The sequence below is a fragment of the Camellia sinensis genome, chromosome 2 (assembly GCF_055761805.1).
Source record: "Camellia sinensis isolate YWXY chromosome 2, ASM5576180v1, whole genome shotgun sequence".
Taxonomy (NCBI): Eukaryota; Viridiplantae; Streptophyta; class Magnoliopsida; order Ericales; family Theaceae; genus Camellia; species Camellia sinensis.
In genome coordinates, this window is record NC_138962.1 from 210767765 (window position 1) to 210839853 (window position 72089).

Genomic DNA, 72089 nt, shown 5'->3' on the forward strand with positions numbered 1-72089 from the left:
GCGGGTGGTGGTGGCAAGTGGGTGGCGGATGGCGGATGGCGGATGGCGGGTGGTGGTGGGTAGTGGTGGGTGGGTGATGGTGGCTGGTGGTAGGTGGTAGATGGTAGCGAGTGAGTGGTGGTGGGTATTGGGTGGTGGTGGTAGGTGGGTGGCGGGTGATGGTGATAGTGGTGATGGTGGTGATGGGTGGGTGGGTGACGGTGGCGGGTGGTAGGTGGTAGCGAGTGGGTGGTGGTGGTGGAGGGTGGGTGGGTGACAGTGGCGGGTGGTAAGTGGTAGCGAGTAGATGGTGGTGGTGGTGGGCGGTGGGCGGTGGTGGCAGGTTGGTGGTGGGTGGATAGTGGGCGGTGGTGGTGGTAGTGGGTGGTGGTAGTGGGTGGGTGTCAGGTGGCTGGTGATGGCAGGTGGGTAGTGAGTGGTGGTGATAAGTAGGTGGCGGGTGGTGTGGCGAGCGGTGGATGGTAGTGGCGGGTGGTGGGTGGCGGCGGGTGGATGGCAGGTAGGTGGTGGGTAGTGGTGGTGGCAAGTGGGTGGCAGGTGGGTGGTGGTGGGTGATAGGTGGCGGTGACAGGTGGGTGGTAAATGGTGGTGGCAGGTAGTGGTAGGGGGTGGGGGTGGGTGGTGGTGGTAGAAGACGGTGGTGGAAAATAGTGGTGGGTGGTGGCTAGTGTTGGGTGGTAAAAAAAAACTGAAAACTCAAAATGGAAACACATTTTTTGTGTTTTCATTTTTTGGCCAAATTTATAAACTGAGACAACTGATTTATAAATCAAAAATTTTACCAAATAAGTTTTTATTTGAGTTTTTAAAATTTTTGTAAATATAAACAAAAAACTGAAAACGTAAGGTGTCGTTTGGTAACACTTACATTTTTTATTTTCTGTTTATATTTATAAAAATTTTAAAAACTCAAATAAAAACTTGTTTGGTAAAATTTTTAATTTATAAATCAGTGATCTCAGTTTATAAATTTGGCTAAAAAATGAAAACACAAAAAATGTGTTTCCATTTTGAGTTTCAATTTTTTTTTTACCACCCAACACTAGCCACCACCTGCCACAATTTTCTACCATCGTCTTCCACCACCACCACCCGCCACCCGCCCCCCACCACCACCTGCCACCACCACTCACCACCCACCTGCCACTATCACCCACCACCACCTACCACCCACTCGCTACTACCATCCACCCCTCATCACCACCACCACCACCACCACTCACCACCCACCTACCATCCACCCGCCACCACCCACTACCTGCCACTACCATCCATCGCCCGCCACCACCACCCGCCACCTACTTGCTACCACCACTCACTACCTACCTGCCACCACCTGCCACCCGCCACCCACCTGCCACCACCCACTACTACTACCACCACCACCCACTCGCTACCACCTACCACCCGCCACCGTCACCCATCCACCCACCCACCACCACTACCACCACCCACCACCTACCACCACCACCCACCACCCGCCACTACCACCACCACCACCCACTTGCTACCACCCATCACTCGCCACCGTCACCTACCCACCCACTATCACCACCCACCACCCATTCGCCACCACCACCCACCACCCGCCACCACCACCCACCCACTACCACCACTCGCCACCATCACCCGCCATCCGCCATCCACCTGCCACCACCACCACTCACTCGCTACCACCCACCACCCGCCACCGTCACCCACCCATCCATCCACCCAGCCGCCACCACCCACTACCACCAACTACCCACCACCCACCGTCATTACTTTCCATCATTGTCTTCTGCCGTCACTTACCACCATTTGCTATTTCTCACTCTTTTTTATATTTTTAATTTTTTTTAAACATTTTGTCAATTACCAAACGCGTTTGTAGTTTATGTTTTTCTAAAAATAAACAAAAAATAAACAAAAATCAGTATATAAAATTTTTGTAAATATAAACTGAAAACGTAAACATTACCAAACACACCAGTGTTACCAAACAGCACCTATAAATTTCTTATAGAAATTTTGTAAAGTTAATATAGATTGTGACCGAGACCAGTGTTTGAACACTATGTCTTGAAGACAGAATTTCACTCTTGCCACTTATGCTAGCGATTAATGGACGTTCTGCCTCCAGGATACAATGTCATCACACACAGAAATTGCACAATTTTTTGTGTATACAACGAACCAATTTGTGTCATGCATTCTCTCTTATATACTTGCCTAGACATAATGTATGAATCCTAAAACTTCTTAACAAATGAATGCATGGGAATGGTATTTATAAAAGTATTTGTGACTATTCATAAAAGTTATGACTCTAGGGTTACATCTTTTCATATGAAGAGATATCATGAAAGATTGCATCATTTCATTCAAATGGAGTCCATTTCCATTCACTTCTAAATTTTTTCCAACACCACTTACTAGTGTACAATATGAGTTACACTTCCTCACCGGTGGCCATCTCTAAGCACCACATCCAAACATCACAATTCTATCTCAACAATTCAATTAAGATCAAATTGCTTTCTTAATTATGTCCGTTGTTATCCAAATCCTATAAAACGTGTGATTTACACCTCTGTTTAATAACGAGTTTTTATTCTTTTCAAGACATCATAATGTGTGAGTTATTAACAATCATTAAAACAAACCATTTTCATTTCTAATGGTTACTCACAATTTACCAACAACTTTATTTCACAAATCATACTCTCAATTTCTCAACAAATAATGCTATATGTATAAATTAGTGTACTAACTAGTATATCAATTAATGATGTAACATAATTACACTAATTGGTACATGTAGCACCATTGTTTCCCAACACACTCACTTTCACCAATTTTACTTCCATAACATAATACTCATTATAGTTTTATCAATTTCAACACAAGCTCATCAATTTTTCAAATTCCCAAATCATATACACTTGGGGTTTTCAACAAATTGGGCTTTTCCAAATAAAATCACCCATATGCAAATTTATATGTAGAAAATAAGTTTGACCGCTAGAATATCAATAATCAACACCCAATTTAACTAAACCTTCAATCCACAACTTATGATTTTCCAAATAACATCAACATAACAACAATAACATGATTTGCATATTCAAAATACCACAAATTTATTAACAAACTCGTATTGAGTTAGAGAAATACAACCCTGCCTCTTGAAGGGAAGAGGAGAAGGTAAAAGTATCATTTGAAGCCCGAAATAAGATTTGGTTGAGATTAAACCGAAACCCTCACCAAGCTCTCCAACAACTGAGAAAGAGTTGGAGATCAAACCCAAGCGTAGACACTCTGAAATTAACATATAAGCCTAAGAAATTAGGGCTAAATCTCCTTGAGGAGAGAAAAAGAGAAAAGGAATATGAAAATGAGATAATTCGTGTGCTGCTCTATTTTTATATAAAACAGATTGCGGACACAAACACACCATCACAGTCGCCAACACCACATCGCGGGTGCGACCACACAGGCCACGGCTCCCTCCACGCCCCATAGCGGGCCACACAATTTTCCCCAAACCAACAAATAAAAAATATATGAATTAACAAAATAACTTAAGGTGATCAACTTTTGACCAACTTCAAATATTTAAAACTAAACTTATTAAGTCTGATCCATAAGATTGGCCCATAACTTCTCCAAGATCATAGTGTCGTTGAAAAGTTGTTGTTGTGTTGATGCCACACATGAGCCCAATTCATTTGGAGATAATTCATTTGCCACGCCAAAAAAGTGAAAAAAATACAAAAATATAAATATAAATACAAGAAAGCCCAAATGGAAGCTAAAGTCCAATGGGCCCACGGAGTCACATTGCAAGCAAAACAAACGAATCGCCAGCCAAGCCCACTTAAGACATGTGATCCGATTTGCATCTTTATTAATTTTTTACAGTTAGTTTTTTATTTATTTATTTATCTAATATTTTCATTAAAAACCTTGTTTCTTAAAATATATATTTATATGCATAATGTTTTAAAAAATATCAACAAACAAAAGAAAAAAATATAATAAAACAACTTCCCACCAATCCTTCATTTGAACTAGAGGGTCTAGTTTTGCTAATGTGGACCAACTTTTATTGCTTGAAAACGTAGATTATTTATATTAAGAAAAATATATACTTCATTTCTTTGTTAAAAGTTTAATTTGATTAAGTCTTTGCTTGTCCAAGTTTTTAGGAGTTTGTTAGTTTATCAAGTCCATAGGAGTCTGTTACAACTGTGGTTAGTCAGTTCCTAAATTTGTTTTTTCACAGTCAGTTAGTTCCTTATTTGTTGTTGTGTTAGTTCATGTACTCTACTATTTAAGTAGCTGATTACAGTGAATAAAGTACTTCAATTTTTCCATAAGTTTTTCTCCCAATTTCGTATCAGTGGTATCAGAGCCAAATACTCTGAATTGGAAAGTAAACAGTGTACTCAGAGCTGAAGCTCTTGTCTACTCTCTGGTGTTTTTTTTTTATTTTTTTTTATTTCTGAGCAATAGCAGTCAATCTCTCTTAATGGCATTAGAGACTTTTGTGCAACCTGCTATACCTAGATTTGATGGTCACTATGACCATGGGAGCATGCTGATGGAAAATTTCTTGAGATCCAAAGAATATTGGCATCTCGTTGAAACTGGTTTTCCAGAAACAGAGTCTAGCACCTTGACGGATACTCAAAAAACAAAGTAGAGGAACAAAGATTGAAGGACCTGAAGGTAAAGAATTACTTGTTCCAAGCAATTGATCGAACAATCTTGGAGACGATTCTCACCAAAGATACTTCAAAACAAATATGGGACGCAATGAAGCAGAAATATCAAGGTACTGCAAAGGTGAAACGAGCACACCTTCAAGCACTTTGTGTGGAATTTGAGACTCGTCGCATGCAACCGAGAGAGTCAATTGAGGAATACTTCTCCAGAACCATGTCCATCACAAACAAGATGAGAACCAGCGGAGACAAGATGGAAGACATTACCATAATCGAGAAGATTTTTCGATTGATGACCTTGAAGTTTGAACACGTGGTCTGCTCGATTGAGGAATCAAAGGGTCTTGATGCCCTTTTCCATTGAAGAATTGATGAGTTCGCTGAGAGTCCATGAGCAACGGATTAATCAACATGTAGCAGTGGAGCAAGCATTGCAGCTACAATACTCATCCAACAACCAATCTTTCCAAAAGAAGGGATACGGTCAAGGAAGGGGAAGAAGCAGCAGCAGTAACAATGATCACTCCACACATGGTAATCAAGTTCATGACCCCAAAGGTAGAGGTAAAGGACGAGATAATCATCAAAGTGGAAACCAGGAATCAAAACCATTTGACAAATCCAAAGTCAAATGCTATAGATGTCAAAGGTATGGTCATTATCGTTCTGAATGTAGGACTAAATTGTATCAAGAAAGGGGAGCAAAATCAAATTTTGCGGAGAAGGAAGAAGATGCTTCTCTTCTTATGGCTTGCAACATAACTGAAGATGCCCATAAAAGATGTGGTACTTGGACACGGGATCTAGTAATCATATGTGTGGAAACAAGTCTATATTCTTTGAATTAGATGAGTCCTCTAATTCCACTGTCAAATTTGGAGATGATTCTACTATCTCTGTTATGGGGAAGGGCACCATTCAAATTCAGACTTCCAAAAGTGCTAAACAGACTATTTCAAATGTGTTTTATGTACCAGGTTTGAAAACTAATCTATTGAGTGTAGGTCAACTTCAAGAAAAGGGATATGAGATCATCATTAAAGAAGGAACCTGCAGAATTCAAGATCCAAAGATGGGTCTGATCACTCAAATGAATATGACAACAAATCGGATGTTTCCTCTATACATCCAGAATGATATCCTTCATTGCTTTTCTGCTATGGTGAAAGATTTAGCTTGGTTATGGCATTTTCGCTATGGGCATCTGAACTTCTCTGGTTTAAAGTTGCTCCATCAAAAGAATATGGTGACTGGTCTTCCACAGATTGATCATCCTCAGCAAGTTTGTGAAGAGTGTATCATTGGCAAATAGCATCGTGAACGTTTCCCAAAAAGACAAGCGTGGAGAGCCAAGATGGTGCTGGAATTGGTTCATTCTGATATTTGTGGGCCAATTAATCCACCATCCAATGGTAACAAAAGGTACTTTATTACCGTTATTGACGACTTTAGTAGAAAAACATGGGTCTATTTCTTGCAGGAAAAATCTGAAGCTTTCTTGGCATTCAAAAATTACAAAGCTCTTGTTGAGAAAGATGTTGGGAAATCTATCAAAACTCTTTGAACTGATCGTGGTGGGGAATACAACTCACGGGAATTTGCAAATTTCTGTGAGATGCATGGAATCAAAAGACAACTTACAACATCATACACACCACAACAAAACGGTGTTGCGGAGTAGAAAAATCGTACAATCTTAAATATGGTGCGGAGTATGCTGAATAGAAGTCCTCTTTCGAAGAGTTTCTAGCCTGAGGCAGTCTTGTGGAGTATACATCTCCTAAACCGAAGTCCAACCATGGCAGTTCGTAATCAGACTCCTGAAGAAGCTTGGAGTGGCAGAAAATCGAGTGTTGACCACTTACGGATTTTTGGGTGCATTGCATATGCACACGTTCCAGATGAGAAGAGAAAGAAACTTGATGATAAAGGAGAAAAGTGTATTTTTCTAGGGGTTAGTGAGCACTCAAAGGCTTATAAATTGTATAATCCCATCACCAAGAAAATCGTCATCAGTCGGGATGTGATCTTTGATGAAGAGAAAACATTGACACTTGTTGTCAATAGTTCAAGCCAGAACATTCCTATAAGCTTTGATGATGATGAAGAAGAAGAAAGACATCCGCAGCCTACGGTTGGTAAACAACAACCATTGCATTCTAGCTCCTCAAGTCAACCAACAGCAACACTTGAAGAAGATCACTCTGAAACTTTAACCACAATCCGGCCTGAACGTATCAAAAAGAGACCAGCATGGATGCAAGATTATGAGGTAAGTGGTGTTGATCAATCTGATGACCCACTTGTACATTTTGCTCTATTTTCAGATTGTGATCCTGTTACTTTCTAAGATGCTGTTAAAGATAAAAAATGGCAGAAAGCCATGGATGAAGAAATTGCAGCTATTGAGAAAAACAACACTTGGGAATTGACAGATCTTCCTAAAAGACAAAAGTCAATTGGTGTGAAGTGGGTCTACAAAACAAAGTTGAATTAAGGAGGAGAAGTTGACAAGTACAAAGCTCGCCTAGTGGTAAAAGGTTATAAGTAAGAATTTGGCATCGACTACAAAGAGGTTTTTGCTCCAGTTGCTAGGCATGATACTATTCGATTAGTACTTGCATTGGCAGCAAAAAACTCATGGCCAATCTTTCAAATGGATGTAAAATCTGTGTTCCTACACGATGATTTGCAAGAGCAAGTATATATTGATCAGCCTCCGGGATATGTGCAACAAGGGAATGTGAAAAAGGTATACAAGCTAAAAAAAGCCCTGTATGGGCTAAAACAAGCTCCTCGAGCTTGGTATAGTCGCATTACTACATATTTTTCCAAATCAGGCTTTCAACAATGTCCATATGAGCATACTTTGTTTATCAAATCTAAATCTACTGGTGAGATTTTAATTATGTGTTTATATGTGGACGATATAATCTACACTGGAAACAATAGTGCTATGTTTGATAATTTCAAGCAATCAATGATGATTGAGTTTGAAATGTCTGATCTTAGACTCATGCACTACTTTCTTGGCATTGAAGTAGCATAATCTTCTGCTGGAATCTTTATTTCACAGAAGAAATATGTTCGAGAAATGCTGGACAAGTTTCAAATGGCGAATTGTAATTCAGTTACTACACCAGTTGAACATGGTCTTAAGCTAATCAAAGACCATGAAGGGAGGAAAGTAGACAGCACCCTTTACAAGCAAATCGTCGGAAGTCTTATGTATTTGACTACAACCAAGCCACACATTATGCACGCAGTAAGTCTTATCAGCAGATACATGGAAAATCCTACGCAGTTGCATCTCCTTGTTGCCAAAAGAATTTTCAGATACTTGGTTGGAACCATTAATTTTGGTATTCTTTATAGAAATGAAGGAAATTTTGGGTTACTTGGCTTCACTGATAGTGACTATGCAGGTGATCCAGATGATAGAAGAAGCACCTCAGGTTATGTCTCTATAATGGGCTCAGGTGCTGCTTCTTGGTCATCAAAGAAACAACAAATTGTTACTTTGTCCACTACCGAAGCAGAGTTTGTTGTTGCTGCGTCGTGTGCTTGTCAAGCAATTTGGTTGAGGAGACTACTTGAAGAATTACATTATTATCAACAAGGTCCCACTCCAGTGTATTGTGATAGTAGTTCAGCAATCAAACTGTCAAAAAATCTTGTTCTACATGGGAGAAGCAAACATATTGATGTACGGTATCATTTCTTACGGGATCTCACAAAGGATGAAACCATTGATCTGATCTACTACAGAAGTGAAGATCAAGTTGCTGATATTCTAACCAAACCCCTCAAATTGGCCATTTTCGTGAAGCTACGGAGATTGCTTGGTGTTTGTTCAATGGAGAATACAATTTGAGGGAGGCAACTAAATAAGCTGGTGAAGTTCTCTAAATAAACTAAATGTCAAAAGAGCACTCAGTTTAAGGGAGGGTGTTAAAAGTTTAATTTGATTAAGTCTTTGCTTGTCCAAGTTTTTAGGAGTCTGTTAGTTTACCAAGTCCATAAGAGTCTGTTACAACTGTGGTTAGTCAGTTCCTAAATTTGTTTTTCCACAGTCAGTTAGTTCCTTATTTGTTGTTGTATTAGTTCATGTACTTTACTATTTAAGTAGCTGATTACAGTGAATAAAGTACTTCAATTTTTCCATCAGTTTTTCTCCCAATTTCGTATCATTCTTAATATTTGGAAAAACTACTATTTATCTCATATTTTTGAAATAATTATACTGACTTTCTTTGAAATTTTAATTCACATAATACTAAAGTCATTTTTCATCAATAATTAAGTAATTATATGAATGAAAAAAAAAGAAGAAGATACTATCATCTATTTCTAATTAAAATTTATATTTATATTTATCTTTATTTATTTTACTATCTACCTATCATTAATATTAGTTTGAATCACTTTAATCATACTAAAAGAAAGGTTACTGTCCTTATGTCAAATATGTGAACTATATTTTTTTTTCAAATCTTAAGAGACATGAGTGTAAGTTATCCTAACTTGTTTTATATCAAATTGATTAAATATTGATAGTTACATGTTTTCATCACATTTCTCATTAAAAAACACGTGGCTTGTGTATAAAAGAGTAGTGCTATAGATCCACACTTTGGATCTTGACCTACAATGATGTGAAATGAAAGATAAGCCCTACGCAACAAAGTAATAATAAATTAAAAGTTGACATGTGTCTTTCACATCATTGTGGATAACATTGCGAGAGATTTTGTGTAGGTCTTAAACATTTGTTTGAGAGTTATATTTGAGACCCCTAAATGCACTCACAATGATGGGACAATGAAGTAGAGCACCACATAATTGAGAACAATATTTGGGAGCTCTAATTGAGCACCCTCACTTCTAATATGAAATAAACCATGTGAAGGGGTGGACCGACACTCCTCTCCCTATGTCTTTTTCTTCCACCTTATTAGAGGTCAAAATGAGAGTGATCTATTAAAGGATGTAGCACCAATTTATAATTGAATATATGATAAATTAGGGGTGGGCGCAGGTCGGTTGCGGCCACGGAACCTCCAATCCACCAATCTGGCGGATCCGCCTGCTAGATTAGTGGATTGGAGAAAATCAATTCGTATCCGTTCGCCAATCCGGCGGATGTAGATTGAGCGGATTGGTGGTTTGGCGGATGAAGGCGAATCGGTTTGGCGGTTTAAAATTTTATAAATTTTCAACATAATTCAACTTGTGTATTTCCTCAAAAAAAGAATAGGAAAGTATTACAGTTAATGACTTAAAAAAATATTATAATTACTGCATGCCCCATCCACATAAAATATTACAATATGTGGTTCTTAAAATATAAAAACAATTCAAACCACCAAAATCATGAATAAAGCAGTAGTAGAGATTGTATATCTTTGTATTGTTACATCTATATCTGTTTTTTAAAATAAAAACCAACCAGCATATATCATATTTTCTATTTATTATTTTTAGAGATAGATTTAAAAACCAAAAAATATAGATAAATAATACGTTTATTTTTTTCAATTCAAAAAAGATATTCAAGTTGAAAACTTTTTTTCAACAGAATATTTAAACTCTTTTTTAATTCAAAACACAAACAGAATATTTAAACAAACTGAAAACACAAAGTCTTATAAATTATTAGGGTGTTCGTGGTTTGGCGGTTTGGTTGCTAGCCGTCCGCTAGATTGGCGGATTGGAGAAAATCAATCCGCAATCGTCCGCTCGTCATCACACATCCGTCAAAAATGCTGCAGAACGGTTCGGTTCAATCGATTTTGACAAATCGGTATATCCGCTGCTCACCCCTAGTCAAAATCTGACATTTATCATTATATATCATTATGAGAATTTTATATAATGTCTCAAATACTTTTCTTTATTTTTATTTTTATTTTAAGACAAATATATTCTAAATAGTCTAATCGATATTTAGGTCAAGTTTGGGAAGATAAGAAAAAGTTAAAAAGTCAAAAAGTTATTCAAAAAATTAAAAAGTTAACACTATTCACCAAAAGTCAACAATTACTGTTGCACAACTCCCAATTCTAATTTTTCCCTACAAACCAATTTTTATAATTTTTTAATCAATTTTTATAATTTTTTAATACACATTTTTTCATAAAAAGTCAAAAAATTAACCGAAACATCCATATTTTTTTCTCAATTTTTTAGTCTAAAAAGATAAAAAATACACTTATTTAGGACACCCAAATAGCCCATTAATTAATTAATTATTTTCATAAATAAGGCCTAAAAATATGAGCACCCAAAAATTGCTCAAGGGGAGCGGAGGTAGATGGATTCTCACTCAGAACTCTCCTGTTCTTCATCTTCTACGGCGGCGCCGGAGAAGAAATGGGGAGAGAAGATCTCAGAGGCAGTGCTCTCTCTCTACAACTCTCTCTCCAAGAAAGGCAAGCCTCAGGGCCGCGAAGTCTCCGTTCTCGCCTCGTTTCTCCTCTCCTCTCCTTCTCAAGGTCCCCTTTTCTTTTGCCCTCTGTTTGGCTTCCAAGAAAACTCTTATTTTCTTTTCCTTTTTCCAAACCGACTTCACTACTCGGAGTCTCCACTGAATTGAAAACTATGTAAATTTGTTCTATATTGAAATTGAATTCTTATTGCTGTTTTTTTTTTTTTTTTTAATTTTTATTTTTAATTACAATTCAGAATTGCAAGTGGTTGCGCTTGGAACGGGGACAAAATGTATTGGAAGATCGCTTTTGAGTCCTCGAGGCGACATTGTGAACGATTCACATGCTGAAATTATAGCTCGAAGAGCCTTATTGAGGTGTCTTTCTGTTTTTGATCCTATAAACTGCATTGTGATTATGTATTATAGAGGATTGTGATTGAGAAGTGTGCTTGTTATGCTTGAATTTACATTAGAACTTTTTATGGTTTGTAAAGAGTATGATACGGACTGTATAAATCTCGTTCCGTTGGCTTTTCAATCCAAGCAGCTTTTTTTTAGGGTAAATTACACTTTGCCCATTTTATCTTTGGTCACTTTTTCACTTTGGCCTTTAAAGTTTATTTTTTTTCCACTTTGACCCTTCATATTTCTAAGTTTTTCTCAGTTTGCTCATAATGCTAATTTCTGTTAAAAATTAGACAAAAAATGACACATTAACAGTCATTTGACATAAAAATATTTTATTATATATAAGTCACCTCGCTAAGTAAGATAAATTTAAATTTTAATATAATAATATATTTTTCATATTATTTGACAATTATTATAGTATTTTCGGTCTAATTTTGAACAAAAATTAACTTTAGGGGTAATTTGGAAAAAACTTGAATCCCATAAAGGGTACACTACTAATTGGTCTTAATAGTTAGACTTAAATCCCATCAAGTTCTATTGAAAATAAGTCTTGGTAAAATTGTCGCTAAAAATAATTTTTTTGTGATAATTTTTTTGACCTACATCGCTAAAAATTGACAATTATTGACTTTTTTTGTCATGATTTTTATAATTTGTCACGATTTTTATAATTTGTCACTAAAACTTACAATTAATGATTTTTTTTATGACAAATTTTTTTCATAGGACCTATTAGATAATAAGTCCACTTATTAGGACCTACACGTAAGTACCCCAAATATAAAAGGTCAAAGTATGAAAAACTTTAAAGACCAAAGTGGAAAAGTGATCAAACATAAAGGGTGCGGATTACCCCTTGACATTTGAAAATCACTACATAACCCCCTGTGGTTACTGGATTGAACTGCACAGTTACAATTTCTATCAAAACTAACCAAAAGTGTAATTCACGCGCATTTGTTGAGAGTTGTCATGAGTATGAGATTTTTTCAGATCAAAACACCCTAATAAGTCTCTAAAATTACAACCCTACCATTCCTTTACCTCTTATGATCCCAATTAGGGCTGTGCAAAATACCATCCAATCCGCACCGCACCGCACCGATCTGTATCAATCCATACTACTTCATCCGCTAACTGCGGTTTAAACTTTAAAATTTATAATCCGCTTTCGAAACTGCTTCGCTCTGCTATAGTTAATATATATATATATTTCAACCTATAATGAAATTTCAAAGTAAAAATGAGTGTGAAAGATATTTAATATGTGAAATTGTTTACAAATTAGTGGTTATAGATATGAAAATTATTATGTAAAATTAATTTGTGTTACATATATATGAAAAATATTATGCAAATTAGTGTTATATATTATGCAAAAACTTGATAATTGGTTAGAATATCATTAAATCCGCCAATCTTCCCCAAACTGCTCAAACTGCAATTTAACAATCTGTCAATCTGCTAATTCGTCATTCGATTTATATTTTTACTCTTAAATCGCCCAAACCGCACCACGCACACCCTTAATCCCAGGCGGTTTGGATCGGCGATTTGGACCCTAACCCATACACCATAGCGACGATGGTGAGGCCAAGCGACGGCGGCGGCGAGGCCAAGCAACGGCGACAGCCCCAAACCGACTGAACACTCAAAATCTCCCTGGAAAAAGGATCAATTTTAGAAATCAAACTCTGAAAAGTTTGAAGCCCTAGGTTTCTTTGCAAATCCAACGGAAAATTTCTTCAGAAAGATAAGGGGTGTGTTTGGTTTGTGTTTTGAGATAAATTTTCAAAAAAAAGTTTGGGAAGAGAGTTGAGAAATTTTTTTGGTTTGTTTGGTTGTATATTTTGAAAATAGTTTTGGAGTTTGGGATGATTTGATATTTTGTTGTAGTTGAGTAGACGTGTGTGAGAGAAAAAGTGATTGATTGATGTGTAGGAGAGAGAATGATTTTGGAAATTTTTTTCAAAAAATTTGAACCAGACAAAATTTTGAAATTTTTGCTCAAAAATTGTATTTTGAGATACAAACCAAACAAGCCCAAGATTTTGAAGATTAAATCACTCAAATTTTGAAACCCAAAGGTAAATATCTCTACAACCCCTCTATTTCCCATCTGTAGCGTTGCCACTGCCTCGGAAGTACATGTAAACTTGCTGCATATATTGGGTAAAAAGAAAATTAAAGTTCATAAGGGAACAAAATGTGTGCTAGGTAGGAATGGCAACGGGCCGAGGCGGGGCCGGGGATGCCACTCCCCGTCCTCGATCCCTGAAGGTAAAAACATCCCCGTCCCCGCCTCTGATCTCCGGCGGGGAAGCCATTACCTCCCCTACCCCCGTCCCCTAACGAGGATCGGGTTTCCCCGACTCCGAAAAATCCCCGACTTATCTGTTCACAATACACACACCCACACCAACTATTCAGATCAACAACAATCATCAACAACATTGTTCATCAACAACAACAGACAACAAATCGGTGGCAACAACTTAGATATATATATATATATATATATATAACAACTTAGGAAAAAATTAAAACATCAACAACAGATATATATATATATATATATATATAGAGAGAGAGAGAGAGAGAGAGAGGGGCTTCACGGTCACGGTCACGGTTACGGTTACGGTCCTGGTCCTGTTTAGATCGGTGGCAACGGAGGCTTCACAGACGGGCCATGGTTTAGGATCTGTTCAGATCGGTGGTGGTGGATTTGGATGATTGCTGAGTGAGTGAGTGAGTGAGTGAGGGAGAGAGATGAGAGAAACGGTGAGACTCAGAGAGAGAGAGATCTGAGTTAGTGAGTGAGGGATCGAGAGAGATGAGAGAAGTCAGTGAGGGAGAGAGAGATGAGAGACCGGGGAGACAGAGAGAGATCTGAGTCAGTGAGTGAGGGATAGAGAGAGATAAGAGAAGTCAGTGAGGGAGAGAGACTTCAGATAGATATTAAGTTGAGTTGAGGTAGATATTGTGTCTGTTTGGCAGAACTTAAAAGCAGCTTATTTCAGCTTTCAGCTTAATTTAAGCTATTTTGATGTGTTTGGTTTAGCTTATAGCTTATAGCTTATAGCTTATAGCTTATAGCTTTTTGGAAGTCAGAAATCAGCTTATTCTTTGAGTGGGGCAGGAGATGCTTAATTTATAAGTCAGAAATCAGCTTATGTTCATAGTTATAAGCTATAAGCTGTTTAGGCATAAGCTATAAGCACTTTCCCATAGCTCTACCAAACAGGGCCATTATATTAGATATAATATAATATAGTAGATATTGTTCAGTGCACTTCTAAACATATATATCCAGTGCACTCCTAAACATATATATATATATATATATGGGGGACTATTCGGGGCCGGGGCCGGGGCCGGGGCCATTGCCGGGGCCAAGGAACCTATCACCGTCCCCGGCCGGAAAATTAACGGGGATTTAATTTTCAATACCATCCCTGGCCCTATGGGGATTATTTTCGGGGAAAACCCGTTCTAATCGGGGTCGGGGGTCGGGTCCCCGTCGGGCCGGGTTCAAATTGCCATCCCTAGTGCTAGGGAGGAGAGGAAAATGAAATGAAATCAACAAACTTGGATAATCCAGATGCTAATCACTGTTTCAACACAGAAAAATTCAAATCCAATAAAGTAGAAATCTGCAAGTAAATAAATCAATCAATAATCAAGCGCTCTCTCTTTCTCTCTCTCTGTGCAATTACCATTTGCTTCTCTCTCTCTCTGATTTGTTTGTATCTTTCTGGTTCTATTTGGTGAAGTTCATCTTCGACCAACTTGTATTTCTTTACATGGATTTTTGAACTAGTCACTGTGTTTCTTTACATGTTTTGGATAATAAAGAACTTGCATTTGTAATTGACAATTTCCACTTGGAAAGAGCAAGTTTTTGAACTAGTCACTGTGTTTCTTTACATGGTTTGATAAAAATTATGTTGTTTAAATTAATTTGTTAAATCAAAACCCTAATTTCACATGTGAAAACCCTAAATTCTCCTCACACAATCCTTGTTCTTCTCAAAACGACTGTTGAATGAGGAATAATAAACAAGGGTTATATATATAAGGGCAAAATAGTCTTTTACTTCTGTTGTTAACGGTATTAACAGTGCACTTCAATCCAGTAACTACGGGAGGTTACGTGGTTATTTTCAAATGTCAGGGAATAATCTGCACCCAACCCAAATCACAGGGGGTAAAGTGAAAATTCCCCCATTTTTTTATTCATACTAGGGTTTTTGAGAATTTGGCAGCAAAATTTTAGAGTATTATTTAGTGTGTTTGGTTTGAGTTTTCTGGATTAAATTTTTTGAAAACTGATTTTTTTGATTTTCGTGTTTTTTTTTTTGTTTTTAGTGAATATTTTTTAAATTTTAAACATTTTTTTTTACTCTTTTAGATTCACCTTACTTAGATGTATCTAAAAAGTAAAAAATTTATGAAAAAATATTTTAAAAAATTAATAAATACATAAAAATACAAAAAATGTACTGAATTCTTGTATTTTTTTTTTATATTTTGGTATTTAGTGAATTTTTAAAAGATTTTTTTTATAATTTTTTTACTTTTTAGGTGTATTTATGTTAGGTGTGTCTAAAAAGTAAAAAAATTGCTTAAAATATTAAAAAAATTCAGTAAAAACAAAAAAATATGGAAAATAAAAAAGTAGAATTTTTTGAAAAGTGTTTTTTGAAAAGTGGAAACAAGCAAGGTGATTCATATTTTCCATGGATTTTAGCACTTACCTTGTGCGCATAATAGTAGAAATGCTTGGCTTCCTCTACTGATCTCTTTTGCTGTTAATGAAACATGCCTTTGTATGAAAAAAAAAAAAAAAAAAAAAGAAGAAAAAAAAAAAAAAAGAAGAAGAAAAGTAGTGGAGTTTCTGCATCCTATATATGGGCTTGACTATGTTCTATGTTACATGGGCTCTTCAAAATAGATGAAGTACCTGTATTGGACACTTGACACTCGAATAAGGGTGTGAGATATGTGTTTGATATGTCCCATTAGATATGCTCTTAACAAAAATCTAAGTAGAAACAAATCAATTGTTACCAATAACGCGATCTAAAAAAATGTTTAAATCCTACCAGGTATTTCTATGTGGAGATTCACTGTTTAACAAACATTAACAGTAAACTTCAGCATACTAATGGAAGCATACCATTGCAAGGTGATGGTGTCACAAACTCACTTTTTTATTTGGACACGGATGGCCTTGGCCAAGGAAAATACAAAATGAGAGCAGGTTGGAAACTACATTTATACATATCACAGCTGCCATGTAAGTATGGTGATGCCCTTGAATCCTTCTATGATTGCGTTAACGTTCAACTCTTTCTTTTGGTTGCACATTATTGTCTTTTCTTTCTTGTAGGTGGGGATGCCTCAGTCAATTCGTTGTTGTCTCCTTCGCAAACTATTCCCTTAAAAGAAGGTGCTCACCATCCGAATTGAGTAAATTTGATAGGTCAGATGCTTCTATGAGGAAAAATGGTAATGGTGGACTGGACGACCAATTCTTTGTTCGCCATGTTTATTCATGACTCACTAAGATCTTGCTTCTTGTGTGGATTACTAATTGTTGCTTCATTTAAAATGATTCTTTTAATGGACACTTGTTGGCTTGTTGCTAGAATGAGAGATAAATATGTGCAGATCTATGTTAGTCATGTTTTATTACCTTTTGTAAGGAATACATGTTTTTTGGATATTGATTACCAGTTCAAGGTTTCTAAATGATGAAAAACACCAAGTAATTCATCATTTGCTTATATGGATATATTGTTAAATCATGTTTTAGGTGATTGTGCAAAGGGTGTTGGCATGGTTCAGAGGAAGCCTGGTCGTGGGGATACGACTCTGTCAGTGAGTTGCTCTGATAAGATTGCCCGTTGGAATGTTGTTGGAGTACAAGGTTCATTACTTGTTTTGGTTTGTACCAAAGTAATAATACTTTAATCATTAGTAAACCATGTAATCTATACTGCAGTCTGCTAATATAATTACAAATGATGGTATGTGTTTACGTTTCTAGTTTACATATTCTGTTAAGGGTTGGTATGGTAGATGCATCATGACAGCTTATAATCACTTCGTGGCCACTGGTAGCAACAAAGTGGGCCCGCCCTAGATGATTTTCATCAAATAATTCACGGAAGTATCTATTCCACCTTTCTTAGTTTCGTATTCTTTTGCTCTAATAATCTTTGGCCTCATCATTAGTGCCCTTAGAATAATTATTTCAGTTTAGCTCATCATCTTCTCAGTTTCCTTTTTGTTGATCTACACAATTAAGAACTTTTATGGTTCCTAAATATAGAAAGTTCAATCATGGCTCATATCATAATTTCCATATGAACAGTGATTCAATCCTCTTTGGATTCTCCAAAGGCATGTTTGCCACTCTGTTGATACAAATAGCCATCGATCATCACTTAACATTTGTTTCATAATTTATTTTCAATTTTCTTCTTTGATCTTGTCCTGATACAAAAGTCTATTACTATGAGTCTGTCTTCCATCTGTAAACTCTCTCCTTCCATCTTATTTCCTACTTACAACTCAAAAAAGAAAAGAAAAGAACAATTTTCTTTGAATCATGTATTTGCCAACAATGTAAAACTCTAAGGTAGTGTTTGGTTCATTGGAATAATTTTAGATAAGAATAGAATGACAATTTCTTGGCCTCCTGATGGAATGAGCATTCTCCTAAATTGGTTTATGGTGATTCCATTTCCAATGGAAATTCGTTTCTGTTTTACTGAATCAAACATGAGAATGGGTATTCCGATAGAATGAACATTCCATTCTAACTTCATTCCAGTGAACCAAACATTGCATAAGATTTCCTTATCTATCTCTTCTCCAAATTCGTAACCTCCTTGCATTCTATTGTCCCCTGCATTACCTTCCCCAGCATGTCCATTTAAGTAATATTACTTTTATTAATATGGTTTTGTAGAAAATTAAATAGTTCACTTTATTTTTATTTATTTTATTTTTCATTTTTGCATCCAAGTACAATCATGATACTTTCACATCTATGGAATTATAGCACACATCTGTACGTCAATAATTTAATATTTGAAAATTTGAGTTGTCTTACATCTTCATTTGATGATATGTAGTGATTTTTTTTTTATATGAATTTAGTGTCAAGTTCTTTCTTCCTTTACCTGCAGGTGCTTTGCTTTCTTACTTTCTTCAACCAGTTTACCTTTCTACCATAACTGTCGGGCAAATCCATAATACATCTGAAAATATTCCCGTAGTAGATCACTTGACAAGAGCTTTATATGAGCGGATCCTCCCTTCATCAAATAAGATAACGAGTCCTTTTGAAGTGAACAAGGTGGTAATGTGCATGATTACTAACAAAAAGAAAAAAAGAAAAAAAGGTGCATGATTATCTTTGCATTGTGGGAAATGAATGAAATTATGATGAATTTTATCTATTACAATTGGCAGCCGCTATTTTATGAGGCTCCAATACCACCAAAGGAGTTTCAGCATTCTGAGACTGCTACGGCCACTTTAACATGTGGGTAAGTTTGCTTCATTTCACCAGATCAAGGTGTAGAAATTATTTTGGGACTGTATCTTTTTCGTTAGACTGGCTATGCATTCATTCACAGGTATTCGATATGCTGGAACAAGTCTGGCTTGCATGAAGTCATTCTTGGAACTACTGGAAGAAAGCAAGGCACCTCTGCAAAAGGGGCAATATACCCTTCTACTGAATCATCTTTATGCAAGTAAGCCAACAAGCATGCTACCAATAATTTATTGCTAAAGGCATAACACAATTTGTATAATCATCATCACCGTTGTCATCTCATCATCTTCTTATTCTTTGATGAAAATAATTTCTGATAATAATATCTCAGGAAGCGATTGTTGGAGTTGTTTTTGTCACTAAAGCATGAATTTGCAGCTGAGTGCCCAATGAATGAGATTTCTTATAGAGAAATGAAGGTAATCTTTAACATCCTGGAAACAGTTATGCATATATTTTTCAAGTTTAACTGTACTACCGTAGTTCAGATGCTTGTGGGTGTTGTATGATGTCATGATAGAATCAAATATGTTGGTGGTGTTATTAGTAATCAGAGGCTGTGTAAGCTTTATATATATACAACAAAGGATCAGACACAACTGTTTTTTTCTATATACAACTAAGTTGTTGCTCTTAGTCCCTCACAGGCAAGGTGATCCTAATCGCTTTGTAGGGTTTGCTGATATGGCCCATCTAGTTTTCTGCATTTTTCATGACCTCGAGTCCATTACCTAGTGAACGGGGCCTGAAAATGGCACTTTGTTGAAACTGTGGTAGTTTTTGTTCTTGAAGTATTTGAAATGAAAACCGAAAGTGAAATTGAGGATTTGAAATAATTACAACCAGGCCAATGTGGTTTGAGGTTATCTTAGCTTTTTTGGAGGGTAATGTTAGACGATATTGGTAGTTGTGGAACCAATTTGTGTAGTGTTAATGAATTAGCTGGCTGATAATGCTTTATTATGCCATCACATTGTTGAATCAAGTGCTATTGAGTGTTACGTCTCTCAATTGTATGTTTTTGTCACGGGGAGCTTCAAATTTTAACTTTAGACTGATATTTGGATCTCTGGACCTTTTTGTCGTGCAAGAATTCTGTTGATGTAGTCGAGGTTCTTGCTCAAATTACGTTTGATAAATTAAGCGAAATTGTATTGATCAATTGTGTCTAGAACTTAAAAAGCAAAAAAAAAAAAAAAAAAAAAAAAAAAAAAAAAAAAAAAAAAAAAAAAGGTAAATCAAATTATGGAAAACATTCTGTTTTTATTGTCATGTAATTGTTAATTCTATTGCAGGAAAGAGCCAAAGAATACTGTTCAACTTCAAAGATTTTTAAAGGAAGTCCGCCTTCTAACACTTGGCTTGTGAAACCCTTGAACTTTGAGGCCTTCTCGTGAGGTGAGTTGTAGTGTGTAGAAGTCAACTGAATTTCTGTCATTAGTGGCGACAACCAAAGGTTTTACTGGATTGTAGTGCATCCCATGTTCCATGGTCCCCGGAAATTCAATGGATTGTGGTCTAGGTGATACTTACTTTAGAGCTGTAATGCATATAGTTTTTTTTGGTCTTCTTTTGACTTGATTAATTGGTAGCAGAACTTGTATTGAGCCCCATTGAGCTATGCTAATGCCGTTCATTTGGATGATTACCTAATTCTTCAACCTTATGTGCAGATGGAAGAGTTGAATTCTAAACAGACTGGGCCTTTTTTGACTTTGAACGATGAACGTGGGTTTGAGCCATTGGTATCAAAGATGAAGGTACGTAAGTTCATATCCTTGATGCAAATCATTTGTTTGAATTGAGAACTGGTTGGTGTTCCTTAGTCACATGTTTTTTTTCCCCGTATCATTCAAGTTGTCCTGAAATTTAGAAGCAAACCCAACAGGTAGAGCAAGCAGCATTAGGTAGTTCTCCATATTCCCCTAGTTTGATTAACGTTGGTGTCGTGAGTTTGTTGTTGTACACTATTTTTTTAGGGAACATATTGATATATCTTGGTACATTGGGATCACTACAAGACTTACTCTAATGATCTGACTTGTTCATCTTTAGGCTTTTGTATGGAAATTGTTCATAAAACGAATAAGATCATTTTAATAGAACCTTTGGTGAGACCTAGGGTCTAAATAGTACTGTCTACTTCAGTAGAGAATTTTTAATTTTTTTTTTTAAAAATGTCTTCCAAAAAGTGGATGAAATGAAATAATGATAATAATAAAAAAATGCAAAAAAATATAGTATTTCGGTGTTTTGTACGAAATCAATTCTCTCCGATTTATTTAATTTTGCAAAGGAATTGACTTGAGAGAAGTCAAAACTTCACAACCCAACAAGAATATGTGTAATTCTTAGTTTCACGTCAAGGTCTTGCTTAATTAGCACTCGACAACAGCTCACCAAAGACTCAAGAATTTAATACCCATCAAGTAGGGTCCGCAATTAACCCGAAAAACCCCAATCAATCTGATCTCCATAGATTTGATTGGTTTGATTCTAGAAAGGGTACGATTTGATTCTAGGTTTAAAAACGTCAATTCGACTAATTCTGTCTGATTATTATTTTAATTTTTTTATTTCATATTTTAATTTAAAAAAATCTAAAAGTCATTAATTAAATCATGAATTCATAGAGCAATTTGCAAATAGAAAGGAAAATTATAGAAAAAAGTGAATAAAATGGAAGTTAATTTTTTTGTTTTTACTTTTTTATCAGGGTAAGTTGCACTCACTATTATGAGTATTAAAAAAACAATAATACTTCGTAGCTCAAAAAAGTTGGCTCAAAAGTGGCTCGAATATCCAAAATGACGTTTTGGGTAGTCTCTTTCTTTTTTTCTTTTTTCTTTTTCTTGCTTTCGAATACAGACAGAGGGAAGAGAAGAGAAGAGAAGAGAAGAGAAGAGGAGAGGGAGAGAGAAGAGAGAAGAGGAGAGGAAGAGAGAAGAGGCGATGGCGGTGATGGCGGAGGAGGAAGAGGAGGAAGATCGACGATGATGGCGGCGTCTTTCTCTCTCTGCCGGTGGTGGCGTCGATCGCCTCTTTCAGACTTTGTTTTCTCTACTTTTGTTTTTTTAGTAGATCTAGATCTGAAGATGAAGGAAAAAAAAAAAAAATTTATTGACGGTGATGATGTGTTGATGAAGATGTTAATTCTCTCTCTCTCTCTCTGTTTCCCAGCTCCCTCTTCTCTCTTTCTTGTCTCTTTTTCTTCACCTGCATCTTCTTTATCTTTAGAAAAACGAGAAAGAAAAAGAAAAAAAAAAAAAAAATCCAAAACGACGTCGTTTTGGACTCGGGCCATTCGAGTCTTTCTATTTTCGAGCTACCAATCGGAACTGTAAAAAAAATACAGTTAGTTGCACTTTTGACATAATTACCCTTCTTGATATTTACAAAATATACAATTAACTTCACATTTTTAACATAATTACATTAATTTCTCTTGAGATTTTAATATGCATAATATTCTTATTTATTTTTCACTCGTAATTTATTAATCATATGAATAAAATAAACTGATGTTGTCTTATTTTTTTATTAAAAAAATGTTTGTTTATTTTAGTGTCTATTTACTATCTGCATTAGTTTCGGTTTCTTTAGTCTTATAAAAAGAAAGATTAGTATGATTATGTTAAAAATATAGGATTAATTATATTTTTTCTAAATCTCAGAAGAGGTGAGTGTAATTTATCTGTTTTATTATTATTTTCTTTCCCCAAGTTTTCTTCTCAAACCTTTGTTTATGATGATTTAATTACAACCTTCCTTATGATGAGACTATAATCAAATTATTATTATTTATTATTATTAGCTGCAATTAAAAAATTCACTATGAAACCAAGTGATCTCTGCTAATCCTTTTTTTGTTTTTTTGTTTGATTGATTCACAAGAGATTAGTAGTCAATGGTCACACATGCATTTCTCCGAAGACTTGCGCCCCCCCCCCCCCCCCCCCCCCCCCCCCCCCCCCCAAAAAAAAAAAAAAAAAAAAAAAAAACAGAAAAGAAAAAGAAAAAAAGGACAAATAGACGGTACCATCATCAATCAACATGGTCGATCATGTGATCTTCAACATCAATCACGGCCTCATTTATTTATTTATTTAATTAATAAAGATCTTACAATGAATTACAGTATCAAATAAAATTTATAATTAGTACAAAAAAATTATTAAAATGAGATAAAATCTCAATAAATGTGTACAAAAAATAAGACATACACGTAGATGAAGAGATTTAATCACAATTTTCTAGTGAGATATAAAAGTTCTTGCCAAATAAATTGAGCTAGGCTTGGTTAAATCACATCCTCATTGATCGACTTTCTTGTTAATTGCTATGTTTTTAAAGAACTTGGGAAAGAAGATATGGGTGAGATTTTGTAAATAAGAAGAGATTTTTTAATTAAATTTTTTTTTTAATGACATTAGCTCAATCCTTCCTTGGTGGATAAATTTCATATTGTTTGACAAAGGCTAAAATTTGACTTTTTAGACTAAAATTTACAAAAAGACAAAATAGGTTAAAATAGTCAATAAGACAAAAAGTTACATCAAATTCATAATCATTTTATTTTTTCTCTCACAAATATCACATCCAACCACAAAAAAAATTAACTATCTTCTTAAACACAAAAATTTTAACCTATTAAAATAGTTAAACAGTAAAATAATTTATTAAAATAGTCAACTTTCTAAACAAGGTTATAAAGATGCAACTTGACGAGTACGATTAAGCGGAGTGTCTATCTAGATTCTGCCCTATCCAAGCCTTAACCTGATTATGACCTTTGCTAGAACTTGTTTGCCCAGACTTGAGTTTATCTCCAAAAAAATTCGAGTTAGGCTGGGATAACCAAGTTTAATCATAAAAAAATTATCTTCATTTGTATTAAATTAATGTGTTGCACTTTTTAAAAATAAAAAAGAAAAATATCTCTAAAAGAAATTATAACACATGAAATATAATAAAAAAAATTAGTTTTAGTGTACCAAGTAGTAGAATATTACAATTGCAGTATGATGTAATCTGAATAATAATTTATATACAGTAAAAATAGATTTTGGATAGGTCGGGTGGCTTGGGTATTAGCCCTGCTCTAGTCCTATTCAAATTTAATTTAGATTTGAATTTTTTTAATTAAATTTAAAATAATACTGTTTAAACTCAAAATTTTGCAGATTGGACTTGAATCGGTTGAATGTGTCCAAGTTACTCCTCTCCAATGAGGCACAAGTTTCATGTATCGAGTTAAGTCAAGAAGTCATTAGTGTCACTTGAAAACTATGGCCTCCAAATTTATGATTGAGTCCCGTAATAATTTTAATTTGACGATGAGTTCTGCCTATTGGGTTTTGTGATCATGCATCTCCAACGCACTTGTTAAAAAAGTTGTATAAAAAATGTTTGATAATCTGAATTTATGTGACTTGAATGGTTTGAATATATCAAAATGACATCATTTTATTCTAAAAATGAGATCGTTTTGACACATTCGAGTCATGAATTTTCAAACTATCAAACATTACTGTTAAATTATTATACATTCTTTACACATTGACACTTAATACTATCTTATAAAATTTAAATATAAATGTAGAGAACCCCAAGATTTAAACCAATTGCTCCAGAATTGGCCCATTTTTTTGGTTGCTTATTTTAAATTATAAATTACAGCCATGTGGATAAAAAGTCAAACAATTGGCGAGTTGTTTTATACTGTGTTTAGTTAAGAGATTTAGAAAGAGTTTTAAAAATAGAAAGAGAAAAGATGTGTAAAATTAAATAAAATATAAGTATATTATATTCACATTTCACCTATTATTTTATTTTATTTTTTTTAAATTCCTTCTCAAATTTCTCAACCAGACATAGTATTAAAAAAAAAAAAAGTTTAGTGATCTGATGGTTTTGGAATTAGGCAGGAGGACCACAAATGATAGTGCGGACCAAAAAGAAGTCAACGCAAGTGTGATTATATAACATACATATGACCATTGCTCTCACAATTAAATAAGTTTAAAATTTTAATCCAGTTCTATGAGTTATATATTTTTCTCAAGTTTTAAAAATATCAAATTAGGTAGGGTGGGCAATTGGATCCATGATCACCTCTAATTTAAACTGTAAAATAGCTAATTTTGGCTAAAAAAAATTAAAAAAATCACTAAAATTATTTGTCATATATTAAAAAAATTAAATATCATACTAATTTTTTCACTCATAACTCTTAAAAAAGTTTTTAAAAAAAGTATGAAAAAAACTCCAAACAGCTACTGTTGACATAAGCTACAAATTATAGAAACTAGAGTGTAATTTGCTCTAATTAATAAAACTTTTTTGGTCGGCCTTCTCCTGCCTACGACAGCCCACCTAAATTCTTGTGGCATGCCTCGTTTCAGAATTGATTTTTTTAGTAAATTTTTGAGACAATTATTAAAAAAAAATTCAGAGTTTAAGCTTTGTAGCAAAATAAATTTTTAATTTTGTCAATTTAAATCCGAAAATTTTGATTTATTTTCAATCTAAATTATTAGTCTATTTTCGTTAAATAAAACAGATGGAAATAGAATCTTTTAGTCATTAAACTCAATGTAGGTATACATAAAATATCTAAAATACATTTTTTCATGAGTTTAATCAATAAAATACTATTTTTTCATTGATTTTACTTAGCAAAAATATGTAAATGATTTAATAAAATTAAAAACTTTAATTTGTTATATGACTCAGATTTTGGGTTTTTTTTTTTTTTTTGGTTGTAATTTTTCTTAATTTTTAAATTTTTTTTACGAGATAAAAAAATTAATATATTTGAGAATGATTTTTTTTTTTAGTTGCATAAAAAAAAAGTGTCTGTTGGATGATTTGTATTTTTTTAATGATTTTAAAGCTTTTTTAGTGACATTTTATTTTTATTTTTATTTTTTTAATTTTTAAATTTTTTAATAAAAAAAATTTATGTTGCGAAAACAAGACCTTATTAACACAAGTCTTTTAATACACCAATTAAGAGGGTTTTATACTTGGTCAGTTGGCAACCTCTAAACTCTAAAGTTTACGTTTATATAGTGTAATAATATTTTAGGCATTACCAGTTACTTATCAACACAAAATGGAGTTTGGGAATTGTTTTTTCATCAGTTTTATTTTTATTTTTTGATTTTTCTTCAATTTTAGTCATTTTTAATGACAAAAAAGAGAGTTAAATTTGACTTCATTTTTTTTTTTGTTTTTTTTTCAAAGTGTCATTCTTCTTATTATTATTATATTTTTGATGAGCAGAGGGTCATTCATGTTAAACAGCTTGTCACATTTGTTTATTATTTATTTATTTTAATAATGTTAATGGAGTATTAGCCAACAAACCACTAAGAAACCATTAATAGTTGCAAATTCATTATGCCTTCGTTTGAGGTTTTTTTGATTTTTTAGTTATTTTAGTCACAAAAAGATAAAATAGATTTTTTAACTCAATACGACAAAACATCATATTTAACCTATAATCATTTTATTTTTTCTCTCATAAAAGTTAAAAAAACTAAAAAATTTATTCTAAACAAGACTTTTTAACCTCAAATTAAAATAATTAAAAAGTCAAAAAGCCAACATTCATTCCAAATGAACCCTAAGCACACAGTTTCATAAAAGAAGGCTTCTCTCTAATTTTCTGATAGGACTAACTTGTCCTGTTTAGACCCACGAGTACACCATGGGTTTTACTGTGATAATAATTTAATTAGTTAAATTTCAAAACTTAGAGTACGATTTTATGGTGTTCATCTTTACAAAAATTGATTGTTTATTTTTAAAATCGTACTTGTAACTCATTTTTAAAGACAAATATGATAAATTTTTTACTATAATTATTAGATTAATATAATTTTTTTTTATATAAATGATAGATTATAAAATAAATCGATCGTATCATTAGAATAGAGTATTAATTGTATAAAAAAATATATAATTATTTAATTGTTGTTGAAAATTAGCATTAGAACACTCAATACCAAAATTCAATCAGGATAAAAAAGTCTAGTAACATAGAAATGGAACGAGATATAACTCATTTGCATGAGATGAATCTCACATCAATATAATAAGATTATGTTGGATTCTATAATTAATTTATCTGTAAACTGAATTAAAATTCGAGATCCAAAGAATGAGATTTGAGAGTCCTCAAAACGTGAATTAAAATATCTACAAACGAGGAAACTACACACCCCTCTTAATTTCCTTGTTTTCCCATCAGTTTCAACTTCAAAGCTCACGCCCCAGAACAGAGAGAAACTATACCCACTTGTCCTCTCTCTTTCTCTCTCATATTTTGTTGTTGTCAATGATATTCCTGAGAGAGAGAGAGAGAGAGAGCATAGTTGATCAGCTAATTGTTATCATCATCTTCATCATAAATTCTATATTTTTGCAGACAAAAGTCTCCCAAAAACCATGAATAAGAACAGTGAAAAATTTGCCAACACAGCGGTCTTACGGCAACTCTGTGGGTTCGGCGGCAGACAATCCAACCTCGGCGGTGTCGGAGCACGGTCGTTCAAGAAGAGAGCCACCACGTCTCCGGCCGCGCTTTGTGTCTTCATCTCCCTCCTCTTCGCCGCCTTCGTTTTCGTCAGCTGGTTTGACCACGTAAGTCTTTCTCTCTTAACAATAAGCTTAGAGATACAGAATCACTAGAATCTGCCATTAAAAATACAATTTTACTTATACCATATACATATGTCACAGATGGTGGAGTTTGTCATTAAAAAAACTGTTTTTCTTAGTTGATTCTGTGTCCGTAGGCTTATTGTTGTGTTATATGATGATCATCTCATGCATTTTAGGGCTTTGTTTCTTGTATTTGTTCTTTCTTTTAATTCCAAATCTTAACCCTAAATAATAAATGCATAAGTCTTTGTATTGTTTAGATGTATAATCTTACAAGATGTTGAAAGCAAATCCAAAAAGGAGAGTCTCTAAAGGCTGCAATCTCAATCAAATTAAATTTTTTTTTCTTCTTTTAAAAAAATGGCAAAGACATGATGTTGGCAAGCAAGCTTTTGACGTATGGGTCTTGCTAATTAACCAATGTTTGTAGAAGATTACCCAAAAAAAAAAAAAATGAAAAACACAAAACACCTTGGCAAGTTGAATTTTAGCCTTTTTTTTGGGCTAAAATTCGCAAATAGACAAAATATGTTAAAATAGCTATAAGACAAAATATCACATTAAATTCATAATTATTTCACTTTTTCCTTCACAAACATTACATCTAACTACAAAAAAATCTAACCCGTAAGGGTAGGCCAGTTGGTTGAGGACAAGGGACTAGGGACCTAGGAGTATGCTCCTCACTAGGTCTGAGGTTCGAATCTCACCCCCAGCTGGCTATTGACGGGCCACTGCGTCTTTGTCCGGTCGATAAGCTCAAGGCCCCGAGATTAGTCGAGGTGCGACACTTCAAAAGGGTGCTGGCCCAGACACTCGGTTATCAAAAAAAAAAAAAAAAAAAAAAACTACAAAAAAATCTATGTTTCCAATTATAAAAATTTTAGTCTACTAAAATAGAAACTTTCCAAACACCCATAATATATTTTTTTTGTTGATTTCATAACTTTATAATCTCATTTTGGTTTAGTTTTTAAAATTATTTTTCATTTTTTTGTTTTTCATATTATTCGTTTTTAGTAATTTTTGTAACTATATTTTAATTGTTTTTTTAACTTTTTAGATATACTTAATTTAAATATACTTAAAAATTAAAGTATTTTTGAATAATTTTTTTCCCTAAATACAAAAAAAATATGAAAGTATACTATTTTAAATATTAATTTTTAATATTAAGTGAAATTTTATTTTAATTTTTTTACAAATATGTTACTTTTTAGGTCAATTAAATTGGATGGATTTAAAAACCAAAAGCAATTGATCACACAGAAAAATATGAAAGAAAAATGTGAAAACATAGTTTGATTAGAAGACTATGCAAGTGAGATTTACATTTACAAAAAAATGTTAGAGATTTTAAAAATTTTACTAAAATTTCTACCAAATGTGGAACCACACCCATGCAAGACATTTGGTAGAATTTTTGAAGTCTGTAGCATTTTTGCTCTAGCGTTACTCTTACATTTAATATTAGATTAATGGGAGATCCCGAAAATTAATTTAACATTTAATGGATCATTGTGTGACCCAAGAATTACTTTAATATTATGGTTTACGTTTTAATTCAGGTTTTAAAGTCTAAGAATGCGAGTTCGAAGTCTTAGGACAAATAAATAAATAATTAATAAATAAAAGCCCATGTTAGACTTGTACGCAATTTAGGCAACAAGCAACGACATTGATTTTTGCTACTAATTTAATTAATCAAATTATAGAACTATGAAATTTTTGTCAATGCCTTGCGTAAACAATTTGGGTTAATTATTCACCCAAAAAACAATTTGTGTTAATTGCACATTATCATCCAAATAAAGGCAAACTGCAAATAAAATCAACAGATAAAGATATTATTTTATGTGTTTCATGAATGACGTGATTTTTTTATAAATTTTTAACAAAATTTTAATAAAAATGTCAAGTGTAATAAAATTATATTTTGATGAGGTTAACTTTGAATAATAAAGTGCAAACGGGGCATAGTTTAAAAAGATTTGGTGTAATTTACTTAAAGGGAGACTTATTTATAAGTCATTTTTCAGACACTTATGGTAGGTTAAGTTCTGTGTAATTTCTTATAGAGTCTCAAGTCCTATTTAGATAGCAATGTATTCCACAAGATTCTCCATAAACGTAACGTGACGTGACACTTACATAAACGTAACGTGACGTGACACCTACATAAATGTAACGTAACGTGACACCTATATAAACGTAATGTAACGTGACACATACATAAACGTAACGTAACGTGTCACGTTACATTTCGCAAACTTAATGAGTTTTTATTTTTTTAAATTGAATGTGAAATGTTGCTGGTTTATGTTGGTGTCACGTTACGTTTCATATAAATATGATCTATGGTAACATTCAATTTCCTATATAGGAAATTGCATGTTACCACAGATCATAGGTGTTACGTTAAGTTTATGTAGGTATCACGTTACGTTACGTTTATATAGATATGATCTATGGTAACATTCAATTTCGTATATATGATTTTACTATTATTTATGATATTAACAACTAATATTGAGGGTAAATGTGTCAACAAACTTCCCACAGGACTTATGGGAACATAAGTTTTTTAGTAAGACTATATTTAACATAAGTCTCCCTAATAGGACTTATAAATAATTTTCCCTTACTTTAAATAGAAGGTTTTTTATTTACCCAAATCTATTGGATGAGTAAGGGGTTGTTTGGGGTGTCCTAAATAAGTACATTTTTTTGTCTTTTTGAACTAAAAAGTTGAGGGAAAAAATATGGATATTTGTGTTAACTTTTTGACTTTTTATGAAAAAATGTGTATTAAAAAATTGTATAAATTAGTGTGTAGGGGAAAATTAGGATTGGGAGTTGTACAGTCGTACTTTTTGACTTTTGGTGAATAGTGATAACTTTTTAACTTTTTGAATAACTTTTTAACTTTTTGATTTTTTTTCAACTTGCCAAACTTGGCCGAAATGGAACTCTTAACTCGAAAGTCAAAGTCAACATAACTGTATTATTTTCCTCTTTTCTTTGCTAGAGCATAATTTTTTTTGTTTTTTGTTTTTTGTTTTTTGTTTTGATCAGCTATCATATTAAAATACACACAATTTTTTATTATATTAAAAATATACAAAATATCAAATAAATCTTCTTTTTTTCCATAAATTTTTATTGATCCATGTCAAAATTATGCTCAGAGGGTTGATTCTAGGGATGACAATTTGAACTCGATCCGACGGGGACCCGATCCCCCGATTCCGATTTGAGCGGTTTTTCCCCGAAAAATATCCCCAACGGGACGGGGATGGTATTCAAAAATTAATCCCCAACCAGTTTCGGGCCGGGGACGGGGATAAGTGTCCCAGCCCCGTACCCGGCCCGTCCCCATCCCTGTCTCCATCCCCGTTTGTCCCCGAAGTGAAATTACTAGTTTACCCTTATGTAGATATATATATATATATATATAAAACTCTCATTTCACTTAAGTCTCAAACCGGCTCTCATTTCACGTCTGCGTCTCAAACCGAGTCTCTCTCTCTCTCTCTCTCTCTCTCTCATGGTTCACCCCACCACTGTCCTCACCTTTGCTTCGGCACAGCACGTAGAGTCCAACGCCGTTTGTAGAGCTTGTGGGTTCGATTCTAGCCCCGTACCAGGTGGCTTCGACTCCGCCACCATTGTTGGAGGATTAGGGTTTCGCCACGTCATCACCATTGACGAACTCCAGCAACGACGCCACAGAGAAGCCTGAACATATCGTGAACAGATCTGAACAGATCGTGAACCTATCTCTGTGTGTGTGTGTGTGTGTGTCCATTTTCTTATCATGTATTGTATGCAATATGTGTTCTTGATAACCCATGAGAGAATAGATTATGTAGGTATTGTTCTTCCTTGAGAGAATAGCTCTTTTATTTTAGGTTCAAGTTTTGAAACAAGGATATTTTACAAAAATTTGAAGTTTTTCTTCTGTTGATGATTGTTAGGATATTTTAGGATAATGATTGTTGTTCAATTTTAGGATGATGATTATTTTTGGGTTCAATTTTAGGATGTTTTAGGTTGATGATTGTTGTTCTTGTGTATGTCGAACAGATCTGTTGGGGACTTTTCGGGATCGAGGAAACCTGATCCTCTTTAGGGGGCGGGGACGGGGACGGGGGCGAGGGAGGTGATGGGTTCCTCGCCGGGGATCGGGGGTAGAGACGGAGATTTTTTTACCTTCGGGGATCGGGGACGGGGAGTGCCATCTCGGCCCCGCCTCGGCCCGTTGTCATTCCTAATTGATTCATCTATTAATAAGGCCAAAAGCAATTCATGAAAAAGTAAAATTTATTGGAAAATGTTCCTAATTATTTCCATGTTGATATATAAGTACTCGGTAGTGCTACATGTACCAATTGATATACTAATTAGTGTATTAACATATATTATGACATTATTACTTTAAAATTATGACCCCACCTATTTAACAAATTACAAATATCCAAAACTTTTAACATTATACCACATCATCGGTTAGTATATTAATTGATATATCAATTGGTGCATATAACATTATTCATAAGTACTAGCTTGGCTCTATGTATCATTGGATCACTAACTAACCGGTGGTACTACATACACTAATTAGTATACTAACTAGTGTATCAACATATGTTATAACGTTATTATTGACCCCACCCAATTATATTAATTACAAATATTCAAAACCTCTAAATTTATATTAATTCATCTGTTAGTACACTAATTGATATATCAATTGATGCATATAATATTCTTCCTCACTAATATCATAATCATTAATCCTTACCTCCATTTTAGGGCTTTGTTTCTTACCTACATTTTAGGGCATCGTTTCTTGCATTTATCCTTTCTTTAATTCCAAATCTTAACCCTAAATATTAAATGGCTTAACTTTGTGTTTGGTTTGAAAATTTGAAAATAGAAAAGAAAAAGATAGATGAAATATTAATAAAATATACATATATTTCAGTTAGTTTCACACACATTTTCTCTTTTCTTTTCCAAATCCCCCAATAAAAATCTAATCCTACAAGATGTTAAAAGCAAATCCAATAAGGGATAGGCTAAAGCTGGTCTTTTTCCAATCTAAATCAAATTAATTTTGTTAATGTAATTTTCACATATTTATAATTAATCTCTTAAGGACAAAACATAAAAGAAAAACCATGAAAATGTGGGTTAAATTTAATAATTATTCTAAGAATACAAAATATTTTCACAAAATGAGATAAAAAGTGTGAAACCCACATAATTGGAATTTACACGTGGAGTTCATCTTTTACCTCATATTTGTATTTAATTTTGCAAAACTTTTTTGTACACATGCTTTGTCAATATTTTAATTTAGGTTCTCAAAGTTGAAAGGGAGTTTGAACTCCTAGGTCATAATTTAGTTAGAGATGGTACCCAATTTAGGCATCCACTAGCTCTACTAATTTAAATAACCAAATTCTCAAGAAAAATTCTAACTACAGATAATTTGATAGTAGAATTAGACACAATATTCTAAATACAAAATTACAAATGAATGTGATTTTGTGGGTGCAAAATTTTAGTATGTTTCCAAACACAATAAAAACTTGTATTCCTATGAATCATTTGGGCACACAGGGTCAGCCACCTTGCCTGGATTGGAGGTGTACAATCTAGACTAGAATTCTTTAATTACTATTTGTAAATATTTTTAATTTTCTACGTTGAAATGTTGTTTTTCTTATATTTTTTATTATTATTGTCCTTTTGTTTTGTTTTTGGCTGGTGGTGTTCTAGAATGATGACAGAATTAACAAATTATTTTTGTTATAGAACTAAATAGTCAACTTGTTTTTTTGTTTTTTTAATATTTTTCAAACTTTGAATCATTTTAAAAAAAATAATTGTAGGTCTATCTTGACTAAAAGATTTTGTTTTATAAAAAAATTGAATCAATTTTATAAAAAAAAGTTAAATGGATAAGAAAATAAATCAAATTTTTAAAATAAAAATGTTGCAAAATTAGCCTATTTTTGTTTATTTAGGATTGTTTAGTTGAGACAAAACTAAAAAATAAATGAATTTGATATATATATATATATTGAAAATTATTAAAAACTAAAATAATCCAAACTAAAAAAGGTTAAAAAAACTCTTCTCAAAAGACAATCATATATTTAAATCACAAAATTAGTATCATATTAAAATCATGCATAATTATTTTCATGTTGATGATATACAGGTACTAGCTAGCTTTCTCTACCATTGGATCACTAATTAATATCATAATTATTTTATTTTTTTTGCAGTCTATATTTTCAAGCCTTTCTTCAAAAAACATAAAACAACATTTAAAAACACCAAAAAAAACACCTCATCCTCGTTACCCACTAAACTGCACAGCATGGAACCGGACGCAAACATGCCCAACAAACTACCCAACCGTACACAAACCCACCAATCTCAACCGTACATCAAACCAAACCTGCCCCGATTACTTCCGTTGGATCCACGAAGATCTACGGCCCTGGAAAGAGAGTGGAATCACAAGAGAAATGCTTGAGGGTGCACGTAGACCCGCCCACTTCAGATTAATAATCGTAGACGGTAAGGCGTACGTGGAGAAGCATAGGAAGTCGATTCAGACCAGAGATTTATTTACAGTGTGGGGGATCGCACAGTTGCTTCGGTTGTACCCTGGAAGATTGCCTGATTTGGAGATGATGTTTGACTGTGATGATCGACCGGTCATCAGATCAAGGGACTATAAGGGGCCTAATGCGGGCCCACCGCCATTGTTTCGGTATTGTTCTGACGGAGGGAGTTTGGATATTGTGTTTCCTGATTGGTCGTTTTGGGGCTGGTAAATATCCATTTCTTTCCTCTCATTGATTAAAATGTTTAGAACATAAAAATTGATCACAAATTAAACGTAATCTTACCAAATTTTATTTTTTTGTGGGTCTCCTTCTGTGATCGATTCTATGAACAAAAATATTTGCGTCCGATCACAAAATTGATTTCTTTATTCTAAACATTCTTTGTTCACCTATCTCTTCTCTCATTGGTTTAGGTAACTCACTGGTACAAAAGTTTTGGACAAAAATTATTTAGTCACTCGTGGAAATGCCATGAACATATATTGACCCTTGATTTTGTGGGATCCAAACGGGACTCTATGTGGGTTTTACAAAAGTCCAAGATGAAAATGTGTTTGTGGCATTGCTATGTTAATGTTGTCATTGGTCTGTTTGGAAAGAATAAGATGTAACAATATTCTTAAAAAAATTTAATTGGTGGGTCAGGAATTCCAGTTTGGTCGTATATCCATTTAATAATCATTTTATTATTATTTTCTTATAAATTTATCACATACTCTTATTATTGGATGGGCATATACATAATGATGTTTTCAAAACTTCATATAACTTCTTGTATTATAAACACTTTTTTTTTTTTTTTTTTTTTGAGTTCGTAATATTGTTAGAAATAAAACTAAGACCATTGGTTTAAGGGAAAGTTTATTTATTTATTTATTAATTTTTAATTTTTTGGGGGCAGGGCTGAGACAAATATAAGGCCATGGAAACATTTGTTGGAGGACATAAAAGAAGGCAACAAGAGAGTAAAGTGGGAGGACAGGGTGCCCTTAGCTTATTGGAAAGGGAACCCACATGTGGCTGCTACCAGAAAGGACCTTTTGAGTTGCAATGTTTCAGATCAACACAATTGGGACACTCTCTTGTACATCCAGGTAATTAAATTCATGCTCTTAATTACATATTCATGCTTCTTTTTTTTTTTTTTTCTTTTAAAAAAAAATCTTTTCATTTTTCTAACCTAATCAAAAGATAGGAAAAAAAAAACTTCTCCCACTTTGTTTTTTACTGCATACCTCTTCTCTTTTCTTTTTATTTTCTTAATAAATTTAAAAGTTAAACGTAACATTTAATGTTTATGTTCACTCCAAAATAGGCTTATATCCTGATTGCTAAGGTTTCACTCAGATTTGAAGGAATTACAATACAAATATTGTGAAATACTTAAAAAAATCTTTACTCTACAATCGATTAATTACTGTTCAATACTTATTAGGATTCACATTTCCAAAATATGTTTCTTCTAAAATGCTTTGCAAATAATCCAAAATATTGTGTTAAACTTCAGTTTAAATGAGTTAATGTTAGTTTCTATTACAGTTGAAGTAGGAGAGTGACACAAATTTGCATTATAATAAGATCATAATATGTATTAGACTTGGACTTTTTTGCAATTTAAAATTTCAGGATTGGTTGAAGGAATTCAAAGAAGGGTACAAGCAATCAAATCTAGAAGATCAGTGTACCCACAGGTAAATTTTTAGATTATTCAACTCTCTAAGATGTCCCTTTTTTCAACATAAAGTATAGGATATAGAAACTAAATACAAAATCAGACATAAAAATTACATATTGATGGATAGGATTTTTTTTTTGAAAAGATTTGGCTTCTTGCTTGTCCTTTATCAGATTAGAAAAGTTCCGTTGGCACTTTGTGGGCTCACCTTAAGCTATCTTGGTGATTTAAATCATTCATTTTATAAGTTCGCTGAACAGATTATTCATATTAAAAATTAACTTGATTAGACATCAGTAGACAAATTGTTGAGTCACATTTCTTTTGAAAAAATGAACGTTATGTGATTATGTGATCACTGTTGTCCAATCAATTTGACTTTTTACGTGAATGTTTTACTTGATAAGATCAACAAGATACATGTTTCAAATCATCGAGATGGACATGAGGTGAGCCTATAGAAAGCCAACTGGACCATTGCGTCTCCTTCCAAAAGTGAACCTTACCAACAAATCTTTATCCATTTATGTATTTTGTGTATAATGCTATATTTTAAGACTGTTACTATTATTTTAATCTTTCTCTTAATTAATGTTTGAATTTTTTTTTGTCTTGATTTGATGATAGATACAAAATATATATAGAAGGATGGGCATGGTCAGTGAGTGAAAAATACATATTAGCATGCAACTCACCAACATTGTATGTGACACCACATTATCATGACTTCTTTGTAAGAGGCATGGTACCCCAAAAGCACTATTGGCCCATTAGGGACAATAACAAGTGCAAATCCCTCAAGTTTGCTGTTGAATGGGGCAACAATCACACTTCAAAGGTAAAAATCTCTATACAAATCACTGATCATAGGTAAAAATTTCTATACAAATCACTGATCACATAGTATGAGAAATGTTAAATAAAATAAAATAAAAATATAAAAATTATTTTATACAGAATGATACGGTTGAATATGATTTTTCATTCAAAAACAAGTACTTATGAAAATGATTTTTAATTATAAAAATGTCATTGGCAAATTATTTTAGTGAAGGATTTTGTATAAAAATTAATTAAGTAGTAATTTTGGACACCCAAAAAAAAAAAAAATCATTAAGAAAAAATTCACATCAAACAACGAGTTTCACTTTTATTTATTTTTATATTCCTCAAGAGTAATTTTAAATATTTACAAATTTTACCTCTTTTTTTTTTCTTTTTTTTTTTTTTTTGGTAATACTTTGTGTTGCCATTGTCTGATGTGAATTTTTTTTTATTGATTTTTGAAAAAGTAATCTAGTAGGTTTGACTTATCACTTGACTGAGTGTCTACTTAATAATAAAGAGATATATGATCATCTTATTTGAAAAATAAGAGACAGTGGTCATGTGTCTCCTTATTACTAAAAAAGACATACCATGTGTATTATAAGTCACGCCCATTAGATATTTTTTATAATTTTTGAAATGTATATATATATATATATATATGTATATATTTTGAGTATTTAGAATTACTCATAAAATTTTTCAATGAATGTTGAACTCCATGCATAAATTTACTAGGCAAAAGCCATTGGAGAGGCATCAAGCCACTACGTTCAAGAGGATATAAAGATGGATTATGTGTATGACTACATGTTTCATTTGTTGAATGAATATGCAAAGCTTTTGAAGTTCAAACCAACCATACCTCCGAAAGCAATTGAGCTCTGTCCGGAGGTCATGGCGTGCCCTGCTGACGGAGTTTGGAAGAAATTCATGTTGGATTCGTTGGAGGAGGCTCCTAGTGACACAATTCCTTGCACTTTGCCTCCACCCTATGATCCCCAAGCACTTAAAGCTTTTCTTGATGGAAAATTTATGAAAACAAAACAAGTTGAGAGGTGGGAAAATGAGTATTGGGGCAAACAAAATGTGAAGCAATAAACAACCATGCCTCTTTGATATATGTTCTAATAATTTGTAATTGGATGTTTAACTTTCATTGGCTTCATTGGCGCTTTATATTCGTAGGACTTGTATATAGTAGTGGTTCAAGATTTTTTGAGATTTCGAGTTAGATATCAAAATGAGCCCATAGGATCCAAAGCCTTTACAATTGAGGCCTTTTGATAAGAAATTTCCCTTTTTTTGAAGGCAAAAATGCTATGTTGTCTTATGATTGAGCCATCTTTAATTTTTTAGGCTTAGTGTAGTCATAAAAGTTATTCTTTCCTTCCCCCAATCTTGAGGCCTTTTATGTTGTTGACATGGACAGTAAATTTCTATACTTGTCTTGTTTGATTTAGTTTTTTAAAATTATTTCTGATATTTTTAAAGTAAAATCTAATTTGGTAAAAGAAATACTCATAATTTCCATATGATTTCTATTTTTTGGAATGGAAATCATTTTCAGAAAATTCAAAATTATTTTTTTAGTGTTTATATTTGTCAAAGTAATTTATATATTTTTTCAAAAATATTTTAGAAAACAAATTTCCGAAACTAAACCTAACACCTTTTAAAAAATGAAATTGAGTTTTGCCCAAATAAGCTAGTTTTCTGTTAATTTTTATTTTTCAATGCCAATTCTTCTTCTTTTTTTTTTTTTTCTATCAAAACAAGCAAATTGTTAGTTCCTAAACAAACTCTCCAATTCAAGAATGACTGGAAAATCTTCACTGGTCATGACCTATACAATTCATGAAATGATAGAGAAACTGAGAAACTTTTCCTGGAAATGAATTGAACAGAGAAAATTATGATAGTAACAACATAAAATTTTAAATACAAAGCCACAATCTCCTAACATGGTAAAAAAAGTACACATTCTAAATTGAAAGACTAAAATGTGAAGGCAAATACATTTTCTTGGTATATTGATGAAATGCAACGAAACGAAGAAACATCAATACAACATAGGAATATAAAATGAACCGTCACATTCCATTCAGTAAAATTTAATAAAAAAAATCATTCAAGCAAAATATTGTGCTAGCAAAAAGAGTTAGCGACACTGAGGATAGTTGGAGAATTCAGAGAGCACGAGCTTTGATGATGTCGAAGTTCATTTCGCTTGGATCGGTTGCCTGCAATTCGACTTGAATCCCATCTAGTTCTCTCTTGAATTCGTCTTTGGAGCTTGCATACAGCATTTTACTCCTTATTCTTGATGTGTCTGGTGCTCTATATGACACACAAAATAGGCACATTTACTGATAGTTAATTTGTGCTTTGGTTGTGTTTTTGTTTTCGTTTTCAGAAAACATAATATGGGAGTTTGGTTATATTTTTGTTTTTTTGGTGTGTTCATTTTTGTTTTTGTGTTTTTGAGAAAAAAATGAAAAGTTTGAAACGCTCATCGTTTTCATTTTTGTGTAAAAAAGATCTTTGAAAATTAATGATCAACTTTTTGATGTTTCTACCAGATGGATAAATTTTTTATTTTTTTTTCTTCTCAAAAATAGTTTTGGAAAATAGTTTGCCAAACAAGTTCTCGGACAAAATGAACTAAGAAATAGAAAATAAAAACACAACCAGACAAGTACGGGGGTTGTGGAAAACGAGTCCGGATTCTCCGCATGTTCCTGCAGCGTCCCAAAACGACATTGGCAAAAAAAAAAAAAAAAAAAAATCAAAAAAAAAGAAAGAGAAGAAAAGAAAGAAATTGAGAGAAGAAAGGACAGAAATATGGCCGTCACTCCCTTTCCGGCGAGCTCGCCATCCCAAACCATTTACCAACCCCTCCCTCCCTACACCCACCACCTCGACTCCGCAACCCACCTCCACCTCCATCCCAAATCTTTGTGTTAACTAAGCCCCTATTTCTCATCTTTTCATCACCGATGCAATACACCGACAACACATACAAAGATTCACACATTCACAGGAATATAGGGATAAAGTGTTGGCAAGAAACCCAAAACTTAAATTATATTGTTCATATATGAAGAAGCTTCCCAGTTAAAAAATCATCTCCAAATTTGATTTGTATAGGCTTATTATTATCATAAAAGTCTAAAATTTTAAAACAAATAGGTTCATTGAAATTAAATAGGAACAATACAAGTAGCAGATCTATGTTCATGGCCCTGTGTTGTAAAGAACATGAATTTTAAGCATACAAAGATTCCTCCCTTCACAAGTCACAGATTTGAGAGTCACTATACCATCACCAAACAACCAAAATCAACACTTTCACCAACAATTTTGCATATCCTAAAAAAAAAAAAAAAAAAAAAGACCCAATAGAATTTAGCAATTCACCAGAGGGCGAAGAAACCGGGTGAGTTGAGTCACAAATTTGACAACCACCAAAATTATATTGTTTCCAAGTTCTAATATATCATGAAACAACCCAAATCAGCACTTGATTTGGGTTCTGTGTTGTAGGCAATGAAGCTTTCCATGGCTCTGTGTTGTGTTTTCTTCGCCGATCTCTCTTTGAAAACTCTAGATCTAGGGTATGTGCGTTCCTCCTCTCTCGCCTTGCCTCATCGCCGCCGTTTTGCTGCCGACTTGCCTCGCCGACTCTATTTCTTCAGCTTCTCTCTCTCATTTCCTCTGTTCCGGTTTTGTCTGTCAGGTTTAGATTGTAATGGATGAAAAGAAAGAAAAAGAGAGGTGGGAGGAAGAAAAAAAAACCTTAATAAAACGACGTTGTTTTGGATATCACCGCAGGAATCACTGCAAGCTCCAATCCACTTTTTAGGAAACGCCAAGAGATTATTTTCAAATTTTGAAAACTATTTTAGTATAAAAATGAAAAACTACGAATATTTTTGAACTATTCATTATTTTTATTTCCACAAACTTAACAATTAAATACGAAAATGAAAATACAAAAACACAACCAAACTCCCATATTGTGTTTTTTGAAAATGAAAACAAGCACACAACCAAGCGTAAAAATGAAAACTGTGGGTATGTTTGGAAACCTGTTTTCGCATAAAAAATGAAAACTGAGTATTTTGAATACTAAGGTGTCGTTTGGTAATACTTACGTTTTTTGTTTATATTTATAAAAATTTTAAAAATTTAAATAAAAATTTTTTTGATAAAATTTTTGATTTATAAATCAGTAGTCTCAATTTATAAATTTGGCCAAAAAATGAAAACATAAAAAAATGTGTTTTCATTTTGAGTTTTCAGTTTTTTTTTTTTTTTTTTTTTTTTTTTTTTCCACCCAACACTAGCTACCACCCCGCCACCATTTTCTACCACCGTCTTCCGCTACCACCACCAACCCCCCACCACCACCTGCCACCACCACCCGCCACCACCAGCCACCCACCACCCATCTGCCACCCACTCGCCACCACCACCACCTACCTGCTATCCACCCGTCACTACCATCCACCGCCTGCCACCACCACCACCACTCGCCACCTACTTGCAACCACCACTTACCACCCATCAGCCACCACCAGCCACCCACCACCACCAGCCACCTGCCATCACCACCCACTCGCTACCACCTACCACCCGCCACCGTCATCCACCCACCCACCACTACTACTACCACCACTCGCCAGCTACCTGCCACCACCCACCACCACCCGTCATCCGCCACCCACCTGTCACCACCATCCACCACCACCCACTCGCTACCACCTACGACCCGCCATCGTCACCCACCCACCCACCTTCACCACCCACCACCCACCCGCCACCACTCGCCATTCGCCACCCACCTGCCTCCACCACCACCCACCACCCGCCACCTGCCACCACCACCCACTCGCTACCATCCACCACCCGCCACCGTCACCCACCCACTCACCCACTACCACCACCCGCCACCACCACCAGTCATCCGCCACCCACCTGTCACCACCACCCACCACCCGCCACCACCACCACCATCACCACCACTACCACCCACTCGCTACCACCTACCACCATTACCACCACTACCACCCACTCGCTACCACCCACCACCCGCCACCGTCACCCACACACCCACCACCACCACCATCCACCACCCACTACCCACCGTCACCACTTTTCACTACCGTTTTCCACCGCCACTTGCCACTACTTGCCATTTCTCATTATTTTTTATATTTTTAAATTTTTTAAAATATTTTGTTAATTACCAAACGAGTTTGTAGTTTATTTTTTTCTAAAAATAAACAAAAACCATTTTATAAAATTTTTGTAAATATAAATTGAAAACGTAAACGCTACCAAACACACCCTAACTGTTTTTGTTTCCGTAAACCCAAAAACAAAAAATCCAAAAACAAAAATGCAACCAAACAGACAGGCATAAGGAATGAGTACAATCATGGATCAAAAGTTTCAAGAATAAAAAGTGTACGGGGAGCAAATATTCAGGCAAGCCCGTACTCCTTTCTTCCAAACTCCTGTCTGTCCGATCGACCTGCGAGCATAACGGCGGTGAGCTACCCGGTGGTGTGTGGCCGGAAAACCTCTTCGACGATCAAATTAGCACACACACAGGGATAGATAGAGAGGAGAGAGTTGAGTGTAAGTGTATATCTCACCAAATGTTCATCTATTTAGGCATGGGGGGCGCAGACTCGCTTATATTCCTTTTGCGCCCCAAATCTACTCTCATTAGTCTCTCGACACGTGGTGCTGCTATTCCATCGGTTCGCACAAATCTAGCTGATCATCACCTAACCAAACTGCCAACCCACACTATTGGGATCTCGACAACCGGGCCACATCATCTCGACTGCCAACAGCCGTGTTCCACAACAAGCTAGAGCGCTCCGCTCGCCGAGCTCAACGACGACCGAGCTCGGTTGCATTCCGACATAGCCAAGCTGAAAACTGGTCGAGCTGGTAAACCGAAGACCTTTCCAGCTGGGTTGGAAGCGCGAACCATGGGAACAGGACCGGCTTCCATCATCTCGGCCAAATTACCCAATTAGCTCGGTTCCCACATAAACAAGCCAAGTAGCTTGGTCCTAACATGGTCCTAGGCCATTACCGAGCACAACCCTCTCCGGCTAAGCCCAAGCTACCACGGCCCATAACATGTTCGGTCCATAATCGGCTCGGTCATTACCACGGCCCAATCCAGCTCATAAATTTCTCTCTCAATTGCCCTTTAATTCCGTCCGCGCAAGCGTGATTGAGATTACCTGTTCTGACCGGGGTAACTCTTCGTCGGTCCTCAGTTTGCAAGATGATGACCAGGCTAGTTGATATGCATGTCTTCAAAACTTGCCCGATTGATGCCTCGATTTGCCATCCTGTCTCTTCAGTACTGACGCCGCCGTCAATAGCGACACGTGTCGTGTCTGGATTGGCCTCGAGCAGCCAACCATCACGTCCCTTCACATTCAAATTTGGGCAGCTTTTTCACCTTTATAAACATGCCATATCTCACTTCCTTTCAATCTTACTGACTCTCCTCAAGCTATCGACGTTCCAGAACTTTAGCACCCTTCCTTTCTTGCCATTCCTAAGTTCGTATCCGAAGGAGAAGCTTCTACCCTTAACTGGTAAGTCCTTCGGGCCCCTTTTTGCTATTTTCACTTGGTATTTCACATTCTAGGGCACAAAATCCATAGGTTTTAGGATATACCCCTCAAAAAACCCTTACTTGCCCCTATTCTCTTCGCTATTCTTCAATCCCAGTGATGAACACATGAACACATGAAGATCTGGAGCGGACCGGGCTCCAGGTCTTCTTTTGATCCCAAATAACATTAAGACTAAGCAACTTACAAGTTTGCCAAAACCTTAGTAGAAACTGAGGTAAACAGAGGACTTGGCCGCTCGACCGGGCTAACAATAGGTCCGCTTGAGTGACCGAGCTCCTTGGCTTGCCTTTGCGACCGAGGTGGTCTGGCACTCTTCATGACCGAGCTAAAGTCAAGCTCGTTTTGCGCGACCACGCTTCCACTTACACTTGCCATCCTTTTCCTGCAGAGTCCAAGGGGACCACAGACCAAATACCGTGGCTTTCAAAGACCGAGCAGCTATCAAACACCAGTCTGCCTAACCATCTCAGCCAAGCTAAACTAGCCGACGACACATGGGGTGTTATCGCTTCCTCGTTGACACTCCGGCTTCCTTGGCCGCATTTCGGAAAGAGTATGGTATCCTGGCTGACGTTCAATTAGAGCTCGACGCCTTAGACATTAACCCTTGGGGCAGATTAGACCAATGCCCCTTCATTATGCTATCCATCATTGAAGGAGGCCTCCGCTTCCGGTCAACCCATTGATGATCGAATTCTTGCGTCGTACCGGGCTAACATCCACACAAGTCTCAACAAACACATACCGAATAATCAACGGGGTCCACGAGCTGAACAACCGGCTTGGAACCAACTTAGGTTTAGCCGAGATACTCCGCTAATACACCCTTGGGCACACTAGCGGTGGCCTCGCCTATTACTGAAAGATTAGACCGGGCAAAGAAAAGATAGTGACGGGCACCCCGAACAAGAACTTGCACGATGACGACTTCTTCTGGGTGTCCGGCAACTATGAAACAGCCGACGTACCGGGCTGGTTCATTAACAAGAACTTCGGTTTCACATGTAAGCCGTGCTAACTTGCTCGGTCAATTGCCTTTCTTCACTATTCTATACTTACATTTTTCTTCTTTTTTTTTGCAGCGATCGACGCCTTGCAAGCTAACTATCACTATCCTAATGAAGCAGCCATCAGGACCGTGCTCCGTTACCACAATCGGGATGCCACGACCTCCTCGGTTACACACTTACATACCGGTATTTAGCTCTACGCCGGAGTAAGGTCATAGACTTTCTCCGCGCTCCATCACTGCCTCCAGATCCTGCATTTCCTGACATTCCATTCATCTGTCTGACCGAAGTAGAAGAGATGGCCAAGAGAAGCTGCATCAAGAACCTGATCACCGCCACCTCTATCGAGATACCGAGCGTCACAACCCGCTCTCCTGCTGCCGAGCAAGCCAGCGGAATCGTGGTTATATTGGCGTCTCCCGTCGCCGGCCAATCCAGTAAAGACACCCGCCGGGCTGGCAAGAGGCAACGTGCAGACCCTTCAGCCGAGCTTGTTACCAAGCTCAACACTGAGCAACCTGCCATGATAGCTGACCCAACTCCACCGTGGAGGCCCCAACTCAAGCACCGGGGTAAAGAGATCTTGGCGACAGCTTCTGTTAAAGGCGATAAGGAACATCTCCTCGCTTTTGATCTTAGCAAGGCCCTTCTCCTACCGAGCGACGTGGTCGGCAGCGACCATGTGCCGGACACCCAGTTGGTGAAATCCTCGGTCAAGTCCATGACCAGGGTAAGAATCTCAAACTTTTTATTCAAATTTCACAAGTGTTTGCTCGGTTTCTAATCAAACTTTCTTCTTACAGGCAATCCAAAAGCAGCACTTGGTCATAGAGCGCATTCACCGACTCGGACAGAAGGCGAGCGACTTTGCCAGCCAGGTTGAAAGTCTTCAAGCGGAGCTCGGGCGAGCAAAAGCTTCACTACAGATGGCCAACTCTGACAACTCTAGGCTGCTCGGCCAGCTTGGATCTGTAGAGAAAGAGAGAGACGCGTTCCGAGCCGAGCTAGATGCGCTCAAACAATCATCGAAAAAGGAGCTGAAGGCCGCCAACATCGCCGGTTTCCTTGAGGCTGAGGAGAATTACACAAAGCAAGTCCGCGCCACCCAAGACATATTCTTCAAGGCAGGATGGAAGCCTGCTTGTGAACAGCTCAGCCAGGGATCGGGAACAGACGTGTTCACCTCACCCCTAGTTGCCTTCCTACCGAGCTACCTTGTGCCCTACGCCAACGACATCTTTAGCGCGTTGCAAGCTGAAGCCGAGGAAGAAGGCGAAGAAGAGACCGAGAAAAATGCTGAGGAAGAGAACTGCCAAGAGCAGCCCGGCCAAATGGAGACCAGTGTCCAAACACCAACAGTCAACCCGGAGGCAAGCGGGGATAAATTCACTGACCTTTCCCCCTAGCTTAGTTTTCTCTTGTCTTCTTTCTTTTGTGTCTGAACATGTAACCGGGCTATCTGCCCCTCCTCTTGTAGTTATTTTGCACATCAATGAAAAAGTTCAATTTCCATCAAGTGTTTGCACGGTCTTCAAGCTAAATAACTTCAACCAAACAAAATACCTTGGCAAAACTAATCATCTTGTTTAACTTATTTAACTGAAAAAGACATCTCGGTTTCAAGCATAAAGTTGAGTAAATCATCAACTGTTTTAACCGAAACAATACATCTCGGTTTAAATATAAAAGTTGAGCAAATCATCAACTTAGTCAGCCGGAATAAGCTTCACGAAAGTTGAATAAATAATCAACCTAGTCAATCGGAGTAAAACATCGCGGTTGTAATCTCAAAGTTGAGCAAAACATAAACGCATTCAACCGGAGTAAACATCTCGGTTGAGAATATCAAAGTTGAGCAAAACATCAACTCATTCAATCGGAGTAAACATCTCAGTTGAGAATCTCAAAGTTGAGCAAGACATCAACTCATTCAACCGGAGTAAAACATCTCGGTTGAGACTTTCAAAGTTGAGCAAAACATCAACTCATTCAACCGGTGTAAACATCTCGGTTGAGAATCTCAAAGTTGAGTAAGACATCAACTCATTCAACCGGAGTAAAACATCTCGATTGAGAATTTCAAAGTTGAGCAAAACATCAACTCATTTAATCGGTGTAAACATCTCGGTTAAGAATCTCAAAGTTGAGCAAGACATCAACTCATTCAACCAGAGTAAAACATCTCGGTTGAGAATTTCAAAGTTGAGCAAAACATCAACTCATTCAACCGATGTAAACATCTCGGCTGAGAATCTCGAAGTTAAAAAGCAACAATTAGAATGCTAAGGCAAAGATGAGACACTTCTATATATTGACAAAAAAGAATATTACATTCTGAAGTGTAAGGCAAAAAAATTCATTTGCACAAAAAGAAAACAAAAGCTCAAAATAGTACAGTTTGAGGTTGGCCGCATTCCATGGCCGGGGTATTCCTCTTCCCTTTAGGTCCTCCAAGTGGTATGCCTTCTTGCCCGCCAGACCGGTGATCTTGTAGGGTCCTTTCCAGTTTGCCCCTAGTTTGCCTTCACCTGGCACCAGGGTATTGCCCATGACTTTCCTCAAGATCCAGTCACCTACTTTGAACGGTATGGGGTGCACCATTTTGTTGTATTTTCTTGAAAGCTCTTGTTGGTAGGTGGCCACATAGATGAGAGCCTTTTCCCGGTGTTCTTCCACTAGGTCCAATTCTAGGGCAATGGCTTCGCCGTTCAGCTCGGGCTCAAAACTTTCACTTCTGAGGGTGGGCATACCAACTTCCAAAGGGATGACAACCTCCATGCCATATTTCAAGGCAAAAGGATTTTCCCTGGTTGAGCGGCGCGGGGTCGTTCGGTATGCCCAAAGGACACTTGGGAGTTCCTTGGCCCATTTTCCTTTGGCTTTCTCAAGCTTTTTCTTCAACCCATCAAGAATGGTCTTGTTTGATGCATCGGCTTGACCATTAGACTGCGGGTAAGCCGGGGTAGAATTGTAAAATTCAATCTTCAAGTCTTTACAAAATCCTCTGAATAAGCGGTCGTCAAATTGGGTGCCGTTATCCGAGATTAGAATTTTGGGGACGCTAAACCGCGTTACCACATTCTGCCAGACAAACCGTTTGACGTCTTTCTCTTTGATTGTCGCTAAAGGCTTAGCTTCAACCCATTTAGTGAAGTAGTCTGTGGCCGCGATGAAGAACTTCCGGTTGCCTGGCACCGTTGGGAGTGGCCTCACTATATCTAGACCCCACATCGCAAAGGGCCAAGGGCTGGTAAAGGGAAGAAGTTCCTTGGCTGGCTGGTGGATTTGGTGGGCAAATTTCTAGCACTTCCCACATTTGCGAACATACTTCTGCACGTCTGCTTGCATGCACGGCCACCAATATCCTTGCGATATAGCTCGCTAGGCCAGAGATCTGCCCCCTATGTGATTGCCACAGATGCCTTCGTGAATTTCATACAGGAAGGCTTCCATGCTGCTTAGGTGCACACACTTTAAATAGGGACCGGTGAAAGACTTCTTGTATAAAGCGCCTGATGGAGAGAGCCAAAACCGCTCTGACTTCACCCGGACTTTATGTGCTTCCTTCTTGTTAGCTGGAAGGGTCCGTTCTCTAAGAAAGAGGATAATAGGGTCCATCCAAGAAGGACCTAGCTCGACGCAGAGTACTTCTGTCTGCCCGGTTTCCTCAATGCTGGGTCTCGGTAGGAACTCAATCAGGAGAGGGCTGGGAGATGTGTTATCGACTATGGAAGCAAGGCCGACTAATTTGTCTGCGTGACTGTTTTTTTCACGGCCAATCTGTTGGACCCTTATCGCTTGGAATCGCTTGATGTGGTCTCTGACCAGAGCTTGGTACTTCACCATTCTGTCATCCTTTGCTTCATAAATCCTAGAAACTTGGTTAACCACAAGCTGGGAATCACTGTAAACCATTAGCTCGGATGCTTGTATCTGAAGCGCGCTCTTAAGCCCGGCCAAAAATGCCTCGTACTCAGCCTCATTGTTTAATGCAGGAAATCTAAGGGTGATAGAGTGTTCGATGGTTAGTCCGTCTGGTGAAATCAGCACCGTGGTGGTTAGAAGCCCCATCAACAAAAAGTTTACACATTTCTCCCACAAAGAGCTTCCAACATTCTGAAGGGTCTTGGGAGGCCTGAAGATTGATGTTGCCATGGTAGCTCGGCTGTTCGGCTTCAGGTTCAATGCTGATCGGTTCTACTTCCTCCTCCCTTGGTGATGCAGCACCGGACAGAGCAGGTTGGTCGGTGATACCCAACTCCGTCGACGCATCACCGAGCGGATGTGTCGTACTAGCTGAAGGTTCTTCGGCGGGGCGCGCAATGTCTGCGTCGCCAACATCGCCAAGCTGTGTTATTTTGATCGAGCTTACATTCACCTCCTCATCGACCGCGGCAATATCCACCGGGCAAACTGGATGAGTTCCAGGTGAGAATTCAGGTGAGAATTCAGCAACAAAGTCAGCCAATTCTGGGCTTTTATGGCAGTGCGTGGTTGAAACTTGACGTCAAACTGTCCCAATTCGACTGCCTACTTTAGAATTCGATCGGAGAAATCTGTCCGTTTGAACAAAGTTTTGAGGGGGAACTCAGTCAAAACGATGATGGTATGAGCATGAAAATAGTACGCCAACTTCTTAGAGGTCATCATCAATGCAATGCAAGTTTTTCCAGCGGCAAGTATCTCGACTCTGCCGGTAGCAAGGTTTTGCTGACGTAGAAGATGGGGAGGTGCTTGATTCCTTCTGACCGGACAAGCACCGCACTGACTGCGTGCTGAGAAACGGCCAGATAAAGGTAAAGTTCTTCGCCAGGTTTCGGTGTGACCAACAAGGGCGCTGAAGACATATACTCCTTGAGCTCGGCCAAAGCCCGGTCACATTCTTCATCCCATGAGAACTTTGATTTCAGAGTTTGAAAGAAAGGACGGTAGCGATCTGATGACCGGCTTATAAATCGGTTAAGCGCGGCGGCCATTTCGGCCAGATGCTACACGTCCTTAGCTGAGCTAGGCTGCTTTAATTCTTGTACGGCTCTGATTTGCCTAGGGTCTGCTTCGATGCCTCGATTTGTGACTAGAAAACCTAAGAATTTTTCGGATCCCGCGCCAAAGGCACATTTAGACACGTTCAGGCATAGCTTGTGTTGTTTGAGAATGGCGAACATCTCGGCCAAGTCGGACAAGTGGTTTGCTTGATGCCGGCTCTTAACCACCATATCATCTATATAAGCCTCCATTGTCCAGCCTAGCAGAGGAGCGAACATCTTGGTCACCATCCTTTGAAAAGTTGCCCCGGCGTTCTTCAAACCAAAAGGCATGACTTGGTAGCAGAAGAGTTCCCTCGGTGTAGTGAAGAAGGTGATCTCGCGGTCGGGGCCATGCATGGCAATCTAATGATAACCGCAGTAGGCATCCAAGAAACTGAGCCTGTTATGTCCAGCCGTTAAGTCCACAAGCTGGTCTATTCTCGGCAGTGGAAAACTGTCTTTAGGGCAAGCTCGGTTGACGGTCTTGTAGTCGACACAAACTCGCCACTTCCCATTCTTCTTGGGTACAACAACTGTGTTTGAAATCCACCGAGGGTAGTGCACTTCCCGAATAGCTCATGCCTCAAGCAAGTTCTTCACCTCTTCCGCAACTACCTCGGCGTGATGCAACGCCGATCTCCTCGTTCTTTGAATGACCAGCTTTGCACCGGGGAAAATATTCAGGTGATGGAAAATGAAACTCGGATCGATGCCGGGCATGTGGTAAGGCGACCATGCGAAGACTTCGATGTTTGCCATCAAGAATTCCATCATATCTGTTCTTTCTTGGGCAGTAAGGCTTGAACCGAGCAAGAAGAACTTGTTTGGACTTTCTGTGTCATTCCGAACTTCCACCAATTATTCAACGGCCTTGTCCTCAGCCTTGGTGCCCACATCGTCAAGGACTCCCCGGTCTTCCGGTCCCTTAATCATTTGGACGAAGCCTTTGGCAGCTCGGCTCCCGTTGACTGCCATGAAGCATTGCTTCGACATGACTTGATCGCCCCAAACTTTCTTGATTGCCCCCATAGCTGAAGGGAATCTAATCACCTGGTGGTAGGTCGACGCTACAGCCTGCATAGCGTGAAGCCATCCCCTTTCAAGGACCAGGTTGTATATGGACAGCACTTACAATACCCAGAACTCCACTTACTTGACCACGGATCCCGCTTTGACTGGCAGAATAATCTTTCCCAAAGGCCAATCCAATTATGAGTTGAAACCAACCAGTGGCGAAGTTGTCGGAGCCAAGTCTGTATCCCGGAGCTTGAGCTATTTGAATGCATCGTAATACATGATCTCGACCGAGCTTCCCTGATCGATCAAGATGCGTTTGACATCGAATTCTTTGACACAGAGTGTGACCACTAAGGCATCGTTGTGCGGCGTCTGAATGCGCTCTAGGTCCCTTGTGGAGAAACTGATCACATCTTTTTCTTCGGTCTTGTCCCTTTTGATCGCGGGCTGGACCGACAAAACTTCTCTCATGTGCTCCGCTTTCTTGATCATACCTCGGAGTTCACATACACGCGCCGGTTCCACAATGTCGTGGATCACATTAACAATGCCCTGAGGGGGTGCCTCCAAGTCATCCGGTCCACACGGATCAACTGGAGCAGGATGCGCGGCTTTAACACCCCCATCAATGTAAAGGTCCAAGTGTCCGGCTGCGACTAGCTCCTCTAAGTGTTGCTTCAGAGGTAAACAATCCTCTGTCCGTTGTCCGCGCTCCTAGTGAAATATGCAGCGGTACCGTGGATTGAAACCCTTTTGCGCATCGCCTAACTTAGCAGGAAACCGGACATAATCCTCATCACGGATTTCTCTAAGTATGCGATAAATTAGAATCTTAAAGACCGTGGTGATGCCTGTCTTGGCTTTCAATCTTTTGTTCGCATCAGTTACGTCATCGCGGGGGTATTCATCTCGGTCATTCCGTCGACCCCTACCCCGATTTCGACGATTTGAACCTCGGTCAGATTCCTCGGCGTGATCATTTGAACGGTTGGTCTCCTGTCCGACCGCGTGCACCTTGCCAGCCGACCTCTTGTCTGTTGCTATCGGAGTTGCCTTTGTGGTAGACGCTGCCGCATCATCTTCTACTTGAATGTGCTCGTTGATGTGCTGCATTAATTGACCCATGGATGTCGGCTGGTGCATAGTAAGCGAGTCCCGCAGTCTATGTCTGACCGGGAGACCACGCTTATATTGAGTTATTGCTAGGTTGACCAGGCAACCCAAGATCTCATTAAAATTTTTCTAGTATCTGGAGTTGTATGCCTTGAGTGTGTTTCTCGGCTCCATCTTGACACTGAGAAGGTGGTCAACTTCCTTTGGCGTTTTGGTGTTGGTCTTGAAACGTGTCACGAAGGCTTCCGCCAACTGTTGCCACCTTTCAATGCTTCCCTCCGGCAACCTCTCGAACCACTTCAAGCCCAGCTCGTCCAAACTTGACGGGAAGATAAGGCACATAAGAGCGTCATTTCGCCTATGTCCGGCCATGACCTGTCGGAAGTGGCTTACATGCATATATGGATCGATTTTTTCGTCGTAGAGGGTGAACTTTAGCTGGTGAAAGCCTGTCGGAAGCGGTGTTGTTTCTATCTCCAGGGAGAAAGGAGTGACGCTCAGCCTTGCCAAGTTTGTGTCTAAAAGGAGAGGCGCAGCTAGGCAGGGTGGAGGCATTTCGACCTCTTCACTGGCGTGAACCCCATAGGATAGCCGCTGGAACGCCGGCACCGTCTGAGCCTCCCTCCGGCGAGCCCGTTCCTTCAAGACTACCTGTAAATCCTCTGAACGAGCGGAATAAGAATACCTTGACGTCGTCGTCAGACGTGAGGGTTGATAGGTGCTGTCTTGCGCGCTGGACTTCTCTACGTACGCGTCGAAATCTCCAGCCTTGAAACTTTTGGTGATTGAGATGGACGGAGTACGCCGCTGGCTCTGACTGCCTGAACAGCGGGGTTGGGTGCGCTCACTGTGGTCTCCCACTCCAGCTACACCCTTCCCTTTGACATGCCACTTAAGATCCTCCATCTTCGCCGTCATTCGCCGGATGACGGCGTCTTGGTCCCTTAGCTTGTGTTCCAGTCGTCTAGCGTGCGATTCTCTCCGCCGCCGGTGACCGTCTGGACTCCATGAATGACCAAAGCTTCTTTTGTGTTTATCCCGTGCGTCTCTTGAATGTCCTCTTGGAGAAGTCTTCAGGTCCGCCATAGGAAGGATGGCGGGATGTCTTTCTCTCCATCTGCCTGACTCCGGGGTAACTCCGTCGATGGCAGACAACGGAATCTCATCGTTGTTCGCCATGGACGGTGATCAGATGAGCCTAGAAGACAAGGTTTTGTCTGTCAAGTTCCCACAGATGGCGCCAATTGTACGGGGAGCAAATATTCAGGCAAGCCCGTACTCCTTTCTTCCAAGCTCCTGTCTGTTCGATCGACCTGCGAGCATAACAGCGGTGAGCTACCTGGCGGTGTGTGGCCGGAAAACCCCTCCGACGATCAAATTAGCGCACACACACACAGGGATAGATAGAGAGGAGAGAGTTGAGTATAAGTGTATATTTCACCAAATGTTCATCTATCTAGGCATGGGGGGCGCAGACTCGCTTATATACCTTCTGCGCCCAAATCTACTCCCATTAGTCTCTCGACACGTGGTGCTGCTATCCCATCTGTCAACACAAATCTAGCTGATCATCACCTAACCAAACTGCCAGCCCACACTACCAGGATTTCGACAACCGGGCCGCATCATCTCGGCTGCCAACGGCCGTGTTCCACAACAAGCTAGAGTGCTCCGCTCGCCAAGCTCAACGACGATCGAGCTCGGTTGCATTTCTGCATAGCCGAGCTGGTAAACTGAAGACCTTTCCAGTCGGGCTGGAAGCGCGAACCATGGGAACAGGACCGGCTTCCATCATCTCGGCCAAATTACCCAATTAGCTCGGTTCCCACATAAACAAGCCAAGTAGCTTGGTCCTAGCATGGTCCTGGGCCATTATCGAGCACAACCCTCTCCGGCTAAGCCTAAGCTACCACGGCCCCCAACATGTTCGGCCCATAATCTGCTCGGTCATTACCACAGCCCAATCCAGCTCATAAATTTTCCTCTCAGAAAGGAACACAATTACCATGCAATGAAAAAGATCTTGCTTTTCTGGCAATTCTCATTAGTTCTGAAATCCAAATCAAACACAGTATATCTGCACTCATCTGCAGGCAAATTGTTGGTGAAATCTTCATAGGTTTCCTCAGGACTCCCCAATTTCTCTACCTTCACTTGTTGGATTGTTTCATCAATCTTAAACGCTATGAATCTGCAGTTCCTCTTTGTCTTTAGCTCCAAGAACTTGAGCTTGCACTCATTATTCACAGCCATTCCCGACGTTGCATTTGCCTTTTGATAGACAAACAAGTTCAGAGAAAGAGAAATTTATGCATGAAAATTCATATTTCAAGTGTAAATCAAGAGAAATTCAATTCAATGCAATGGTACGAGTGCCATAACTTGGTGATCAGTGTCCAGCATAACTGTTGGCTTTGAAACCACTTGTCACGATACCAAGTCCCTTCAAGCCCACAAATCGTGGTACCCAACTAACGGTCTGCTGTAGCAGAGTAAGCTGAAAAGGCCCTTTCTATCTTATTGATAAAGCCTAAATGTTCTTATTGAAAACTAAAGCGCTAAAGCAAAAAAACGGCCTCTTACTATAGATAGGCTAGCACGCCTTATCTTATAGGTCTATAGACAGTCCTTTTTGATTTGATGCTATACATATTTCGACTATAGAATAATGTTGGCCAAGTTATAGGTTGAGTTGTGATAAGCACTTCATTACAGGGGCAGAGTCAGAATTTCAAAAGCCAGGGGCCAAAGTGAAGGAAAAAGGTTTTTGGAGGCAGCGGGCTCTAATGAAAAGAAAAAAGTTGTGGCTTTTTAAGAAGTTTGGTGATAACCATCCCTATCTTTATCAAAATACCTTAACAAGCGTAGTTCACGAGTTTAAATACCTTAATTCACTAGATCCCTTCGAGTAACCCCAAATTTTAAATTTTTTTAGGAATAGGGTTCTTGTTAGCTACCCTCTCCCTCCACCTTTGTATTTAAGGAAGCGTGTTCAAATCCCATGAAGCACTAGACCCCTTGGGACCACCTCAAGACTACTTAAAGTTTTCAAGGAGCATGATTCTTGGTGGCCACCCCCTCTCTCGCCACCCCTATGTCTCAGAAAGTGTTAATTCCACGAAGCGTTTAATCTCTATGGGTTATTTACTACCTAGAGTTTGTTTTTCGAATGTGTAGAACAGAAAATTGCATAAACAGTAGATTAATTAGAGAATTCAAAATTACAAATAAATTTTGATTTTGTGGATTTTCCATCCATGCCAATGCCATGTGTGTTCTAGCAATCAAAAACAGCAAGATTTATATGAGGTCAGAGAATTCTCCATTTTCAATTTTTGATTATAGTACATTCCATTTACTACAATATCAAAGAAACATAAACATTGCAAGTAAGAGCCTTAAAGCGTTACTAAAAACCATACCATAGTGCCCCTCTAATGAGAGATGAACCTTCCACAATGATGAGAAAACAAAAGGAGCCAAATTTCCGTATTATTTTACACAGAGATTTAAATTACTATGATGAAAAAATTTATCGACTTAAAGGCCAAATTTTTCTAATTGATGAAGAAATTCAATATTGGAAGAAAAAATTAGAAGGCATAATGGCCAATGAAAAATTAAGATATGAAAATAATGTGGCTCATAGGGTTAACACATATTTTTGAAGAGCCAATCATTCATGAAGAGCGAAGGTATGTGGCTCGAAGGGTTAGCACACCAAGTCATGAAGATAATATGACTTTGGAAAATATTCATAGACCATTAATGGCTAAAATTAAAAAACAGCCCCTTCTTTCAAAAAATATTGAGAATTCCGATGATAAAGGTTCATTGGGGGGCATGATGTTTTGCCCAACGTGGCAAAAAGTGACAAGCCATTAATGGCTAAAAAAGAAGAACAATTCCGTCTCTCAAGAAATGTTAAAAATTCATCACAAAATAATGGTGAAGATTCACTTGGGGGGCATATTTTTAAGCCAAAGGTTGCTGAAAATTATAAATGTGGGGGGCATGATTTTAAGCCAAACATGGCTGAAAATTATGAACAACCTACCTTTCTTGAATTTGAATTTTTTGACATTGTTATATTTTTTAAAAGTTTTGATTTTCTAAAACCATTTGATATTATGGTTTCTGCTACGTAACGACCACCATGGGATTTTGGTTCACATCAAAAGTTAATTTTGATGAACTGGTTAACAAAAACATCTTATACTTGTAAGTTTGATGAACTGGTTAACAAAAACAAGACTATAGCAATCCCGGATTTACCCTTGTTGTATAGTGATCCGGACATGTGTCCGCGGAGGTTGGTAGTTGATTATTATCTTGTTTACATCCTTTTTACTTTGTAGTTGAGTTATGGGATGTGTTGGGCAGGTTTGTTACAGGTTGGTTGAGTTTAGAAACCAAAACTAGTTGCCCAGATTTTGACCTGTCCGCTCGAGCGGGGGTTTGGGCGCTCGAGCGGGAATTGCACCCATCCAGTGTTTCCTGTGCGGTGTTGGATGCTCGAGCGTGGTATTGGCCGCTCGAGCGAGGTTGTGTGAGTGCCGCTCGAGCGAGGAGTTGGAAGCTCGAGCGGAGACCTGGTTCTGTAAAAGTTCTGGGAGTGTGCATCCGCCGCTCGAGCGGGATGGTTGACGCTCGAGCGGGAGTCTGTGAGTGACGCTCGAGCGGGGTATTGGCCGCTCGAGCGGGGTGACTGGGTTTAAGTTCCGTGTTTTGACTTTTCAAATCACTTTTTCACTTTCTCTTCTCTCTCCTACTTTTCCAAAAACAACATTGTTGAGCTCCTCACTCTAGAACTCTACCTTCTCTCTAGGTTTTGATCTAGTAGGAGTGATTTGCTCACCTTTGGCCTTTACAAAAAAGTTGTTGATCGTCGAGGGCTACATTTTAATCTGAAAATTTTGAGATTTGGAGCACGTTGGGTTTTGTCATCTTCTCCCTTGGGGCTCCGAATTTGAGGTAGGGATATCCTACTCCTCTCTATGGATTTTGTCTTTAAATTTTGGTATTTTGAGATGTTGGGGTTGGTTTGGTAATTTTGTGAAAGTTTGGGGCTTTTGTGTTATTCTACAAAAGTTGGGGTTTTATTTATAATAAACCTAGATGCATGTTTGGCATAGAGAAATGGAATTAATGTTGAATCATTGATGAAAATGGGACCTAAGGGTCGTGATGTTAATTATGGAAATGACCTAATTACATCGTTTAATTAATTGGGATAATTAATTGTGAGAAATGAGGAAATGAAATGAAATTGTTGAGATTGGGAATGTATGGGGTTAAAGGGTGTAGTTGAATTAATTATCAATCACCGAAATGAAATGTTGATTGAATATCCATTTGTGCATTTATTTTCTATTTAGAAATAATTGCTTTGGGCTATCGGTGGAGGATAGTCGTGATTGTTGTAGACAATGCATGATGATTAGGCATACGGAAACTAATCAATGGAATGTGTCATGGAATTTGACGGTTGATAGAATACATTAACTGTATGTATTGAATGATGGTATCTAGAACCAATGTGTTTGTATACGTTATGTGTAGAGGAGGAGATGGGGGATGTACTCCGCGGTTTAGGAGAAGATGGGGGATGTACTTCTAAACCGGATAGTATTGGAAGGAGATAGGGGATGAACTCCGTAGATACAGCTCATATGCTTGTCTAGAAAAGTGAAGATAGAGCTAATATGCTTATCTTTGTGAAGTGTGGATACAGCTCATATGCTTATCTGTGAATGTGGGATATTGTTGTTATACATATCTGTTGAGAATGTGGATATAGCTTATATGCTTATCTGTGAATGTGGGATATAGTTTTTATATATATATATCTGTTGAGGCGATGATAGAGCTAATATGCTTATCTGTTGAAAAAGGGAAAATGAAAAGTAACTTGGACTCATAAGTCGGATGACATAAAAATGTAATTTATGTGAATGTATCCGTGTTGGCCATCTATCAATTGCTAATCTTTTAGTCATTGTTCATGGTTGGTTTAGTGTATTTCTACTGGGCTGTGGTTCACCTTATATGAGAATATCATTTTCAGGTACAGGTAGCATGCCACCTCCAAGGTTATAGCTTGGGAGGTTAGAGGCGAGCAGATTGCTGTTGTTTTAGTTCCTTTTTGATGTATTACATGTATATTCAAGCCAAGGGCTTAATGTGTAGATGAGTTAGCACTCTTTTGTTGTAACCAAGTGTTAACTTGGAAAGCTGTAAGCCCGTAGGGCATTTTGCTTTTGTTGTTAACATGTAATACTTTTGTAATGAAACTCTGATGAATAGAAGAATGTGGTTATTTCATATGTCAATGAATGTCTCATTTGATGGGTTTAATGTTATTATTTTGAGGGCGTTACAACTTGGTATCAAAGCGTACCGGATTCAAATACTTTGGGTACGTGGGAAGTGATTAGGATCACAATGGGTTTGTCTCGCTTGATAGAGACTTAGATGTAGTGTCATATGCTATGTGCTTAATTGATAACATACTTATGTGACTATGTGGGTATGGGATTTAGTTTTTAGGATGTTGATTGGATCCTTGGATTTCTGGGAGTCTTGTTGGAAAAGCACTTGATCAATGCTGTTTCTAACCAAAACTCTAGTAACGCCTCGGGACTATCATTATCCGAAAACGAAATTCGTAAGTGCTTATGTGTTTATGTGCTTACGTGGAGTGAATTACAGTTGTCCATGCACTAGGACGTGGATGTTTAGTTTCGGCACATTTGTGAATGTGCTAACGTTCTGTATTACCTTTATTAGGATGTCAGGACGAGGAAGAGGAGCTAGGTGTGGTAGGCCTGCGAGGCAGGAAGTACCATTACCGGAGGAGGTTCCGGCAGTGCAGGAGGGAGTTGGCCAGGCCAATATGGCCGAGCCAGCGGGTCAACAGGCTATGAGTGCCTTAGCCAGAGAGATAGCAGGAGCTTTGGGTATTCTTAGAGCTGGGAATCAGGCAGCTGAGGCAGGGCCTTCTTTCTTGAAGAGGGAGTTTTTCCGGTCTAATCCGGATGAGTTTATCGGGGATCCGAAGGAGCCACTGAAGGCTGATGAGTGGCTAGAGCAAATGAGTAAGACGTTCGAGATGCTTGGCATCGAGGACGGAGCACTGAAAGTGACCTTGGCATCCTTCCAGCTGAAGGGAGATGCGGGTCAATGGTGGAAGTACGAGAAGGCTCGTGTTGGGGGTACTTGGGAGGCGTTTGTGAATGCTTTTCAGGAGAGATTTTTGTCTGCAGCAGCTAGGGAGAAGCTGAGGGATCAGTTTAGCCGGCTTAAACAGCAGGGCTTGTCGGTGGCCGAGTTTGAGGCTACTTTTACCAGTCTGTCCAGGTTTGCACCTGAACTGGTGGCGTCTGAGGAACGCCGTTGCTATGAGTTTGAGAGGAAGTTGAGGCGGGGCCTCAAGTTGAGAGTTGGTGGGTCTTACATCCGACAGTATAAACACCTGGTAGATGCTGCTGCTCATATGGAGATTATGATGCAGGAAGAGGAGGAAGAGCAGAAGGGCTCCAAGAGGAGCCAGGACGGTCAGGGTGATGGCAGGAGGCAGAGGGGTTATAACCCTCAGCAGCCTCAGGGTGCAATTTCTAGATCGACCTTTCCAGTGCCGAGTGCAGGCTCGGGGAGAGGCAATCAGGGGGAGTTTGCTTGTTACAAGTGTGGCCAACTGGGTCACAAGGTTTCAGTTTGCCCGCAGAAGGGTGGGGGTCAGAGAGCTGCTTCTTCTTCAGCTAGACCGCAGAGTCAGAGTTTGGGCAGGGGGCAGCCCTTGTCTTGTTATCAGTGTGGACAGCCTGGGCACCTAAAGAGGTTTTGCCCGTAGTTGAGTGCCACTTCGGGAGCGTCTGGTTCCAGGCAGACGTAGAGTTTTCAGCCAGCCCAGTCTGTGCAGGCCTCGAGGGCCAACCAGAGGGCGTCGTCATCCCAGTCTGTACAGCAGTCGTATGCTCCTAGAGGTGAGCAGGGGGATCAGGGGCCCACAGGGCGCGTGTATGCTGTTATCGCGCAGGATTTGGTACCGGCTCCGTCGGTAGTGAGAGGTACTTTTCTGTTTTGCAACTCGGTTGCTAGTGTGTTGATTGACACGGGTGCATCTCATTCTTTTGTATCTGCTGCATTTGCATCTGTTTTGGAATTGGAGTTAGCACAGTTAGCATCTCTTATTTGTGTGGTATCGCCTTTGGGTGGTGAGTTGATCTTGAAACAAGGTGTTAGAGGTTGTGATATAGAGGTCGCCAACCATAGGCTTCCTTTTCCGTTTGTTGTCATGCCCATGAAGGGTTTTGATGTTATTTTGGGTATGGACTGGATATCGTCATACTGGGCTGTTATCGATTGCTACCGCCAGAGGGTCACGTTATGTACCTTGAGCGGGGAGTGGTTCCATTTCTTGGGAGACCGGGTTGGTTGTGTTTTGCCACCGGGGTATGATTCGCGAGGGCGAAGTGAGCTTAGTGGTCTACTTGCTAGCTTTGAGAGTGGTGAGTGTGATGAAACCCAGGTTGTTTTGCCGAGGGTAGTTTGTGAGTACTCGGACGTATTTCCCGAGGATCTCGTGAGTTTGCCACCTCATAGGGAGATTGAGTTCTCCATTGATTTAGTGCCCGGCACGGCGCCGATTTCTATGGCACCTTATCGTTTTGCTCCAGCAGAGTTGGTTGAGTTGAAAGTTCAGCTCCAGGAATTGCTAGATAAGGGTTTTGTTCGCCCTAGTGTTTCACCGTGGGGAGCACCGGCCCTCTTTGCTAAAAAGAAAGATGGTGCCTTGAGATTGTGTATTGACTACCGGAAGTTGAATCGGGCTACGGTTAAGAATAAGTACCCTATGCCCCGTATAGATGATTTGTTTGACCAGTTGAAGGGTTCCCGTTGTTTCTCTAAGATAGACTTGAGATCGGGTTACCACCAGTTGAGGGTCAGGGAGGAGGATATTCCCAAGACGGCATTCCGTACGCGGTATGGCCATTATGAGTTTCTGGTGATGCCATTTGGGCTTACCAATGCACCGGCAGTCTTTATGGACTTGATGAACCGGATCTTTCGGGAATTCTTGGATCGATTTGTAGTCGTTTTCGTGGACGACATTCTTATCTATTCACCTTCGGAGGAGGAGCACGAGGAACACTTGAGAGTGGTGCTTGAGTTGCTTAGAGCCCATAGGCTGTATGCCAAGTTTAGGAAGTGTGAATTCTGGCTAGGGGAAGTCAAATTCCTAGGCCACGTGGTATCCGGGGAAGGGGTGTCTGTTGATACATCTAAGGTAGAGGCAGTGCAAGATTGGGCACGGCCTAAGAATGTGTTTGAGATCCGCAGTTTTCTGGGGTTGGCTGGGTATTACCGTCGGTTTGTGAAAGATTTCTCCAGGTTAGCGTCACCGTTGACTAGACTGACTCGGAAGGGAGTCAAGTTTGTGTGGAGTGAGACTTGTGTATAGTCGTTCCAAGAGCTGAAAGTTAGATTGACCACCGCTCCGGTTCTGATTATTTCGGAGAGAAGGTTGGGTTATGCGGTTTATTGTGATACCTCACGAGAGGGTTTGGGTTGTGTGTTGATGCAAGAGGGGAAAGTGGTAGCTTATGGCTCACGTCAGTTGAAAATACACGAGAAGAATTACCCTACACACGACCTAGAGTTAGCGGCTGTGATCTTTGCCTTGAAAATCTGGAGGCACTACCTTTATAGTGAGAAGTTCGAGGTGTTCTCAGATCACAAGAGTTTGAAGTATCTATTTTCACAGAGAGACTTGAATTTGAGACAGAGGAGATGGATGGAGTTCATTGAGGACTATGATTTTGAGTTACACTATCACCCGGGAAAGGCCAATGTTGTGGCCGATGCCCTTAGTAGGAAATCCATAAGCGATGTAGCTTGTATAGCCATCCGGGAATGGGAGATGTTGGGAGCACTTGGCGAGTTCGATTTGCTACTGGGCAAATTTGTTGAGGCTGCGGCCTTGTTTTCAGTTGTTGCACAGCCTACACTTGTGACTAGAGTGTTAGAGGCACAGAGAGGTGACCTTGAGGTAGAGTCCTTCCGAGAGAAGATCTCCAGTGGGAAAGTTGAGAAGGGTTTGACGGTGTATCCCGACCTGAGTGTGAGATACCGAGACCGTTTGTTTGTACCAGAGTCTTGCCAAGAGGAAGTACTCCGAGAGTTCCATCATTCGCGCCTTGCGGTGCATCCGAGAGGTACTAAGATGTATCGGGATTTGGGTCGCCAGTTTTGGTGGCGGGGTATGAAGAGAGATGTGGTTGTTTTCGTATCGAAGTGCCTTACTTGCCAGCAAGTGAAGGCCGAGCATCAGAGGCCAGCGGGTTTGTTGCAACCCTTGCCTATTGCCGAGTGGAAGTGGGAGCATGTCACTATGGACTTCGTTGTAGGTCTTCCGAGGACTCAGCGGGGTAGTGATGCTATTTGGGTGGTTGTAGACCGGTTGACTAAGTTGGCGCACTTTATTCCTATGCGCGTGAGAGACTCGGTAGATCATCTTGCCGACTTGTATATTCGGGACATAGTGAGATTGCACGGGGTCCTAGTGACGATCGTCTCAGATAGAGATCTTCATTTTACTGCCAGGTTGTGGCAGAGTTTGCAGAGTGCCTTGGGCACTAAGTTGACCTTTAGTACGGCTTATCACCCTCAGACTGACGGGCAGTCTGAGCGTACTATTCAGATCCTTGAGGATATGCTTCGGGGTTGTGTCCTGGACTTCAGTGGGACGTGGGAGAGGCACTTACCCTTAGAAGAGTTTGCCTACAACAACAGTTTTCAGTCTAGCATCGGTATGGCACCGTTTGAGACCTTGTATGGCCGACCGTGTAGGTCTCCAGTTTGTTGGGCCGAGGTGGGTGATGCACCTTTGTTAGGTCCGGAGTTGGTTAGGGAGACGACGGAGAAGGTTGAACTTATCCGTAGAAGGCTTGTTACAGCCCAGAGTCGTCAGAAATCTTATGCCAACCATAGGAGGAGGCCTTTGGCGTTTGAGGTAGGTGATCATGTCTTTCTGAAGATATCACCTAGACGAGGTTTGATGAGATTTGGAAAGAGTGGGAAGTTATCCCCTCGATTTATTGGTCCTTTTAAGATCCTTGAGAGGATTGGCGAGGTTGCTTATCGGTTAGCTTTACCGCTGCAGTTGTCCGGAGTTCATGATGTGTTTCATATGAGTATGCTTCGGAAGTATGAGCCAGATCCATCACATGTATTGGATTGGACTAATTTAGAGGTAGATGAGGATGCCTCGTATGAGGAGAGACCGGTTCGAGTCTTGGATAAGCGGGATCAGGTCCTGCGTGGCAAGACCATTCCTTTGGTGAAAGTCTTGTGGAAACATCACGGAGTGGAGGAAGCCACTTGGGAACGTGAGTTGGAAGTCCGTGAAAAATATCCGGACTTGTTTGTTGTTATGTAATCTTGTATTTAGATTTTGAACTATTGTTGAACTTAAGAGCTTTTATATATGTCTTAAGTTGTGAAACATTGAAAATGTTTGGTTTATTGGAAGTATGTTTTGGAACTTGACTCATATGGAAGTTGAATGTAACATTATATATGTTGAATATATTGTTGAAATTGGAAAGAAAATGCGTAATGTTGATGCATGTTGAAAGTACATATGTTGTTTACATATTGTGAAATGCCTCTTGTTAAAGGGATGGATGACCGGTAATGGGTCGAATTGTTGAATGTTAACGTGTGACATTGTTTAAAATGAAGGAAAACCTGTTTTGAAAACTTGTGTTTAATTTCGGGGACGAAATTCTTAAAGGGGGGGAGGTTATAGCGATCCCGGATTTACCCTTGTTGTATAGTGATCCGGACATGTGTCCGTAGAGGTTGGTAGTTGATTATTATCTTGTTTACATCCTTTTTACTTTGTAGTTGAGTTATGGGATGTGTTGGGCAGGTTTGTTACAGGTTGGTTGAGTTTAGAAACCAAAACTAGTTGCCCAGATTTTGACCTGTCCGCTCGAGCGGGGGTTTGGGCGCTCGAGCGGGAATTGCACCCATCCAGTATTTCCTGTGCGGTGTTGGCCGCTCGAGCGTGGTATTGGCCACTCGAGCGAGGTTGTGTGAGTGCCACTCGAGCGGGGAGTTGGAAGCTCGAGCGGAGACCTGGTTCTGTAAAAGTTCTGGGAGTGTGCATCCGCCGCTCGAGCGGGATGGTTGACGCTCGAGCGGGAGTCTGTGAGTGACGCTCGAGCGGGGTATTGGCCGCTCGAGCGGGGCGACTGGGTTTAAGTTCCGTGTTTTGACTTTTCAAATCACTTTTTCACTTTCTCTTCTCTCTCCTACTTTTCCAAAAACACCATTGTTGAGCTCCTCACTCTAGAACTCTACTTTCTCTCTAGGTTTTGATCTAGTAGGAGTGATTTGCTCACCTTTGGCCTTTACAAAAAAGCTGTTGATCGTCGAGGGCTACATTTTAATCTGAAAATTTTGGGATTTGGAGCATGTTGGGTTTTGTCATCTTCTCCCTTGGGGCTCCGAATTTGAGGTAGGGATATCCTACTCCTCTCTATGGATTTTGTCTTTAAATTTTGGTATTTTGAGATGTTGGGGTTGGTTTGGTAATTTTGTGAAAGTTTGGGACTTTTGTGTTATTCTACAAAAGTTGGGGTTTTATTTATAATAAACCTAGATGCATGTTTGGCATAGAGAAATGGAATTAATGTTGAATCATTGATGAAAATAGGACCTAAGGGTCGTGATGTTAATTATGGAAATGACCTAATTACATCGTTTGATTAATTGGGATAATTAATTGTGAGAAATGAGGAAATGAAATGAAATTGTTGAGATTGGGAATGTATGGGGTTAAAGGGTGTAGTTGAATTAATTATCACTCACCGAAATGAAATGTTGATTGAATATCCATTTGTGCATTTATTTTCTGTTTAGAAATAATTGCTTTGGGCTATCGGTGGAGGATAGTCGTGATTGTTGTAGACAATGCATGATGATTAGGCACACGGAAACTAATCAATGGAATGTATCATGGAATTTGACGGTTGATAGAATACATTAACTGTATGTATTGAATGATGGTATCTAGAACCAATGTGTTTGTATACGTTATGTGTAGAGGAGGAGATGGGGGATGTACTCCGTGGTTTAGGGGAAGATGGGGGATGTACCTCTAAACCGGATAGTATTGGGAGGAGATAGGGGATGAACTCCGTAGATACAGCTCATATGCTTGTCTAGAAAAGTGAAAATAGAGCTAATATGCTTATCTTTGTGAAGTGTGGATACAGCTCATATGCTTATCTGTGAATGTGGGATATTGTTGTTATACATATCTGTTGAGAATGTGGATATAGCTTATATGCTTATCTGTGAATATGGGATATAGTTTATATATATATATATATATATCTGTTGAGGCGATGATAGAATTAATATGCTTATCTTTTGAAAAAGGAAAAATGAAAAGTAACTTGGACTCATAAGTCGGATGACATAAAAATGTAATTTATGTGAATGTATCAGTGTTGGCCATCTATCAATTGCTAATCTTTTAGTCATTGTTCATGGTTGGTTTAGTGTATTTCTACTGGGCTGTGGCTCACCCTATATGGGAATATCATTTTCAGGTACAGGTAGCATGCCACCTCCAAGGTTATAGCTTGGGAGGTTAGAGGCGAGCAGATTGCTGTTGTTTTAGTTCCTTTTTGATGTATTACATGTATATTCAAGCCAAGGGCTTAATGTGTAGATGAGTTAGCACTCTTTTGTTGTAACCAAGTGTTAACTTGGAAAGCTGTAAGCCCGTAGGGCATTTTGCTTTTGTTGTTAACATGTAATACTTTTGTAATGAAACTCTGATGAATAGAAGAATGTAGTTATTTCATATGTCAATGAATGTCTCATTTGATGGGTTTAATGTTATTATTTTGAGGGCGTTACAAAGACACAACGGCAGTTACTTCCGATGATCTCATGGTCGTTTGTGAAGATGATTGTATCAATTTTGTGGGCTAAGAGAGCAATTGGGTGATTGATTCTGGTGCTTCTTTTCATGTGACTTCTCGAGTTGATTTCTTCACTACCTACACCAAAGGAGTTTATGGTTCTGTTCGAATGGGTAATGAAGGTTTGTCCAAGATTATTGGCATGGGTGATGTTTGCTTGGAAACAAATTTGGGCTGCAAGTTGTTGCTTAAAGATGTGAGGCATGTTCCTGACATTCGCCTCAATTTGAACTCTACTGGGAAGCTAGATGATGAAGGCTTCAACAACAAATTTGGTGATGGAATATGGAAGCTCACAAAGGGTTCCTTGGTGGTGGCTAAGTGCAAGAAGACTCATACACTTTATTCGATGCAAAGAAAAATTTGTGAAGGTGTTGTCAATGCACTTGAAGATAATACTTTTACCGAATTGTGGCATAAGCAGCTTGGCCACATGAGTGAAAAGGGGCTGCAAGTTTTGTTCAAGAAAGAGCTTCTACCCTGTTTGAAAGGTACACATCTCAAAACTTGTGTTCACTGTTTGGCGGGTAAACAACATAGAGTTTCTTTTCATAAAAATATTGCTTCTAGAAAAGAAAATGTTTTGGAGTTGATTCATTCGGATGTGTTGTGGTCCTTTGAAAGTTAGATCACATAGTGGTGCACTTTATTTTGTTACTTTTATTGATGATTATTCAAGGAAAGTTTAGGGCTTTCTTCTAAAAACTAAAGAACAAGTTCTAGAAGTATTTAAGCATTTTCAGGCCATGGTTGAAAGAGAAATAAGGCAGAAATTGAAGTGCATCCGATCAGACAATGGTGGTGAATACATTGGGCCATTTGATGAGTATTGTTGCAGCCAACGTATTCGGTACCAAAAGACAGTTAAGAAGACTCCTCAACAAATTGGCATTACCGAGAGGATGAACCGCACCATTGTGGAAAAACAATGTGTTTACTTTCACAAGCTAAATTGCTAAGATCTTTTTGGGATGAGGCAATGAAGATAGCGGTTGACGTGATCAATTTGTCTACTTGCTATCCTTTGAATAGTGATGTTCCAGAAAGAGTTTGGACTGGCAAAGATGTATCTTATGAGCACTTGAGAGTGTTTGGTTGCCGAGCTTTTGTTCACATTCCAAAGGATGAGAGGTCCAAGCTTGACAGTAAGTCAAGACAATGCATTTTTCTTGGCTATGGGCGTGATGAATTCGGGTATAGATTGTGGGATCCGGTCGACAAGAAAGTCATTCGAAGCCGTGATGTTGTGTTTTTTGAAGACCAAACAATTGAAGACTTTGGAAAAGGTGATCAACCGGAGCTAAAAACCAGTGATCTCATTGACATGGATCTATCTCCTTCATCTTCAGTTGATGATAAAAATGGGGGAGATGTGCAGCAACCCATTGAAGATGTAGAGGATGATGATAATCCTAATGAAGTTGAGCCAGAAATTGAGGAAGAGCATCCAACTCAAGAACCGCCACCACAACTTGAGTTGAGAAAATCTACAAGAGATTGACAACCTTCAAGAAAGTATCCTCCCAATGAGTTTGTGTTGATTTCTGATCAATGGGAGCCGGAGAGCTACCAAGAAGCAATTGAGCATGCAAAGAAAGATGATTGGAAAAAGGCAATGGAAGAGGAAATGAATTCCTTACTTGAAAATCACACTTATGATTTAGTGAAGTTGCCTAAGGGGAGGAAAATTCTGAAAAATAAGTGGGTTTTCAAATTGAAGAATGATAGCAAGAATCTGAGGTACAAGGCACATCTTGTTGTGAAAGGCTTTGGACAAAAGAAAGGTATTGATTTTGATGAGATTTTCTCGCTTGGTTGTGAAGATGTCTTCTATTCGGGTTGTACTTGGCATGGCTGCAAGTATGAACCTTGAAGTTGAGCAACTTGATGTGAAGACCGCATTTCTTCATGGTGACCTTGAAGAAGAAATTTACATGGAGCAACCAGAAGGTTTTGTGGAGAAAGGGAAAGAGAAATTTGTTTGCAAATTGAAGAAAAGTTTGTATGGCCTCAAGCAAGCCCCGCGGAAATAGTACAAAAAATTTGACTCTTTCATGATGAATAATGGTTTTTCTAAAACCACTTCGGACCATTGTGTGTTTGTGAAAAATTTTCTGGATGGTAAATTTATTATTCTTTTGCTTTATGTTGATGACATATTAATTGTGGGTCAAGATTCTACCATGATTAACAAGTTGAAGTTAGAGTTGAGTAAATCTTTTGCTATGAAAGATTTGGAACTGGCAAAGCAAATACTTGGTATGAAAATTGTTCGTGATCGCAAAGAGGGGCTGATTTGGTTATCTCAAGAAAGCTACATTGAGAAAGTTCTTGAGAGGTTCAACATGAATAAAGCAAAGCCGGTTGGTTGTCCACTTGCGAGTCACTTCAAGCTTAGTTCGAATAAATGTCCTACAAGTGAGAAAGACAAGGAAGAGATGTTGAAAGTTCCTTATGTTTCAGCAGTTGGTTCTTTGATGTATGCCATGGTTTGTAAAAGGCCGGATGTTGCTCACGCCGTTGGTGTGGTGAGTCGTTTTCTTTCTAATCCGGGTAAAGAATATTGGGCAGCGGTAAAATGGATTCTAAGGTATCTTCGAGGGACTTCGAAGGTGTGTTTGTGTTTTGGGGATGGTAAGCCGATGCTTGATGGGTTCACAGATTCTGACATGGCTGGTGATATTGATTCTAGGAAATCTACTTCGAGGTATTTGATGACTTTTGCAGGGGGAGCTGTGGCATGGCAATCTAAATTACAAAAATGTGTTGCTCTCTCAACTACCGAAGCTGAATTTATTGCTATTACAGAAACTTGCAAAGAAGAGTTATGGTTGAAGAAATTTTTGCAAGAGTTGGGTTTGAAGCAAGAGAAGTATATGCTTTATTGTCATAGTCAAAGTATTATTCACTTGAGTAAAAATTCTACTTTTCATTCGAGATCGAAACACATTGATGTGAGATACCACTGGATTCGTGATGTGTTAGATTCGAAATTGTTGTAACTCGAAAATGTTCACACAGATGATAATATTTCGGATATGTTGACTAAGACTTTGTCGAGGGACAAACATTTGAAGTGTCGAACTTTGGCGGGTATGGTTGATATCTCCACCTAAGTCGGTAGGGGGAGAATTGTTGGGATATACCTCCTTATTGGAGTTTGAGACCCAATTGGTTTTGGTTAAAGAGTATAATTTGGTTTGGTTTAGGTATAATATATTTTAATAAATTATATCTAATTTTTAGAGACCCAATTCAATTTGGTTACAAGTAGGTTTTTTTGATAGAAAAACTCATTAATCAACAACACATATATGTATATATATATAGATATATATATTGGTTTATGTGTTCAACGGCAGCAGCAAAAGGAAAAATTCAAGTTGGTGGGTTTCAATTGGTGTGAATTATTGTAGTGTTTTTGATTTGGTCAAATTCAATACCTTGGTTGTTGCTCTGCTTCGGTGTTTGGTGTTTGGTATTGATTTGGGTATATTATTTTGGATTTTCTACAACTGTGGTTTTGAAGATTTTGATTCATTTATTTGGTAAGGTTTTTCATCTTTGTTTATTTGTGATTATTTTGTATTCACCTAAGGGTGGTTTGTGAGACCATTCGTATCTCGTTTGTAAATCGTTTGGAAACTTATTTGGTTGATAGTGGAATCGGATTTCGATCCCGTGGACGTACCTTACATTGAGGGAACCACGTAAAAATTCTTGTGTTGCCTTGATTTAATTTTTCCGCATTAGTTTTTATTCCCATTGATTGATTTACTTGTGGGGAATCACATATTTTTCCTAACAGCATTGACGAAGATCAGCAACACCTACTAACAAAGCCCCCTTCTCTAATAAAAAAAACATAAAAATGAAAGAGAACTGCAGTAACAGAAAGAAAGAGAAAGAGAAGACTCTCTCTCTCCCTCTCATAGAACATTCACCACCAAACCTCACCACTGACTCTCACCACCCATCGTCGCTGGCCATCACCACTGCTACCGCCGCAAATCACCACCGCCACTGCCGCAAATCACAAGCTTTTCTCTCTCTCTCTCTCTCTCTCTCTTGTAGTCGTCGTATATAATTATTTTCCGACAAAAGGAAGTTTAGTTGCCAAATAACAGGCTTATTTTTTGGGTTACTCTTTGCCGACCAAATAATTTGGTTGCTAATTGTGGACTTTTGATGACTAAAAAAATTTAGTCGTTGTATAATCAATTTTTGCCAATGAAAAAAAAATTAGTTGCCAAATTATACTTTTGGCTACAAAAGTTTTAGTCGATTAATATTTGCCGACAAATATTAGTTTAGTCCCTAAGGCTCTGTTTGTTTCTAGAGTTAGAGGATAGGATTGGGACTAGTAATGAGGTGGAATTCAAAAAATTGTGTTTGTTTTGGAACGTGGCCATGGGATTAAGAGTCTCATGGGACTATGAAAGGCCTCTAAGGAGAAGACTAGCAATCTCATGGGAGAGGTGGTATTGATATCTAATCCCATGGGATTGGAGATAAAAGTACTATTTTGTCCCTTATTTTATAAAATTAATTTTTTATAAAAATAATTTTTAATCTTAAAATAAAATAGTATAATAATATATTTATACCATAAAATTATATCAACATAAAATAATATAGTACAAAAATATAATTTTTAATACTAAAATATATCAAAAACACAAAAGGGTATTTATGGTATTTCATATAGTTAGGCCTCGTTTGAGAACAAACTATTTTAATAACTTTTTGATTTTTTATGAAAAGATGTGCAGAAAAGTAGAGAGAGTGATGTGACAATTTATAGTGACTTTTTAACTTTTTGACTAAAATATATTGTCCCAAACGAGGCTTAATCCTCTCATTAAATTATATTACAAACAAAATTTTGAAGCCAAAATTTGATAATAATGCAAAGGGTATTTGTGAAATTTTACATAGTTAATCCTACTCCTATCTCTCAAAACAAACATGAACTATTGCTAGTTCGGTTATCAAACAAATATAATTTTTTTTTAATCCCCTTATTAGTAATTCCCTCACTAATAAGTCACTCACTAATAATTTCTTTCATTCTACTTCTAAAAACAAACGAGCCCTAAAGATAGGGAAAAAAATTTTTAGAGGGAAGCAAATGAATATTGGTGCCCGCGCCCCTGTTCTCTATTTCAAACAAATACAAAATCTCAGTTCTCTCTCGTACACACACAACTCTCTCTCTCTCTCTCTCTCTCTCTCTCCCTCACACACACACACACACACACACACACACACAACAGTCACCACCAAACCTCACTCCCGCTCACTACCCCACCGTCGCTGGTCACCATCACTCACCACCGTCACTCGCCACCACTGCCACCGCCACCGCCACCGCCGTAAATCACCACTGCCATTGCCATAAATCACAGGTTTCTCTCTCTCTCTCTCGGTCTTTCTCCCTCTCTGTCGATCTCAGTCTCTCTCTGTGGATCTCGGCCGCAAATCATAAGTTTCTCTCTCTCTCTCTGTCGATCTTGGTCTCTCTTTCTTTCTCTCTCTCTCCCTCTTTTTCTATTTCCCCATTTCTCACACTTACTAGGGTTTTATATGATTTTTTTAGTTTAATTTTGTTTTGATTTCTTAAATGGGTTTGGTTAAAGTGGTTTGATTTCTATAAAATTATGGGTTTGATGTCCAAAATGGGTTTGATTTTACTTTTATGGGTTTGACAGAGAAAAAATCAAAATCAATGAACAAGCTGATTTATTTTAGTTTAGCAAATAAGAATCATTCAGGGTTTGGATTGACGTATTCACCAACTCTTCTCTTGCTTGATGTTGCCTGTCGTGATTTTGAAATGGTTAATTCTCTCTCTCTTTCATCAATTCTCTTATTTGAATTGTTTTGTTCGGTTATATGTATTGAATTGTAATTAGGATTGCTAGAATTGATCACCTAAGTTTGTTGATGCTCATGCTCTATTTTTTCCCTTCTATTGCTTCAAATTCATACAATTGATGAAAATCAATTTTCATCTTAGATTTCCTTCTTAAATGTATCATATAGCTTTAATTGAGTTGTCAATCCTGTGTTTCATTGAGATCTGAGAGGAGAAAATAACTAAAGGATTAAAGTTGGATCAAAATTGATGGAACTTATTATGATATGTGAAATCAGTCAAAATTTAGGTCTAAGATATAAATTTTCAAACTGAAAGAAGGAAAATGTATTCAAATTAATGGGAAATCTTGCCAAAAAATGATAGTTGGATAGATATGAGTTCAAATTTTAGTATATTAAAAACATGTTCTCTTTTA

At 38.1% G+C, this 72089-nt stretch overlaps 3 protein-coding genes and 1 long non-coding RNA gene across 10 annotated transcripts in view; 2 read left to right on the plus strand and 2 right to left on the minus strand.

Annotated features, from left to right (window-relative positions):
- Nucleotides 1-3564, minus strand: part of LOC145820596 (uncharacterized) — a 4148-nt gene extending 584 nt beyond the window's left edge. The window contains exon 1 of the long non-coding RNA XR_014362438.1: nucleotides 1989-3564. This is a non-coding gene — a long non-coding RNA (uncharacterized LOC145820596). The remainder of the gene's footprint in view (nucleotides 1-1988) is intronic.
- Nucleotides 3565-10960: 7396 nt separating this feature from the next.
- LOC114296693 (denosine deaminases acting on tRNA) lies at nucleotides 10961-24543 on the plus strand. Of its 7 annotated transcripts, none has more exons than XR_014362439.1 (12): nucleotides 10961-11203; nucleotides 11394-11514; nucleotides 16662-16852; nucleotides 16946-17005; nucleotides 17372-17485; nucleotides 18753-18925; nucleotides 19039-19115; nucleotides 19206-19325; nucleotides 19458-19545; nucleotides 20422-20524; nucleotides 20800-20886; nucleotides 24310-24543. XR_014362439.1 is itself a non-coding variant. In XM_028241019.2 (11 exons), exons 1-10 carry the CDS (start codon nucleotides 11023-11025, stop codon nucleotides 20521-20523), a joined length of 1227 nt encoding a protein of 408 aa, XP_028096820.2. In that variant the 5' UTR covers nucleotides 10961-11022; the 3' UTR covers nucleotide 20524; nucleotides 20800-21158. The 7 variants fall into 7 exon arrangements, 2 of the variants coding, with proteins under 2 accessions (XP_028096820.2, XP_082772946.1); XR_014362442.1 differs by having other exon boundaries at nucleotides 19039-19111; XR_014362440.1 differs by having other exon boundaries at nucleotides 18753-18922.
- A 2249-nt stretch (nucleotides 24544-26792) lies between these two features.
- Nucleotides 26793-38267, plus strand: LOC114296713 (uncharacterized). The gene is made up of 6 exons (XM_028241038.2): nucleotides 26793-27775; nucleotides 34096-34649; nucleotides 35348-35540; nucleotides 36073-36137; nucleotides 36749-36959; nucleotides 37688-38267. Exons 1-6 carry the CDS (start codon nucleotides 27581-27583, stop codon nucleotides 38048-38050), a joined length of 1581 nt encoding a protein of 526 aa, XP_028096839.2. The 5' UTR covers nucleotides 26793-27580; the 3' UTR covers nucleotides 38051-38267.
- Nucleotides 38268-38955: 688 nt separating this feature from the next.
- Nucleotides 38956-56356, minus strand: LOC114296692 (actin-depolymerizing factor 10). Its single transcript, XM_082916821.1, is given in 3 exon segments — nucleotides 38956-39289; nucleotides 53790-54061; nucleotides 56348-56356. Coding segments are annotated over 2 exon segments (405 nt in total). The 5' UTR covers nucleotides 54044-54061; nucleotides 56348-56356; the 3' UTR covers nucleotides 38956-39138.
- Nucleotides 56357-72089: the final 15733 nt, after the last annotated feature.

Bases quoted from the DNA above. Each gene is read 5' to 3' on its own strand.
- LOC114296693 (XM_028241019.2), top strand. From the start codon at position 11,023: ATGGATTCTCACTCAGAACTCTCCTGTTCTTCATCTTCTACGGCGGCG. The intron at 16,853-16,945 runs GTAAGTATGGTG...TCTTTCTTGTAG, and splicing joins ATACATATCACAGCTGCCAT to GTGGGGATGCCTCAGTCAAT. The intron at 18,926-19,038 runs GTAATGTGCATG...TACAATTGGCAG, and splicing joins CTTTTGAAGTGAACAAGGTG to CCGCTATTTTATGAGGCTCC.
- LOC114296713 (XM_028241038.2), top strand. From the start codon at position 27,581: ATGAATAAGAACAGTGAAAAATTTGCCAACACAGCGGTCTTACGGCAA. The intron at 34,650-35,347 runs GTAAATATCCAT...TTTTGGGGGCAG, and splicing joins GATTGGTCGTTTTGGGGCTG to GGCTGAGACAAATATAAGGC. The intron at 36,138-36,748 runs GTAAATTTTTAG...ATTTGATGATAG, and splicing joins GAAGATCAGTGTACCCACAG to ATACAAAATATATATAGAAG.